The sequence below is a fragment of the Nymphalis io genome, chromosome 2, assembly GCF_905147045.1.
Source record: "Nymphalis io chromosome 2, ilAglIoxx1.1, whole genome shotgun sequence".
Classification (NCBI taxonomy): Eukaryota; Metazoa; Arthropoda; class Insecta; order Lepidoptera; family Nymphalidae; genus Nymphalis; species Nymphalis io.
Window position 1 is genome coordinate 11,147,665 of NC_065889.1, and position 72,089 is coordinate 11,219,753.

Below are 72,089 nucleotides of genomic sequence, written 5' to 3' on the forward strand. Positions count from 1 at the left end.
GACCGCGAATCGGCAAGCGCAGCGTAGGGCGCCCTCCAGCCAGGTGGACCGACGACCTTAAGAAGGTGGCGGGCACCAACTGGATGCGGAAGGCGGAGGACAGGGAGCTTTGGCGCACCTTGGGAGAGGCCTATGTTCAGCAGTGGACAACGACTGGCTGATGATTGATTGATTTGATAGGCAAGACAAATGAGGCTTCATATAAAAATAAAAATATTTGTATTATGTTTATTATGATTAACCGTCAAGAATAACGAAATTACTTATTCATTATTTTTTTATACGCGTCTCACTTATTTTGATTTATATTTTTAAGAATTATAAATTTTACTATGTTTGTGCAGTTCATCTAACTTTAAAAGTATTTACATTGTATCAGTAAGACCTTTAACAAAGCGACACATTCGAATAACGTTGGCTTTATTCCAGATAAGTGTAAATATTACAATGGAGACAACAGCAACAAACAAACGCTTGCACGTTTTTCTCCGGCATCCAATGCAACTCTGTCGTAGCGCCGGCCTTTTTCCTGTAGAGGGCTTAGATAAAGAATGCATTACTAAGCTAAGGTACATAATATAAATGCATACGAGCTAAGCTAGTGATCTCGAAATCATATACCATTGAATATGGAAATGGATCGTCTACAGATCCAAGGCTTATGGTTATGATATTATTATCAAGGCTTAACCAGAATTTAACAGATATTTTACTGGATCTTGGATTAATCAGATATATTATATTATGATGCCAAAATAAATAGTTTGTTAATTAATAATAATAACAATGTACTTCAGACCGATTTTGGCCACGGTGGCCAATCTCAAGAGAGATTAGCCAACTACGCAGAAGATATTATAGTGCACAAGTGTGTGCGCAAACACAGGTGCACTCTCTATTCCCTAACTCTCATAATCCGATGGGACGGCAATCAGAAACGACCACGGGACCACGGGAATGTACAAACTTCCAACGTCCCGACTCCGGGCTTCTAAATTTTCTGACAAAAAACCAAATAAATTTTTATTGGCCCATCCTGGGAATTGAACCCAGGACCTCCGGGTCTGTGGCCTTACATCAAGCTACTAGCCAAACGAGGCAGTCGAGTTTGATAATTAGAATCCATTCAATTAGAAAACATATGTGATTCCATTGTTGATCATTGGTTATTAAACGACAGCGGTTGTGTCAACCTACAAACCGGCAACCCAAAGAAATGCTTATATAAGACTGTTTTATTATGTTTAAACTTTCTTCGTCAATATCCTGTACTTATAAGATAATTGAATTTTGTTACCAACGCTGAACTTTCTCATTAAAAGAAAGATTATGTATCAAACAGCTCGCAACGTGCAAGTCTTGCTTGCTAGTACTAAAAGATCGTTTGGATGTACTTTGATAATCAATCAGTTTGTTTACATGGACTAGATTTTTTTGCTATCTGTGTCTTGTAGATTAATGTTTCTTCTCTGCTTGTCTTATTTTACTATATTTAATTAATTAACGTTTAAACATATCATTATGTATTTACTTACTTCAGTTTTATTTTATTTTTAATATGATTGTTTAATATTATTATTATTTGTATTTGACCTTAAATATTATATTGGTTATTTATTTATTAATTATAAAAGTTTGCTATTACAAAGGCTGTATGTGTAACTTCACTAGATAAATAAATTGAAGAAGGATAAAGCAAGCCTTTACTTAATTAAATAACATTATTGTTATTAATTGCAGATTCAACATAAGATCACTGTATGCTTTTTATCATGTAGTGACGCTGCTGTCTCAGATGGTATTAGCATCTTTAAGCATCTCCTATTTCTTCAAGAATGATCTTAAGCTTGATAATTTAAGTAAGTTGACGGTTTTCATATTTATAATTGTTTGACGAGCCGGTTGGCGTGGTTGGTAGATACTTGCCTTTTCATGCCGAAGTTTGTGGGTTCGATTCCCACCCAGGACAGACATTTGTGTGCATGAACATGTCTGTTTGTCCTGTGTCTGGGTGTAGTTTTCTATTTAATTATGTATTTACAAAATAAAGGTAGTATATGTAGTATATCAGTTGTCTGGTTCCCATAACACAAGCTTTGTACAAGCTTAATTTGGGATCAGATGGCCGTGTGTGAAAAATGTCCCAGGATATTATGTAAACCTACTTCAGACTTCTTATGTGGCTTCTACATAATTTATTTCCCAAACAGTCAGTCGGTCCACTATGCTATCAAAATGCATCTCTTCGTAATATATATATCATCAAATATCATATTTTTTCCAATTTTTTTTTTCAATTGTCACTTGATCACTTTACTGGTTTCAGCATTCTATTTGATTCATATCAAATAACATGCTACAAATATCCCACTGGGCTTAAGCCTTCTCTCATTTTTGAGGAAAAAGTTAAGATCTTTTTCCACTATGCTTTTATAAGGTGGGTGATACACATGTGACTGTATTTTATCCACCACATGCAAGTTTCCTCATGATCTTTTCTTTCACCATCGAACAAGAAATATTGAAACATAAATTAAGCACATGAAAACTGAGTTATGCTTATCTGGATCGGTTCAGCAATATTCGGTTATGATTCAGGTTTCCTAACAGATCTATTTCACCTTTCAAATTTTCTGTCACAAATCTTTATTTTTTTTTAGTAAGTATTCTATTTTACTTAACTGGTTTGATATCGGCATTACTTTTATTGAAACTGGCGAAAAATTGGCCACAACTCATAAGGCGAGCCAGTCACATTGAGGATCTTGTTGCTGATATACGAGACAACACAAGCAAGGCCTGGAGACAGGATAGAATTGCTTATGGCGTGATGCTCTTGGCATTGCGTAAGTTACAATAAATTAGTAATTCTCAAGCAAAAATAATAAAATTTTAAGAACAATTTAAAGAAAAAACGTAATTTAAATTACATATATTTATTTATATTTCTTTATAAAACAAAATTTGCTGCACTACTTTTTGTCTGGGTGGTATTTTTTTAATTGTCTATTTTTCAGTCTCAAGACAGATATTAATATAATAATAATTATTATAATATCAATCAATTATTACTATAAGTTTTGTACATATTTACATACAATACTTAAGAAAGATATAATGTTTGAAGGAGTACAACTTTATAAAAAAATACTACATACTATAAAAAATGTAAACTCAATTAACGAGTTCAAGTATCGGCTCTCACGCTACATATTGGAAAATTAAAACTGATGACATAAGAAACTTACTTTATATCTCGTTAGCTGAGTACCTACCTATATGGCGACCATTATTATATTAGGTTCTTACATATGAAATTAGCGTTTTTCGTACTGATTACAATTTGATCTGAAATATCTCCTCTTTGGTTAAGAATTCCAAATTAAAATTTATAAATTCATTCAGCTGGTACATTTGAGTTTTGAAAATAGTCATACATTTGTTTTTTCCTCATATTTTTTTTCTTTCGCGTCACTTTTTACCGCACAATAGAAAACATGAAATATCGGTATATTTACGAGTACGAGTTTTACCGTGGCACCTGTGCTGCAGAAACAGCTCGAAGGATTAATGATGTGTGCGGCGCAGCGTTTTTGGTTGGTTTCAAAGTTTTCGTTCTGGAAATTTCGACCTTCAGAACCAACCCCGTAGACCAAACGGCCGGAGACCAAAGTGGAAAATGAAGAATTAAAGGCTATTGTGGAAGCGGATTCATCACAAAGCACTTCAGAGAAGCAGGCTTCGGGGTAAGTGAAAAAACTGTATTAATCCATTTGAAGCAAATCGGGAAAGTAAAAAAAACTTGAACGTTGCGTACCTCATGAATTGAGTGAATCGAACTTGCAAACACGCGTCGACTGTTTTGTTACTTTGCTCAACCGACACAATAATGAAGGGATTTTAAATCGAATCATTACTTGTGATGAAAAGTGGATACTGTACTATGTGAAAGAGGATAATCGGAAGCGCTCGACGTAATGGCTGAACCCTAGAGACCCAGCCAAATCCTACCCTAAACGAAAATTGACTCCGAAAAAGTTACTTGTGAGTGTTTGGTGGACTAGCGCCAGTGTCGTTCACTACAGCTTTCTAAAATTTTCTGGCCAAGCGATTACGGCAGATATCTATTATCAGCAACTGCAAGCCATGAAGGAAGAACAAGCTGCTAAACATCCGAGATTGGTCAATGGCTCTAGGCCACTGCTGCTTCACGACAACGCAAGACCACACACTGCACAAGAAACAACCACTAAGTTAGATGAGCTACAATTGGAATGTCTGCGACATCCACTGTACTCCCCGGAACTTGCTCCAACAGATTACCATTTTTTCTGGAATTTGGACAACTTCTTACAAGGAAAAAAATTCAAATCCGATGTGGCAGTCCAAACCGCCTTCAAAGAGTTTATTGATTCTCGCCCCATGGTTTTTTTAGTAAAGGCATCAATGAACTACTTATGAGATGGCAAAAGTGCATGGATAGCAACGGTACATACTTTGACTAATTAAATATATTTTACAAAAAAAATGACTTTATAATCCTCCCGTACAAAACGCCAATTTCATATGTAAGGATCTAATATTTAACTTTATGTCATGTTGTTCTCATGTAAGTGACGTTCGTCTTTTTTGAAAATAAAGATTCTTTGAACTTAAGTTCTGATTTTGTCGTATAAATAAAATATAGACAAAATCTTCGAGTACAAAATATTAAATTTATAACTGATTATAATAAGCATCTTACACGATAAAATAATTTCAATTTATTACTTTTCAGTGGAACATATTTTATCAATCACATTTCAAATGAAACTTGTTATGAATTGCGATCAAAATTTTAATATTGATCTTGATTTAATAAAGAAATATTTTATAAGAACGACGCCTTTTGTTTTTGACTTTACAAAATATACAGAATGGAAAGCAGTTTTATATGAGGTAATAATGCGATGTTCCAAATTTATTTTATACTCAACCCGCCTCGCCTTCATTTTTACAATGGTCCTTAGTAATCACTTCAGCTCGAAGATCAACTATTTTCTTCAACTACTTCAACTACTTTCTCGATAAAACAAAATAAAAATGTTTCAATTTTATATTTTCCGTGCAATAAATAGCTTAAATATTTGAAAATATACTATATTATATTTTTCTCATCATTTAATAATATTTCTCCTTCTCTCATGCTTGGTATTTTTAATGGGAAATATAACTCCGTAAGCCAATGTGACCTAGGGATATTTTGATAATAATCGATCAAATTTCCCGTTTATAGTAATAATATTTGTTGTTTTAATAGATAGCGAATTTACAAGCTACGTTCCTTTGGAGTATAACCGACGCCGTCACAATGTGTACTAGCCTGTACCTCGCTTCATATTTTCAAGACTTAAACAAACTCATCGAACGTCAAGAAAAGCAGGTATTGCTTATTTATATAACCCAATAAATTACACATGGTGACTTTATATAAAATATAATCACTGTATATAAATAAATTTAAAATACTTCAATGTATCTTACACTAATTATTTATAACAATTTACCGCAAATATCAAGATATACAAAGTGCACAATAATTATAAAACCAATTAATTTGTGTGTAACGATTCGATTTGTGTCAATCCAAATTGCTGCAATCTGCATATTTTTCGATTTTAGAGCTATTCTACGGTTTTACAGCATTTGTCGCGTATTACGCAAAATTTAAAAAATAAAAACTTGAAAAGCCGTTTTATTTTTCAGAAGCTTGTCAACTGGAAAGAGATAAGGGTGTTTTATTCGTATTTGGTTGAACTTGTGAACGCTGTGGATGAAAACATGTGCTACCTTATACTGATGTCATTCTTCACTAATCTTTGTTTTATTTGCATCCAATTGTATTATTTGACGAAGTATGCATTGTTTTTGTATTTAAAAGCTTATCACGCAAAAAACATGCAAATTTTTATAAAATTGATCTAAAAGCACAAAAATATTAAAATCTCTTAGAAAATGATCATCACATATTTCGGTCCATCACATCATAGTTCGGTTTTGTTAATATGGAAACTTGTGAGAAATTCCTTATATAATAAGAAAATTGAACTAAACATTTCCGAAACTTGAGAATTTCTAAATAAAAAAATTTCAAAAACATATTACTTCAAATAAATTAACTTTCAGATATAAAGTGTACGAAAAGTAATTTTGTAATTTTTCTTTCTACCTTCTGGTCTAGTCTTAGCCTATTTAATCGTATGATCTCTATAATCCTTCGTTGACAAAAGCACATTAGATTAATCTCTCCACTTAAAGTTAACGATAATTATAACAATATATTTCTTATAACGTGATTGACATTTGCTAAGTTACTCAGTAAGAAACAAATTTTACGATCGTGAAATGATCAAAACTGACATACTGTGATTGGCCGTTTTGATACTTGCATATATATCAGTGTTTATTTTATTAATATACATTCTGGTACGACCGAATTGTGAGTTTGTTTTTACAGAACGAATCCAAAGAGCCTTGTCATTACAAGGTTAGGTGTCCAATGCTTTATATATCCCAATTGGTAACTGAATTTATGATCACCACTGATGAAATAAATACGCAGTGTGCTTATTAAATAACAAAAGATTTTTTTTTCAATTATTCTTTATTAAGTAAAAAATTTAAGTTAATCAATTTTTCTTCTTTATTCATAGTCAATATTTTTCGTAGCTATGATGATTCTCTTTTTACGGCCTGTGATTGTCTTGATCTCGATCGGGTCAAATTGTAAGTGTTTTTATTACATATATTATTATTTTAAAACTTTTAGATTATTATCAATATAAATAAATACCGTAACCGTAAAACCGTAACAGCCTGTGAATGACCCACTGCTGGGCTAAAGGCCTCCTCTCCTCTTTTTGAGGAGAAGGTTTGGAGCTTATTCCACCACGCATAAATAAATATTAAAGTTTTTTTTTAAAGAATGGCAAATGGTTTTGCATCGTAGCGTTTATACTATACGTATCACACTCAGAGACATTCGGCCTCTCTTATAAACGTTGCTTAGTCGGTGATTACTTAAACGATGCTGTGTCTTCTTCTTACGACTGTCAAATTAGTAATAACAGAAAGAGAGAAATCAGTGTTTAACCAAACACTCGCTAAGCTAAGTTTATAAGTAAGGCACTAATTGTTACTGTTACAGTAATGGGCACTATTTATTTTTAATGCACGTTACATATAGACATATAAAAATGCTCACACACGATTTGATATTATCTGTCAAAACACTCAATTAATGAACGTAGTAAATAATAGCCTCGTATGCATTCGCTTCAATAATAACAGCTACCAATAATTGCTAGATTATTAATGATCTGTATATATTTAATGGAGTCATTTGTCTTTTATTTAAATATAGTTTTATTATCTATAGGAAAATTAAATGTAAAAAAGTGAACGTCACGGGACGCCTGATAGATGTGAAACGTCGAAATTGTTGATGATCGAAAAACCTCCATTAAAATCGAATTAAAGAAAACTTATTGAATAAATATGGTATAAAATATTAAAAGCGTAGCTTCAATTATGAAATATATGTTTTTTATTATTACAATATAATAATAAAATGCATACGGGTGTACAGAGCGGCATCGGAGGGGGGCGTGACGTCATAAGATTATGCTGTCGTTAAATCAGATAGTTTTACCCCCAACACTCGCCAATTGGTTTATGTTATAGGGAGACGGGCAAATGGGCCATCTAATCTTAAATTGTCACCACCGCCCATAGACATTGCCGATGTAAGAAGTATTTACCATTCCATACATTGCCAATGCGACACCAACCTTGGTAACAAAGATGTTGTGTTCCCTGTGCTTTTAGTTATATTGGCTCACTCATCCTTTGAACCGGAACGCAACAATACTAAGTATTACTGTTTGCCGGTAGAATATCATCATCATCATCATCATCATATCAGCCCACTGCTGGACAAAGGCCTCCCCCAAGGATTTCCACGTTGGCCGATTTTGCGCTGCCCGCATCCAACGGCTTCCCGCGACTCGTTCTAAGTCGTCGGTCCACTTTGTAGGGGGCCTGCCCACGCTGCGTCCACTGCCACTTCAATTTAGCAATTCTTCGGGCTATGTCGGTTACTTTGGTTCGCCTGCGGATTTCATCATTTCTGATTCGATCTCGCAGAGAAACTCCGAGCATAGCCCTCTCCATTGCCCTTTGAGTGACCTTGAGCCTTCTTATGAGGCCCATTTTGAGCGACCACGTCTCTGATCCATAAGTCATCACTGGCAACACACACTGGTCGAAGACTTTCAACTTGAGACACTGCGGTATTTGGGATGAGAAGATATCGTGTAGCTTCCCGAACGCTGCCCAGCCGAGTTGAGTTCGACGATTAACCTCTTTCTCGAAGTTGGACCTACCTAGTTGGATGGTCTGACCTAGGTAGACATAGTTGTCTACAACTTCGAGTGCAGAATTTCCAACCTTGACTTGAGTGGGTGCAACATGGATGTTCGACATGATTTTTATTTTGTCCATGTTCATTTTTAGACCCACTTGTTGGGAAACCCTGCTGAGGTCATCGAGCATAGTGCCGAGGTCTTCCAAGGTCTCAGCCATAATTACAATATCATAGGCAAATCGAAGATGAGTGATGTACTCGCCGTTGATATTGATGCCAAGTCCGTTCCAGTCCAGAAGCTTGAAAACATCTTCCAATGCAGCGGTAAACAGTTTCGGAGATATCACGTCTCCCTGTCTTACACCTCTCTGCAGTTGGATAGGTTTTGAGTTCTGATCCTGGAGTCGGATCGACATGGTGGCGTTCTCGTACAAGCACTTTAACACCCTGATATACCGATAATCAATTTGGCACCTTTGAAGAGAATACAGCACGGCCCAGGTTTCGATCGAATCAAAGACTTTCTCATAGTCCACAAACGCTAAGCAAAGTGGCTGGTTATACTCCTCAGTCTTCTGTATAACTTGCCGCAGCGTATGTATGTGATCTATGGTGCTAAAGCCTTTCCGGAATCCGGCTTGTTCGGGTGGCTGGAAGTCGTCAAGCCTTTGCCCGAGACAATTCGTAATGACTCTCGAAAACAACTTGTAAACATGGCTCAGCAGTGAGATGGGCTTGTAATTCTTCAGAATGGTTTTATCACCCTTCTTAAAGAAAAGTACCACCACACTTCTGTGCTATGCCTTTGGCGTTTGACCTTTGGCTATGACGAAGTTAAAAAGCCTCTGAAGAGCCCTGAGGATCGGTGTACCACCCGCCTTCAGAAGCTCGACTGTAATACCTTCATCACCAGGTGCCTTGTTGTTTTTGAGTTGTCCGAGAGCCATTCTAATCTCGAAAAGACTGACGTCCTGAAAATCTTCAGTGTAGTGTCGGGTTAGTCTTGCTTTGGGATCTACAGCATGACTACTGACAGGTGATTGAGCTGTCGTGTACAGCTGACCGTAGAACTTCTCAATCTCTTCCAACAGCTCAGATCTTGACGTGACTATTCTGCCATCCTCAGTTTTCAGTCTTGTCAGTTGACTCTGACCAACAGACAGATCTCTGGCGAACACTTTAGAGCCTTTGTTCCGCTCGATGGCCTCTTTAATGCGCATTGTATTAAATTGGCGAGTGTCGCGAGTTAGATACTTTGAAATCTGTCTGTTGATCAGCCGATAGCTGGCAGCATCAGCTGGGGACGTCAGAATAATTTTCCGTCTTTCCTCCATAAGCCGTAGGGTAGAGGCAGAGATGTTTATGGTTCCTTTTGTACGGCTGGTCTTGAAGGTCTTAGACCCAGCCGTACGGACAGTTTCCACAAGCCTGTCGTTGTATGTGTCCACTTCCTCGCAGTCTGCTAGGCAATCGAATCGGTTTTGGAGTTCGAGCTGAAAGGCTTCGGGATTTCGGATTTGAAGAGGTAATGGTCGGAGCGTAGACTTCATCAGTCGGGACCTCTGGAGTTTAACATTGATATTTAATGAGCCTCTTACGAGTCTGTGATCGCTTCCAGTTTTGACTGCATTGATCACGGAGACGTCATTAAATATTTGTCTTCTTGAAGAAGGACCTGGCTTCTTGAAAAAGGAGTTCATCATAAAGAGTCCCTCCTTCTCCATAAAGTCGGCCAACATCTGGCCCCGAGGGTTGCGGTCTCCAATTCCATGTGGTCCCACCTTTAACTCTGAAAATCGTTGTTAACGAGGGACTTGTGGACTATGAACCACACCACCTTGAGACAGTTGATCGCCCTCTCGGAAATAGAGAAGGTTACCGGATTTCAGGATCATCGTATCCTCCCCCTGGCTTCGGACTTCGGATAATCCGACGATATCCCAGTGTAACCTGCTCAGTTCTTCCTCCAGTTCGATGATCTTCTCGTCGGTCCGCAGTGTACGCGTGTTATATGTTGAGGTCAGTCAGAGGTCGTCGGTGTTGGTAACACGAAATCTGCCGGGGATTCTTAGCACCCCCTGCCCCGCCGTTACCACAGCTGTTACCAAGGCTAGGAATAGCAGGGCTGCCGGGGACTAGGAGCCGTGGTTTCGTTGCGCGAATCATGAGGGGATATGCCATAATCGCCACGCTTGGCAGACGGGTTGGCGATCGCAGTAAGTTAGTCATAGTACTCAGAGAGACGCTGCTGCCCGTTCTCTGGTGTATATTCCCTCGGGTCGACTTCTACGCCCCCCACGGGATGAGATGGGGTGGTGATATTCGTCGCCCTCACCACACGGCATGAATATCTACTATAAATATTTTATATTGCCACTAATAATCACTCCCGGCTGGGAAAATACCTTTTTAAATATAGTTGTAAGTTTATAGCGGAATGTAGTAGACGTACGACAGACACAGGTTTCCGCATTATTTTGTTTACAGATCACGTAAGTAATTATAAATACAAACATAGCACAGTTAACTTTGTAGTTCTCCATTTGCACTGATCTTCAGCTAAGAAACCACGTCGTGGTTTGCTAGTTAAGGAGTATTATTAGATTGTTCGGATAATATAAGTTTCTCAGTGTGTTTGGCGGTGCGTGTTGCACGAATGTCGTTTATTTTTAGATGTTCACGCATTTGTTGATGTGATGAAGGGTGAAGTCTTATATATAACTCGTACAAATGACATTCTCTTCAGAAGCTTATGCATTAGACCTTATAAGTTATATACATGAGAACAATATGCTCTAATGTATATAAGGCAGATAATGAAGTTTTCTATTAGTGCTATTCTGTAAGAATTTACTTCATATTTCAACAGTAAAATGCTGGAAACCAACCAAAGTTTTTTATTTATTTTGATGCATACATCCAATAACACACTACAAATTGGAGTCAATGACACTTTTCACTTTTCGTCATTCAGAAATAAAAAAACTAACCCATGCTAAAAAATTACATAACATATACGGATTAAGGAATGGTGATGAGGGGTACCTCTTGAGCATTATTTCTTTTAGAATCGGATGTAAATGACATTAAAAAACCATAACCACTAATAAAATAAAATTTCTACCCCGTTCATCTAGTAGAATCTACACTGCGAATTAAATATAATTGGAAATCAAAATTTGAATAAACTACACATAACATTAACACTTTTGTATTTATGTCTTGCCTTATTTACTTTTCATTTTGTCCTTTTAATCTCATCAAACTTGTCCGTTCCTTTGGTTTATTTTTATATAATTCCATCGAGTTTGGTAGTACGATGTGCTTGTGTGATTTTAGGATTACAATTCTTAGTTTTTTTTTTCATTCATGTTTTTTCACTTATATAAATGATATTAATGATATTATGATTATTAAGCTGGTCTATTTTTGGACTTGTCTTTCCATGATGTGACTATCACTATTATGAGTTCAGAATCTCCTTGACGGTTGCGACTTGCAAGTGACTTATTCATCTCGAATTTTTCAGAGTATTCGACAGCTGGGAACATACAGTGTACTACGCATATTCCTTCCTTTTTTTATTTATAAGAGCAAGTGTGACATCTTTGTTGGCTGCGAATATTAATACTCTATCCCAACGGCCTATGATGGTGTTGCAAAACGTTTCGCCATTGGAATATACTGTGGACGTAAGTTAAACATACTCGACTCTTCGTTAAAAATAAATTAAATATAGCTGTTGTCTCTGAAATATTATAAGTATGGAAAATTGTTTATTGTTTTGTTTTTATTTTATGTAGTCATGGAGCAAAGTTTTCATGTATTTAATTTGCTTTTATAATTCATCTCGTGTTCAACAAAAACATCATGAGGTAATTTGAGTGTGTCAGATAAAAGTCTGCAACATGCAGTAGAGCCTCCTCCTGCAAAGGAGAGTAGTAGGATATTTATTTTATATACTGGCTTAAGAATTGAAGAGTAACACAGGCTATATAAAGAAGTTGTTAAAAACGAATAAAGATAAAAACTAAGTATTCTACTTAAATTTTAGGATAGACTATGTAAATATATCTTTTAAAACTGAAAAAAATCAATAAAAAATGATTAATTCACATACAAAATATTTAAAATGCAAATTAAGGCATGAACAATTCACTACAATGCAAAGAAGTAAAAACTTTTTCGTCGAAATTCATTTTACTCTAAAGTTCATATTTTAATCAAAAACGTTGGTCACAAATTTGACCTTCAAACTTTATCTTTAACGCAACCAAACAATTTAAATTTCATGATTAGGTAAACTTAAAAAGCAAAACCTTATTTTAATACAAAATTTTAGCCAAATCTTTACAGCCGCTTCTAAACACATGTATTTACAAGAATCGCTCATTTAATATTCTAATACATAATAATAATAAATATTTATTTACAGATAATAAATCAATAGTGTTATTTACAAAGTTTAAAAACTATATTAGTAGGTATATTAACTATTATTGTCTTTGTTTAGCATAAATAAGACCCCTTATTTATGAGACAACCCCTTATTTATAAGACAAAGAGTACATGGATGGGTACGAATGGGTTATCCATTTAAAACATCAATGTATTCAGGATACTGTTAGAACTTAAAAACAGCATCTTATTAATTATAGACGCTGCTCTCTTACGAATAATGACATAGAAGTCATCCACACGGTCTTCAGCGAGTATTAATGATGCACTATAGAAGCGCGGTAATCCCAACAATATGCTGAATGCATCGTTGCAATAATACATGATGAAAGAAACTGCGTTGCGATTGGCTGTCGCACGACAACACTTGTTATATTTTTTCTTTTAATTATTTTCAATGTACATTTAATAGGTACAGAGATTCATCCGTCAGATTCGTTACACAACGACGGCATTAAGTGGATTATACTTTTATATAACCAGGGGAATGATTATTACGGTATGTATTTATTTATATATCAGTTCATAATAGATATACAAAAAAAAAGTCACGTGGTAAGTGTTCGCTGTCATCACCGTTCATAAATATTGGCGATATAAGAAATATTAGCCACTCATTACATCGCCAATGCGCCATCAACCTTGGGAAAGAAGATGTTATGTCCCTTGTGCCTGTAGTTACACTGGCTCATTCATTCTTTAAGCCGGAACTTAGCATTGCTTTGTAGCGATAGAATATCTGATGATTGGGTGGGTGGTACCTACCCAGGCTTGCACAGCGCCCTACCACCTAGAGCTGGTACGAATACGAATGATGGTAAGAATTACGAATAAAATATTCACATTTAGGACATTTCAAACAAATATGCTATTAATATTATTTTGAAACAATTATAATAATGGAATCAGTGAAAAGATCACTCCGAGTTTCTTAATTTAACCTCCTAAAGTCTGAAGTATTTATTTTCGAGCTGGTCGATTTTTGACAATCAATTAGCAAGAGTAACGCTTCTAAATTCAATTCTTGGGTTAATGGTTTTTAATCGTGTCAACAAATTATGTAAGGCAATATTGAATTAAGATTTTGACTTTGACATTGACATTGATTTGACATTGAGACGTACGTTAAATATATTTTGACAAGAGTTGCCTTTTATAACCATTCATCTAATCAAGAATCAAAGTTCGAAAATTAACTGTCAAAATGCTTAATGACGTACATTCAATCTCAGAATAAATAATAGAATATTCTAATAAGTTAAAGACCATTCTTAGTGGTAGGGCTTTGTGCACCCGTCTGGATACCACGCTCATCAGATATTTTACAGCCAAACATCAATAATTAGTATTGTTGCATTCCGGTTTGAAGCGTGAGTTAGTAACTGTTACAAGGGACGTGATTAGTTCCTAAAATTGGTGTCACACAGGCGATGTAAATAATGGTTAATATATCTATAGGTGTTGGCGACCACTTACCATCAGAGCAGCAAATGGACCACCATTTGCCCGTTCGCTTACCTATTTTATAAAAAGAGCGTATCACCTTATGTCATTTTTGTACATTTTACGAGTGAGATACAAAGTGAGTTTTTAATCGTCAATACAGGTCACAGGCTTATGCTATATATTTTTTTGTTTTGTCTGTGTTTGCGCGAACTTTTGCACAATAAATGTTCCGCGCAATTGGCTACTCTCGCATGAGAATGGCAGCTGTGGCCAAAATCGGTTAGGGAAGATCAGCATCATCATTATAGCTAAGGCCCTCTGGCCTCTAATGAATTTAAAAGGATGTATTCGAAATAAAAAAAAAATTATGTATTTTTTTATTTCCAGGTTATTGGCACCGTGATCAAATATGAACTTGTGATGTTTCAATTCTCCTTAAATAAAGTTTGACTCATTACTTAAATTAAAAAAATAAAAATGTTTTTTCTATATTTGTTACGTTTTACATTATATCGATAAAAAAACGTAAGCTCTTAAAAGCACATTTGAATTTCAATTTAACAAGTCAGTTAAATGTTAAAAGCTACAATAGATTCGGAATTCAGTTATTCATCCACGATATAAGGTTAATTTTCACATCAATCCACCTATGGTTCACATTTTTTTTTATACTTTATATTATATAAAGTTCAAAGAAATATTTAAATACAATTTATTTTGTTTTTAAAAAGCGTCTAGCCAATCTAAAGATACAATCACGGGATTTCTCTATTACTCTAAAAATTATAGCTGCTGATAACTACTTGATACAAGTTTGAGGATATCAGCGACTTATAAGACACGAATGTGTCTGGAGATGTAATCAAACATATTCGTTGTTATTACCTTTTCACTTTTGAAACGTACTTTTAAGTTTAAAGAAACGATTGATCAATATATTGTAGATTGTGCGATGTACTCGTAAGCTATGTATAATTCTATACTAATATTAATTAATAATTAAATTATTTACAATTTAAAACCGTCCAAGCGAATATCGCACTCGCTCTTAACAGACAGCGTAGGCGTAGTTATTACAAGCCCTATTGGACTTCACTTGGGTACCAAAAAAAGAGCTTTCTTTATTTAAATTGAGCATTAAAATAAAAATAACGTAATCATTTTTTTTTTACTTTGAGCATGAGTGATGACAGTGACGATAATACTGAAACTCGGGAAACGTCCTGAGGGAACATCTCAACTCAGCGCTGGATAAAGAAAATTGATCGAACCCAGTCACATTCAATTCATTTATTCAGACTACTCTCTTGGAGTGTTAATGTATATGCGGTGTTATATGTAAAACTTAAAGCGAATATATCTTCAACTCAAATAAATTTTATATACGGAAGTAAAAGCTTGTAGCTGCTGAGATAAACCTATCTTTATTTTTTGGATTCCAAAGTTGACTTTTGTAGTGTATGACAGAATTAATAAACTACCTTACAAGTACACTAGTTTGTGTTCGTTACCATGGCAACGATAGTATATCAATACTAACCAGAGAAGTTAGTCGTTGTTGAAGCGTAGATGGAAGCATACATACATACATACAACTATTAGCACTACATATATACAATTTATTTAATTAACATTAATTCACTATTATTGTACAAATCAAGAGAGTAAACAAAGAGGAATGTCATAGTAATTGAGAAGATATAAAATTATAAAAAATACAAGCTCAAGAAATAATTTAATACAATAAAATTACTAATGACGTAATCTAGATTATGTGACACCATTACTCGTAGAATGTTCGAATTCGTCATGACTTGTAAAATTCCTAATTTTAAAAAGTAATAATTTTTATATATTAACGAAATATTCACCAAGTAGGTAAAGTATACATCAGTCAGTATCAGTAAATAAGTGTGAATGTTCCACAGCTTTGCCAAGGCCTCCTATTCCTTTTTGAGAAGAAGGTTTAGCGCTTATTTCACCACGCTGCTCCATTGCGGGTTGGTTGAAAACACACATGTGGCGGAATTTCAGTGAAATTAGACACATGCAGGTTTCCTCACGATGTTTTCCTTCATCGTCAAGCACGAGATGAATCACAAATTAAGCACATGAAAATTTGCCCAGATTTGAACCCACGATCATCGATTAAGATTCACGCGTTCTTACCACTGGGCCATCTCATAATGCCGAGAAAGTATACATTATTATAATTTTTTTATTATTTCTAGAAGAAGCCATAGCGTTTACGGTATGTCGCTGACTTTCTACTCAAATACTTAGATCTTTATTCCAGCTTAAAGTACCTTACAAGTAAATTAAATTTATCAAGCTCCATTGCACCTTATAATAATCTTGAACGCAAGCCTCTTATAAAGAGATAATCATGGTAGGATACCATAATCCCCAGGACTTAAGTGTTTTGCTATATATTGGTTGAAACATTAAATAACTTTATTTGGATAGGGCAACAAAACATCTTTACTACTAAATATACTTTCACGTCTTAACTATTCAACTGATTATTATGAAGTTTTGCTGACGCGTTTTTAGGGGAAAAAAACATATGGCCCTCTTATAATAAGGTAAAGTAAAGCTTAATTTATTTGAACAAGCAGCAGCGAACAAAAACATTCAGTTCGAAACACTTTTAAAGGCAAATACAGCGTTCTTATATTATTAATCTTCTATTCTCACGCTTATTTAGCCCAAAGGCTGAGTCTAGCGGTGCAGAGGCAATAGTGCCAGGCGTCTTGGGTGCAAAGCCACAGGACAATCTTTTAGACGGCGTGTTTTTTCTATAAATTTGTAATACGTATTTTATTTTATTTTTTTAATTTTAATATATATTTTTTTTTTATATATAGAATAGGAAGGTGGACGAGCATATGGGCCACCTGATGGTAAGTGGTCACCAAACCCCTTTAGACATTGTCATTGTAAGAAATGTCAACCATCGCTTATAGCCAATGCGCCACCAACCTTGGGAACTAAGATTTTATGTCCCTCGTGCCTGTAATTACACTGGCTCACTCACCCTTCAAACCGGAACACAACAATATCAAGTATTGCTGTTTTGCGGTAGAATATCTGATGAGTGGGTGGTACCCATCCAGACGAGCTTGCACAAAGCCCTACCACCAGTAGTATTAATTATATCAATGATATTATATCAATATATTAATTATATCAATGAAGATTACGACCCAAAAAAAACAATAGGTACAACTAATTGAATTTAGTTAACATCACTAACTTTAATAAAATAAGATTACATAATATATAATAAAATGGACAATAAGATTGTCCATTTTATTATATAAATGATTATTATATTGATAGTCCCAACATTATCCTCAAGATTATTGCGAATGATGTGAACGGTTATATGATGAGGTGGATGATCCAGAAGTCTGTGTAATACTCTGGTTTTCGTGCCTCATACGTGATCAATTTTATTTTACTTCATCATATATTTGTATTATTTTCTTTTTTATGTCATTAATTAGTTAACTATTAATTCTTATGTATTTTAATTATTATTTTTGTGATTGTGATTCTAATTCTAATTATTAATGTATGTTATGTTATATTTTGTGTAATAATCATGTACCAGTATGGAGCCTTGATGCCAGAAAAATAAATATGTTATTATTATTTTTATAATTATTATTGGGAATAGATTATTTTAGTTTTTCTAATATAAATAGAGATATACCATACATCTATATAAACATGAATAATATATTATGATTTGTTATTTTATATATAATATACGAAAAAACTTCGAAAGTGCATGTTATATTATAAAACTAGGAAGAAATCTTACTTCATAAAGTAAAAAGATAAAGATTGGAGCATATTTAATCTCTTATATCGTAGTGAAAGCCTGGGAAGATGCTGTAGGATTGCGGCTTTAAAGCTTCATAGAGATTGAAACTTATCATATAGAAAAGTATAAAAATGTATGTAATAAGTTTAAAAAATATATATTAGCTATATTTATTTGAACATTTATAGATTCTTTTTCTGAAATGGAACTATTTTTATGTATAATATGAATGAGTCGCCAAGATACAAAAGGCGGTCGCATTGCTTGAAGAGCAATCTCTCTTAGACTAATTTCGGATATTGGCCATCGGACATTTTTTTTATTTAGCGACGAAGAGATGTTCTGATTTCAAACAGTAAAAAAAATATTTTGTTGGTGTTGGTAAAAAGGCTAATTATAAATATAAATAATTTAATAGTCTAAATTAGTGTCAAAAAGTTTCATTAATTCCCTATATTTAAATATAGTCATATATAATTAGGCTTTTGTCCTCTGCTAGTTTCAAGTTTCATATAATTTAGTGTAAATATTAGATAAAAATTAATAAAAATCATGTACCTTCTGGTTCTACATTTGAGGTGTTTTTTTTGTTAACTATCCTTGAAACTGTTCAATTGTTGTAAGTATGAAATTCATTTATTTATAAGTTCCATAGTAATATGATTTTTTATTTTAGAATTTTCAAATAAACGTATATTTCCTAAATATTATTAAAATGTATGTATAATACAATAAAAATGTGAATTATATTTAAATGTGAAAATAAACATTATAAATATTTAACAGTTTTATTTGACTTAGTATGAGGTGTGGAAAAAATATCACGATAGCCTAGTGCATAACCGTGCTTATCTATATTGTATTTGTGTCCAGGCAAAATTTTCTATTATATTACTGTTAAAGAAAATTTTGCCTGGACTATCTCCGAACTATTCTTAAAAATATCCTTATGCACAGTATATTTATAAATGGAACAGTATTGTTTAAGTACATTAAAACATTTTTGAGAATTATACAAATAGAAGAATAAAATAGAATATTTGGTGGTTAGGCTTTGTGCAAGCCCGTCTGGGTAGGTATTACCCACTAATGATATCATGGGATAATAATAATATCCTGGGATATTATTCACACACGGGCCTCTGATCTAGAGGTAGAGCTTGTACTATGGAAACCAGACAATTGATTTACTACATATACTAATTTTCTTTTGTAAATACATACTTACATAGATAATTACACCTAGAATATGCACATAAATGTATGTCCTGGGTGGGAATCGAACCCACAACCTTCGGCGTGAAAGGCAAGTATTTACCAACCACGCCAACCGGCCCGTCAAGCCACTCATCGGATATTCTATCTCCAAACAGCAATGTTCAGTATTGTTGTGCTCTGGTTTGAAGATTGAGTTAGCCAGTATAACTACAAGGGACACAACGTCTTGAATGGTTGTTGGGTGTTTTTTTTTAAACTACTATTCTTATTAAGTTCACCCTACAAAAGCGGAAACTTTGCTTTGATTGTGTAAAACATATTTTGTTATCGAATGTTTATGTATTATATTAAGCTGTATTTTACCTAATGAATATAAATATACAAAAAATAAATAAATACAAACAAATATTTCTTACTTCGCCAATGTCTATGGGCAATGGTGACCACTTACCATCAGGTGATCCACTGGCCAGATCGCCTACATATTACATTTAAAAAAATCTGAACGAACGTATAAAGTTATAACCGTCATATTAAAATCTGAAAATGAATTAAAAACCAAATATATTCTGATTAAAACATAAAACTTACACAATTTTTTTGATATTTTGTTCAAAATTAAAATTTGGCGTTATAAAAGCAAATAAACCATCAAGGGGTAAAAGTGATTCTGAAAACATATCTTATCTCACGAAGTCGCTTGCGATAACTTCGTTTTATATAAAATACTCGAATTTACTTGAAGACTTGTAAATACTTAAAACAAATAGCTCTCAGTTCGAACGTCTACTTGGATCTAACTGGTTTGGAATTGAAGGTTTTTATTTCCAGCTTACTTTGAAACAGACAGTCAGCAGTTTCGTGTTAAAATGTTTTAACTCACGGAATTCGTATTTGACTTTATGTTTCCTTAACCTTTACTCATCCATTTTGATAAAAATATTTTTCTAAATTTATAATTATTATTATTATTATTTAATTTATTTATTTGGGAAACATACAGCATAATATAACACATAAACATTTGATACCAAAATAAGTCTCACATAAGCCAACAAAGTTTCCACTTTAACATTGAAACATGGAGTGAACCTAACCAGAACAAGTTATTTAGCAAGTATTAAAGTATATAAAATAAAGTATTAACTGCTAATTTAAAAAGCAGAACAACAAAAAAATACGATAATATATAATTAATATATAATATAATATTAATGACAATTTAAATCATCTGTCAAAGATGCAGAGGCCTATATATATTAATGACAATATAATACAGTTGTTTAAGGCTTCTAAGAACTTAAATAAATTTACGTTAAAGATATCTATATTAGTGTAATGTTTATTATAATTGTCAGTTGCTCTTACCAGATAACGATTTTTAGCATAGTTCGTTCTACACATAGGAACATTTTACACAAATGGCAATGGATTGTGGACACTTGATATTAATAATGTTAACTAAGTACATTGAATCGACAAAATTATTTACAATTTTGTAAAGAAAAACCTGATCTTTGCATTCCCTACGTTTCTCAAGCGACCATATATTAAGCTTATTAACAGAATTAGACCCAAACTTATGTGTTAATCTTCTAATAAATTTATTCTGTACGTTTTCGATAGCCACAATATACTTTGAGTGTTGTGGATTCCAAGCCGTTGAAGCGAATTCCAAATTAGATCTTACATACGAGTTATATAGGAAATTATATGTATTGATATTTTTAGTATCTTTCCTGGCGAAATATGAAACCCAACATACTGTAAGCTTTTGCAATAATTTTATTCACATGCCTGTCAAATATTAAATTAGAATCTAGGAGCACTCCTAGGTCCCTAGCCTCGGTTACCCTCTTAATTAAATGATTGGAAATTGTGTAATCAAATAAAATTGGAATTTTTTTTTCTAGAAAATGTTCTAATATAGCACTTATCAAAATTAAGATGTAGCCCGTTAGATGAACAATGTTCCACTAAAATATCTAAATCATTTTGCAAATTTGAGCAGTCATCACTTTTTTTATGATTTTAAATAGTTTAGTATCATCAGCATATAGAAGTATGTAAGGATTTTGAAAATTTCATTCATCATTAATGAAAATATTAAACAATAGGGGACCGAGGTGAGAGCCCTGAGGAACTTCAGATGTTATGGGGACAAAACTAGAGATGTGTCCTTTAACAGCAACTGCTTGAGTTCTGTCACGGAGATATGATGTTATCCATCTAAGCAAATCGCCGTGTATACCAATATATTCGAGTTTTTTTAAATAATAACGAGTTTGGAATTTTATCAAATGCTTTTGAGTAATCAGTATACACAGCATCAACCTGATGTCCTCTCTCCATAGCTAAAAGAACAACATCGAGAGACTCAACTGATCTTTTATTCACAAATCCATGTTGTTGGGTAATGAGCAGAGGTTATATTAAAGGAAACAGAGTATCGTAAATAATCTTCTCAAATAATTTAGGTATGATTGATAATATTGAGATTCCTCGATAATTTTTGACATTATGCTTATTTCCATTTTTAAAAATTGGAACATTAAGGGATTTTTTCCAAACAGGTGGTAATGTGCCTAAATATATGGATTTGTTAAAAAGTAAATGTAACGGAATTGATAAAGGCTTACTGCATCGTTTTAAAAATGTAAGATGCAATCCATCTGGGCCACTGCCTATAGATGAATCGAGTTTTGAGAGATATCTTTCAACGGTACGGTATGATATATAAATCGTATTAATTAAGAACTGACTACCAAGCTTGTTTAAAGTATCAACATCGGATGATTCATGACATCTACAGCAAAAATTTACTGGTAGTAGAGCTTTGTGCAAGCTCGTCTGGGTAGGTACCACCCACTCATCAGATATTCTACCGCAAAACAGCAGTACTTGTTTTTGTTGTGTTTCGGTTTGAAGGATGAGTGAGCCAGTGTAATTACAGGAACAAGGGACATAAAATCTTAGTTCCCAAGGTTGGTGGCGCATTGGCTATGTAAGCGATGGTTGACATTTCTTACAATGCCAATGTCTAAGGGCGTTTGGTGACCACTTACCATCAGGTGGCCCATATGCTCGTCCGCCTTCCTATTCTATAAAAAAAACAGATTTAAAGAAGCGACCAAATAGATTAGAGATGGAAGGGCCGTCGGAGGCAACAGTATTATCATAAAACATAATGTCAGGTATGTTATTGCTCTCTTTCTTTGATTTTATATATGACCAAAAATTCCAGGAACTGTGTTGAATAATATTATCTTCAGCCCTAGCAATAAAGACATAATAAGACTAATCTTCCATCCATTTAGTTCTGTGTCGAAGGTCAGTAAATTTGTCATAGTCACTGCTACGCCCATAAATTTGCCATGGTTTATGTATTTGTAATTTCTTTTTAATCAATTTAATTAAACCGTTATTAAACCATACAGGATATTTATTGATATCGTATACTGTTTTAGCTGGTACAAAGCGATCCACAACATAATTAACTATTAAAAAAAACTTATCTACTGCGATAATTATATCACATGTTCCGAATTGTTTCACCCAATCAATATTATTTAACTCATTGTTAATTGTGTGGTAGTCAGCAACATGAAAGCGACAAACAATTCGAGGTGCATAACATAAATTAGACTCATTCAATATAATAATATAAACACAGAAAAAGTTGGATGATGAGCGTCTTCAGGCAAAGATAATGGTGTAGCTCTTACGACCGAACCACTACAGTTAGACAGAACGAGATCCAAAAGTCTATTATTACCATTATAAATCCCATTATACTGACCCCAGCCAGAGAAGCACATAAAAGCAAATAGTTGCATAATTAAATCATTTTCGGATGGGTTTTGGATAGCTAGTGTATTTTTTTTGAGGGAAATAATAACAGAAAAGCCGTAGTTTATGTTTACTTGAACCATGTCCGACTACTATGTCAACAAAAGTTATATCAACACCTTGAAGATACAATGGTGTCTTCGAGCATTGCATGTCGACACAGATACCACGACGTACCTCTATAAGTGTTCCACCACCCTTACTTACCCCTAGAAGTGCATAGTCACGGTCATTCCGGTACACGTTATAGCGTGAATCGAAGAGTTCTTCATCAAATATATTAGGAATTAACCAGGTCTCACTTAGACAAATTATGTCATAATTGGAATTTAACAAATTAGAATAGAACTGTAAAGTTTTAGTGCGCAATCCTCTAACATTTTGATAATAAATATTTAAGTACATGTATATTTTAGATTATAATTATTGTGATTAATAATGTTAAACAGACCTAACTTTTCAATGCACTTAGATGCTAGATAAGAATTAAAACATACCTTTAAGTCCTTAAAACCATATCAGCCTAACTTTCTTAAAAACTATAATCAAAATATTAACGAGAACAAGTAAAAATATGAAACTACATAAAAACTTCTTAAAAAACTCAACAAAGTAACATACTTTAATATAATAAACCAACAAATTAATAACGCTTACAAAATTTTGTTTTAACACTCCTTGGAAGTAATGTAAATAACTGGTGAGTTGTTGGTCATACGAACCATAACAGTGCAATATCGAACCCAGCAGAATAAGTAACCTTTCTCTTTGCATTTATGTCGTGCTTCATTCAAAAGAGCCTTGTTGTAAGTGGACAGGTGGTCATTTATGTAAACAGGATTATTCTTGCCAGAAAAACCAATGTCACATGCCTTCAGATTCTTTAACTTCCTTAACGATGAAAGAAAATCATCCTTTTTGTAACGTGCTTGCATTTTTAAAATAATAGGACGCGATTTATTATCAGACGAATCATTCCTTACCCTATTACGCTACCCTTGTTACAAAATCAACATCGGTATTAAAATTTATGGGGTAACCACTTTTTTCAGCAAGGGTCTTGATAATGTGGACTAAGTTTTCACCTTTCTTTTGTGGAGTTCCATTAATTTGAATGTTAGAGTGACACACCCACTGTTCATTTCTGTTATTGTTTTCCGTTATTTCTTTAAACTTAAGTTTCAACTCTACGAGTTCTGTTGCTAAATTGTCTATTTTAGTAACTTCTATATATAGATCATTCATTCGGTCTACAACAGAATTAATGGAACACTCGATCGTATTAATTTTTGTAAACCAAAAAGTAAAAGATTCTGAGAGCTTTTTAAATTCGTCAGTAATGAAAGATTTGAATGACTCCATTGTGGAATGCAAACTATTGAAGCGGTCATCAAAATGTGCAATTAACGATTTTACATCTATGATTTGGGCTTGATTAGTGTTTATTTTATCAGAGATTGTATTTAATTTTGGGCTTATATTGTTGGTAAGTTTCTCAGATATTTTACAAACTGGACACTTCTATTTAGCTTTATTCATAGGCAGAATCTTTTTAAAATCGCTTTCGTCGCTTTGCCGTACATTTAATAATTTCTTTTGTTCTTACGATCTCCGAACAGTGTTTACAATCCATTTTGCTTATACATATTATGCATTGTATATTATTATCACAAAAAATGTAGTTAGAAAAAGCTAAGAGTAACTTTGCTTAACAGTCCGATATATATATTGCCTTTTGTTTTGAAGTTATGAAGAAGAATCTTCGCCATCTAGTACTCCAAGGTGGAATTACGATGTACTCATAAAGTACTTATACACTTATAGTATTATGAAGTGTGACTTATTTAAAAACAAAATTTGTGTATAGAGAAATAAGGTGCTAAGAAATATTTTTTTAGAGCTTGGAGGCTGAGGATTGATCATTATAGCCACAAATGTATATATACTATATCATAAAGTAATAAGGGTATATATGTATGTAAGGTCTTAGACAGCTAAACTTCAAGGCTTTGTTGGCAATTATCATTTTATCGCAACCTACTATTGTGGACATCATAATAAAGCGATCGTTAAACATAGAGGATTCACACAATATCTAATATATTTAGTATATCTTGATATATTTTGCATAGAATATAAAACTTATAATAACACAATATTATTATTAAAATGGCCTTGGCCCGGTGTTTCATAATTAATAAAATATTATATGTTTTATATAATATTTAAATATAAATTATTCTAAAAAATAAACATTTATTTTTAATTTCGATCAAACCAGTGTTCATCATTGAACGATCATTATCTTTTCATCAAATGAGGCTTCCAAGGTAACTTATAAGATCTTTCGTTAGCTGTTTCCATTTCTCTAGCAAGGCATCTTCGAGACGAGAATCTGAAATCTTAGCAATGTGTGTTTGCTATACAAATAATGATACTGATCTAATTTATAACATAATAAGCGAATAGAAAAAGTAACAGCTACTTTTGTTCTCATCAAATAATATTAAGCAACTTTTCTTAAAAGTATGTTACCTTTAGAAGCAGTTAAATATAATAAAAAAAGATATCGAAAGTTTTACCAGTGGATATAAAAGGTGTTGGAGGGTAAGGGTGGTGATTTGGAAATCGCTTTAGGCATTCAAAATGATATGAATTTTTTTTTTACTTAACTATATCCAAAAATTAAATTGTCATATAATTGATAATAGAAACAAAAATAACAGAAAGTATCAAACTCAAAATACTGCAAACCAAGAAATAATTTCATTTATTAAAAAATTTAAACGCGATACTCAAACGGCACCGCACAAGAATAGAAGAGTTCGCTTTAAATGTAGGTAAGAAATATCCAATTTTACAATTCACACAAACAAACGCACTTATATATTATGATGTATGACGACCAATATAAAATTACAAAGAAAAATACAAACTTCATAATCATAGTTGTAAGCTTCACTTCGTATTCTTTTTTTTATTTGTATATTATAATCCATTTGAAAAGTGTTCTCTTTGTTTATTTCATATAAAGGTATAATTTGTCTTCATTTCAAGCTATCAATAATAGAACCATAATACTCATATCCCTTATTGAGACCGATGAAAATATGAATAACGTATAAGACATATGTTTTATCGATAGTGGAAATAGCATTTCTAGCGATATTTAAAATTGAAATTTTATATTCTATTAAACTTTTACACCTTTAGCGATTTCTCGTATATACAACACAAGATAAAAATGGTTGCAGAAATCTTAAATTCAATTTAATATTAAAACTCATAAATTTTATATGTTAAATGTTGAAAATTTAACTAGTTCTATTTATGCCGTTGTTTTTAAAGTTCATTCATGTTATTTATATTAACAATTAATAAAAACAATAATAAAAGATTAAGCAATTTTGAATGTCTTAAGGCTGAATATTTTAATGATTTGAAATTGAATAGCTTATGTTAACTTATAAGGTCGTATTTCCTACGGGAAATACGACCTATAAGTAAGTATACGGGATATAATTAGCTAATGAAGTAGGAGTCTTATATCGAGTCCTAAAACTTTTCAATAACTGTGTACCGTCAAACCGAACGTCTCGTTGACACGGACAAAATTGTAAGTCTGCGGCGGGAAACGATACGACGCAAAGCATTTAACGCGAATATATTCTCTTTCTATCAAATACTCGTACCAGACTTTCACTAAACCGAAATTACTTTAATTTATCGTTCATCTTGACAACTGCAAATGACATTTGAAAAAATTCAAACATGATATTAGTTACATACAAAAAAATATATAACGAGTTTTGTCGTTAGAGAAATAAACATTTAAATTAAGTGTAATGTGTTAATAGCTAGTATAATAGCTTTGATAATTTAAAAGCGTAGGATGTTTACTAATAGTCAAAGTTAAATAAAATAGAAAAATAATAAAAATACATATAAAATAATCTATTGAAACATTACACACATCAAATAAAGATATCGTATGTATTTTGATGTCGTGTGTCTGTTTAGTCGATAATGAAGTCGGTTCATATGTTTAAAAAACAGTTCACTCTTTTTATCTAAGGCGTAGCTGCAAAAGATCGACAGAGATAAATGCTTAAGAACAAAGTACCACATGTCGTTTGTGTAATGGATCATTGACTCAATGTTGAGAACTAAACTAATTGACGATAAGAGTGATGGTTAAGTTACCGCATTGGGATTCATTATTTTCGGACTTATTCGAGCATTTTACTCCTTGGTCTTGACCGACATATCTCATAGATTTGTATGCATCACTTCACGTAGTTGGGAGGGGCTTACGACAGGAAAATGTCTCTCAGAATTCGAGTGAAGTCTACAACGCGGATAATACAAACTGTTTTATGAAACAAGGTTAACGTACAAATGAAAATGTACAGTGATTAATTACTACAGTAATATTACATAAACTTACGCAAAAGTGCTCACGAGAGTCCACTTGAATTAAGGATATTTATTATTTTGGTTACGTTTTTTTTTTTTTGATGAAATAAATATCCGAGTTAGCTTGGACGAAATAAGAATATAAACCTTAACCAAACTGTTTTGGGTTCAAATTCGAACACACACCAATTACTTTTATTACTGTTTATTATATGAGTCCTTTGTCTGACCTATGTCTGACCTTGAATAAAGTAAACTTGATGCTTATTTGATTATATTAAAATAAATAATCACTCCTAGTATATGTGTTCAATCAACTTGTATGTTTTTAAAAAAAATATTGTATTGTCGGTGGTTGATATTTATCAAGTCATTTGTGGTAAATTATTGACAATCACGCAAAGTTCACTTTTTCCGTATTCTGAATAGCGATTAAACGAATACCCCATAACATAGAACATAAGTTTAATGGAAGACATTCGTGTCTTATATGTATTTTTTTAATACTAGATATAAAAGTTAAATTATCATTCCAACCTTCCGTCTTAATAATGTTAATAGGACGTTTTGAGGACTAGGTTTGTGCATTTAATAAAATTCCGCAGTCTATACTACTATACTTCTATATTTGAGATGACGTAAAGGTTTGTACTCGATGTTACCCTGAAGAAGATTTACTATTTATTATATATGAATAGTAGATATAGTATGAAACATAGAAGTAAATTTAGTTTAGAAGTTAAGTCAAAACTATGGTACAATAACGCATAATTCTTAAGATATCGTTCATAACAATTTGTCTCTTCCAAAGCATTTTTATTTCTTAAAACAGGGCGATACATTGTCATCGTCAATGTTAACGTATAACAAAAACACATGTTCAGTGAGACTAATTTATGATTCTACGAATAATATATACATTGTTGATCCAACAGTTGATAATGATCATGTATGGAAGGCTGCCCACGCAGTTTAAATTGAAAAAATATTTATTTAAAAAGATAATAGTTACAAGCTCATCTATAAACCCCAAGTTAACTTCAAAACACCTTAATAGAATTATAATGAATAGAAAAAAACCGATTAAGGTCTCTTAAAATTATTGGTGGCTTTCCATTAAGATCAATTAGGATAAGGAGATAGTATCACCAATACATTTAAAGCACATCTTGTGGTCATTATATTGGGCAATTCGATTGCATTTTTGGATCACTGGTGCAGTTATTTGGCAGTAGTCTAAATGGTAAGTAGAATGTTTTTACCCATATCAGCAAAATTCAGTAAGTATTTGTCTTGCTATTGAAATTTAAAAAAATGTTGTTAAATTGCAATAGTTATCTATTTTATGTATTACAAGTGAACAAATATGATAGTGAATGGTGATAAATACATTTATCTCCTTCTATCACCAGCAATTTGACATGAAAATGAAAAATATAAAATATTGTGTAACCGTACAACCGCTAAATGACGGAAATTACTAAGCGGGATAGAAAGAATTATTACCTTCCATGCGGAAGCTACTATGATGGGTCGAATCTTAATAAGACCAAATTCTTAAGGCCTCTTCATTCCGCACGCATGCCGGGAATCAGTTGTGAAACATGAATATAGAATTCCATATTATTCGCGGCTCCGCGTGGCAATCGCACCTCGATTTTTGTCGGGATTTTGTTTCGCGACAAAGCCTCCTTGGAGCGAGAACTTGGCGTGAACACGACCTTTGTAAAAGTGAAACAGTGAACAGTTCTTGCGGCTATCCGCATTGTGAGGCCTTTAGAAACTTCCTGGTTTTGAGATCTCCTAAGATTAGAGTATAATTATTACATTTTCATTCAATTTGATTTAACAGTTAAATAAAATAAATAAATAAAAATATGTAAAGTAAAACAAAAAAATTGTAAACTTTTTTGTTTTATAAAATATATAAAATATGTTTATCTATATAAACATATTTTATTTACCGTTTCATTGTTATCATTAACCAAAATAATCATATATTCATATTTATATAATTGCACAGTTGAAACAATATGTAATTATTATTATCTTAATACTTGATACGTTTGCTGTTTCATGCAGAGGTGAATTTCATCCAACGATGCTTAAGCTAAGGAAGTTTGATTGAAGTCGCAGCCGTGAATTTGTTCAGCTAATCGTACACAGCGGCATCTTTGGTGCTTATTACAGCATATTATTATATAACAACATAATTGCTTACAGTTTAAAAATATTTGCATAGAAATATTTTTATAAAACATATTATTTACTATTTTTAACTGCCTCGTTGCGCTAGTCCTAGTGTACATAAGGCCGCAGATCACAAGATCCCGAGATTCAAATGTTCAAAAACCAGTATTCCAGTCGAAAATTCTGCCGATATGCGTTTGTACATCGAATCAAGAGAGTAAGAAGAGTGCACCTGTATTTACGTACACACTTTTGTGCTATAATAGGCCTAGCGCAGTTGGCTAATCTCCCTTGAGATTGGTCGCATTGGTCGAAATCTGTCAGGAGGATATCGTCATCATTTTTTATTCCTAATGCTTCTAGAAGCATCCATGACGGTGGCGAAGGAAACCATCAATGTCACTGTTATCCAAATCGATCCGAAACAAATAATGAAACCAAGGAATTACAAACGAAATATACCTTTCGTGATACCTGACAAAAGTAAGATTTTTTTTTTATATTTTTAGGCTTAATGGTTAATTAGATAGAAAATGTGAAATTCGGTTTGTGACGAAAATCCTTAAAAATCTGCCATTTTAACGTACATAATGTCTATTCGAATTATACATATAAAATATTTAAATTATAATATTATGTAGCAGCGGTTAAATGTTTGTTTTGGTTTTGATGACTCTCCAATAGTCATATTAAATTAAAAAGAGTCAATTTGAAATCACAGACACTTGAATTTTATTTATTCGTATAGTTTCACGTAAACACTAATCCCGATTGTCTTGGTTTAAATATAAGCTATATAGTATATAAGATATGTTGTTTAATTTTTTAAGTCGGCAAAAATGCTTAGTCTGGACAAGTTCAAAGCGAATGATGCCATAACTACATCACATATAATTTTTTTTTAAAATACCCACAAAAAGTCTAAGATAGCGCAACGTCGTATAACGCAACATTCTAAGATAGTCTTACTGGTGATAGGGCTTTGTGCAAGCTCGTCTGGGTAGGTACCACCCACTCATCAGATATTCTACCACAAATCAGCAGCACTTGGTATTGTTGTGTTCCAGTTTGAAGGGTGAGTGAGCCAGTATAGGCACAAAGGACATAACATCTAAGTTCCCAAGGCTGGTGGCGCATTGGCGATGTAAGCCATGGTTAACATTTCCTACAATGCTAATGTCTATGGGTGTCGGTGACCACTAATCATCAGGTAGCCCATATGCTCGTCCCATGCAATAAAAATTTTATACATACGCTACAGGAACCATTTCAACCAGAAACTACCGTTAATATTTTAATCGTAAACACATATTTTTTTAGACAACAAAGTTGGTGTATCAGAATTAAAACAAAATAAAACTCCTGCGACGTTCCAGAGGTCATTACGAGTCACATTGATAATCGGGCAAATCTTTTCGCTACTACCTGTAGAAGGAGTGTACAGCACATCGCCAATAAATGTAAGGTATGTGTTCCTCTAATAATCGTTTCGTGTTTTTATTGTAATAGTCACAACCTGAGATAGTAGCATGAAATAAATTCGCAGCAAAGAATAGCTGTCCCTGAACGATCCGTTTTTTCCTGATTGTATTATTAGAGCTCCAGTCTTAGTACTTTGTACCTTTATTTTAAAAGGTACACCTACGCTAGCTAGTACATATATTAAAGTAATGTAACAGCCTGTAAATATTCCACTGCTGGGCTAAGATGCGCTCTTTTTTGAGCAAAAGGTTTGGAGTTTATTTCACAACGCCTGCTCCAATGCCTGTTGACGTACACATGTGGCAGAATTACAGTAAAATTTGAAACTGGCGGGTAACCTCACGATGTTCCTCAACCGCCGAGCACGAGATTAATTATAAACACAAATTAAGCAAATGAAAATTTTATTATGTGTTAATTTTAATATCATTAATATAATATTAATAATAACTTATGATATATTTTAAATTTAATTATAACAAAATATCATATATTGTTAATTCAATGACAATCGTTCAGTTCTTCGTTTTTTATATCTGCGCGTATATAAAAAATATGTAATATGTAATGTAGATAAGTATTTCTAACATTCGGCCATTCTGACTATTAAGTTTGTCCTCAAACTTGCTCCTCCTCCATTATTGATAACTTGGCACCTCACCCCTCATCACATATTGTGACCGTATGAGAATTCCCAACCACGACATATTAGTCGTAAGGTTAGCACCTCACCCCTCATCACATATTGTCACCATGTGAGACTTCCCAACAAAACTCAGTTCTTATTTATCTTGTTGGCATTTCACCCCTCATCACCAGTGTGACCGTGTGAAACTTCGCAACAACAAATAATTCATCTTTACATCAATCATCTTACTTTTTTTTAATATTCATATTTTCTATATTCCTCTTTCTAACTAATTTAATTTTCTAAATTTCAAAAATATAATTTTAACATTTCAAATCCAATTATGTAATTTACAATCATTGTTATAATGCATATTTTCTCAAAGATGTTAAAATATAAATTAATATTTAAGAGTTAAATATTTTGTAACAAAGCAAACTCTTCAGTTATATAAAAACTGTTACAATTTGTTTACAATGTACACCATTTACAATTTATATCATTTCATATTTACTAGAATATATTTATGTTCCTTACAAACGTCTTTAAGAAATTTCAACAGGTCTTCAGGCTCTGCAAAACGCGCGACCGACGCACCAGCACTTATTGTACGATCATCTGTACCGTGTATAATGCAATCTACCGCCTTCTTACCAAAAATAGTACATGATTTTAATAAATTGTTTTTATCATAGAAATATTCATCTAAACAATCTCCTACCCTCATCCGTTTATTGAGCATTTCTGTTAAAATGACACCGAAATTTGTTTAGGATGAAAAAGCTTTAAGAAGTAGTGTTTACCACTCTGTACCAGCTGTATAAAATAGTTTTTTGACCATTTTTTATCATTACCCGACAATTTAGGTAAAGCTAAATGTACAATATGAGATTCACTCCACCCATATATTTTTGCACACTCATTTACTTTCGTTAGCCATAAATCGATACTTGATGATTCTTTCAGACGGGTCAAATTCCGGTAACAAATTGGTATTATGCGGTAAACTAGGCCTTATTAACGTTTGAATTGGGCTAAATCACTAAAGTTTACTATTGCACTTGAGGAATTAATATTATTTGACTCACCTAATGTGTTAAATGACATACGCTTTGTCACGGCCAATGACCCCAGAGAAAGATATGTATCAGGCACGTTGTTCATTGATTGTCCCAGAACTGGGCCAACCTCCAGTCTGGAACTCACCTTCCTTTGAACCCTTATCGTTATCTCGTCCGGTCGCAGAATAAACTCTTAAAACTGCAATATCTCGTTCGGTCGCAGTATGTAGCCTCGGAGTGACAAGATCTCGTCCGGTCGCAGAATAGTTCGCTCCCCTTTCAACGCCATCTTGTCTGATTGCAGCACTGTTTTCAGTCAAATTGATACAACCACGTCCGGTCGCTGAATCTTTTGTTCTTTCTTCGTTGCTATCACTTCTCTGTACTGGGCTTAGTGTAAAAGTTCTATTTCTTTCACAATGGGTAGACGAATATCGTGTTGAATGGTTTCTATTCTTTGATTTACTTTTCTTTTTTCTTGAGTGTCTTCTATTGTTATGAGTACTATTAATGTCTTCGTCAAATTGTCTTCTTCTTTTCTCAGAATGACTGCGTGATCGTGAGCATTATCGTTTAGAACGATGCATTGTGTAAAAGAAAATTATCCCACTTCTGATAATAAATACACCAGTAGAAATAATAAATTTTATTATGTGTTAATTTTAATATCTACAATATAATAACTTATGATATATTTAAATTTAATTAAAACAAAATATCATATATTGTTAATTCGATGACAATCGTTCAGTTCTTCGTTTTTTTATATCTGCGCGGGAAAAACTATTTTTTTTTAACTTTTTTTTTACCAATACCAATGACGTTCTGAAACCGATTATATTTTTATTAAATCAAATACAATATAGAAATATGTAATTATTAAATATATTGAATGAAGTACGTTAATAAGTATTTCTAACATATATATATTTATATATTCAGTAAACACCAACAATACAATTTTTTTTTGTCTAGATTTGTCCGATGGTCATGGAAGTGCACTTATTTTGTCTTGTCGCTGATTGGACAATTTTTTATTACATTTATGTGCTTGTACAAGGTACTCCATACTACCGCTTCCCTAAATGGTACAAGTAAGTATGGATGAACAATACATACAAAACTTTATTTGTTATACTTCTTTTACGGAATGGTTAATATTTCTAACATCGCCAATGTCTATCTGCGATAATGTACACTTACCGTAGGCGATCCGTTTGCCAGCCCTCCTACCAATTACATTAAACAAAATTGGCCATAGTTTTATTCTTGTATTTTATTATTGATTCAATAATTCAAATAATTGTTTTTAAATTCTTCAATCTGTTTATTTATAAGCTATAACGCAAGATTCTATTGTGACGAAGTTTTAGTCCCCTGAGCTTCGAGTTGTCTTATCTCGTTAATTAAATAGTTCTCAGCATTATGCAACTTCGATTCAGAAACAAGATTCAAACTTGGAATTTAATTAATCTATTAAGTGATTTGAATATATATAAAGTTTACACTTTGTTTATCTCTTTTTTTATAGAATAGGAAGGCGGACGAGCATATGGGCCACCTGATGGTAAGTGGTGACCAAACGCCCCTAGACATTGTCATTGTAAGAAATGTTAACCATCGCTTACATCACCAATGCGCCACCAACCTTGGGAACTAAGATGTTATGTCCCTTGTGCCTGTAATTACACCGGCTTACTCACCCTTCAAACCGGAACACAACAATACCAAGTACTGCTGTTTTGCGGTATAATATCTGATGAGTGGGTGGTACCTACCCAGACGAGCTTGCACAAAGCTCTACCACCAGTAGATATCTCTTTGCTTGCTAGAATAATTTTAATTCTAGTGCTAGCTTATCGTAGTGTTTAAGATTATATTACATTTTTTTTTACTTTAATTTGTTATTAATTTTTAATAGAAAGTTACTGTTATGAAAATTACTAATTCTTATAATTTGAGTGAGTAGGTATAGATAAATTATTTATACTCCTTGTGGAATCTTAACTTGGTTGTTGGGCTTTGTGCGAGATCGTGTGTATGTCCCACCTACTCATATATTCTACCGACAACTACTATTTGATATTGTCGCGTTTTGGTTTAAAAGGTCAGTGAGCAAGCGTAAATAAAAGCACAAGGGACTTGATATTTTATTTCCCAAGGTTGGTGGTATACTTACTACCTATTGTACGTAAGATAGGTATGCCTTTTTGGTAGCCTCGTTAGTTTAGTGGCTAGATATAAGACTGTAAATCCCGAGTTCTTGAGTTTAAATGCTATTTCGGGCCAATAAAAAATTATTGGGTTTTTCTGTTGAAAAATTCTCTATAGCAGCCCGGAGTCTCGAAATCGGAAGTGTGTACTCTCTCGTGCCCTGGAATACAGTCGGATTTGCCATCGGATAATGAGAGTGAGCTCTTATGCGCTATAATATGTCTTGCGCAGTTGACGCGTCTTCTTTGAGATTGGCCACCGTGACGTATCATCACGTATGCCTGAAAATATCACGTAGGTGCTAACAACAATTGCACAAAGTTTTAACTCGATCGGATGAACGCTATAGGAGCACAATATTATATGGAAAAAGTCATTGTTCTTATAACTCGATCAATAGGAACTAAGAAAGATTTTTTTAACAATATCCTAAGAGTCCCGCTTTGTTGTTGAAACAAGAGTTTGATATTGAGTACAGTGTTGCTAAAGAGGAAAGGTAAGGAAGTTCCTAACGCTATAGCCTCAACTTCCGGTGGCGTGTGCTATACTTTGTGCAAGATATTATAATTGTGATTTTTTTTTGTCAGTGGTGACGTTAAATAATAAATATCTATTCTGAGATTGATTTGTTCCATATGAAAATGTTGTGTGTCTGTTTTATTTTATTTTTAAGCCGTTTGAGTTATTGCCCTCATATGAAAATATATTTAAAAAAATAACTGCTCAATAGTTATTATTAAGCTTCGTGAATTCTAAAAATCGTTGTTATATAATATAAGTAGTGAAATTATTTATTTTAATAAATAAAGAAAGAATTATGATGACACTTGTGACGTATTATAATTGTCTTGATAACATAATTTTCTAAATATTTTTGGTTTAAAATAATTCATTTTAGTTTCCAAAAGATAAGATATTACGAACTAAAGCGAATAAGTTTTGTAAAATCAATGAAAGTTTTGATATGCGGGCAGGTAAAAGTTTAACGAAAAGACGACCACACAAATTGAATATTTTTACTCAAAAAAAACTCCTCTAAAAACTGATTTTAGAAATTCAAGACTTAAATTAACTTAACGATTTAAAATCAAATTCGCGTGAATCAAATAATATTACACACACAAGTAAAGAATCGATTTATACTTAATTATGTCAATATGATATAAAGAACATAGTTTAAAAAAAACGGTGAAAATACTTTCAAATAAAAACAGCCAAATATTAAAGCTGATAAACAAATAAATATAATTTATTGCAGTAGTCTCGATAAATTCAGAACGCATAATTTTTTAATCAAAATTTAATTCAAATTTCTAGTTGCTTTATAATATTTGATTTTGGAACGTTAAATTCTATTCATAAGTCAACAAAACACTACAAGTATCCACTGGGTTTTGGCAGTACATAATTATATCTATGAATAATTAAATTAATATATTCAGCATGTAAGCCGATGTATATTAATTTCACGCATTTATAATTTTGTACAGGTAATAAGGTTTTTTTTTTAATTCATGCTTGTTTATGTAAAAGTATATAAGCTTATTTTTGTTAATAATTGATTTACAATATACTTTTTTAAAAAGTGGACCTAACAAATGATTTTGATCAGATTCAAATGCGAACTGGGAGACGCACTTTGAAATTAATATTTTTGGTTACTGTTATTTTAGTTTTAAATTTTTATTATTATTTATTAACTGCATACATATACAAATTCCAGTTTTTGCTTTATATTGCTAAATTTATATTCATAGGTGCCTTCGCAGTCTCAAATGTCTCTCGACTTACACTATATTTGTTCTTCGTTTTTCGTATAAAGTCCTCCAGACCGATTTCGGCTACGGCGGCCAATCCCAAGAGAGATTAGCCAAATGCGCAAGACATATTATAGTGCACAAGTGTGTGTGCATACATAGGTGCACTCTCTATTGCCTAGCTCTCATAATCCGGTGGGACGGCAATCCGACACGACTGGAAAAAATTCAGGCGCAGGACTAACGGCTTTACGTGCTTTCCGGGCCACGGGAGCATACACACTTCCAACTTCCAGACCCCGGGCTGATATTGAGAATTTTCTGACGGAAAAATTCAATAATTTTTTATTGACCCGACCTGGGAATTGAACCCAGGACCTCTGACTAAGAGGCCTTATATCTAGCCACTAGACCAACGATGCCGAATTCCGTATATCTATGTAGGATACATAAGATCTTTTCTTTTAACAACCTTTCGCCCTCAAACTAAAATTAATTAATTTGAGGGCGAAACAGAGGTTAACTTGGTTATTGGGCGTTTTGCAAAATCTTCTGGATGGATAGTACCTATTCGTCACATATTTTACAGCCAAATGGCAATATTTAGTAATGTTATCTTCCAGTTTGAAGGGTGAGTGAACCATGATAACTGCAAGTACAAGGGACATAACGTAGTTCCCAAGATTGGAGATACATTGGCGATGTAAGAAATTGTTTATATTTTTATCGCGTAATGTCTATTACGGTGGTAATTTCCTACATCTACATTATATCCATCTATCTACATTATAAAAAAAGTTACCTTACTAAAAACTAATCATAAGTGTTTAATTATAATAATATATAATATATTGATAATGTGATAATAGAAATGAAATATGTTTTATTTTACAAATTCCAGCACCACTTATATTCTACGGAACAACTGGTTTAACATTGATAATATTTCTTCGTGTCGCCATGTGTTGGCCGGACCTGATTCGTCATATAGCCCACGTGGAAGACCTGGATCCATATTACGACAGAAATCTTACTTATAAATGTAACGCGACTTGTGGTTTTGTCTTGTTCTTAGCTTTAGGTAAGTCTTCATTAATGATCTACCTAAGTTGACTTTGCAATACACTTATTAATGGATTATATGTTTTTTTTTGTCATTTTAAATATTTTGAAACCAATCAAAATCCTACTACAACACCATCCGGTTTTGATAAATAGTAGTACAAAATCATTCGATTTTTAAAAAAATATTTTCAGGCAGAATCGAAACCGATTAATTAAATAAATAAAAACATTGTCTGAATTGCAAAAGCCATTAATGAGGCTGATGAGGATCAAGGGATAGCAAATAATCACTCGGAAAATGTACAAGACCTATTATGTCATAATTAATAAAAAAATAATATTCCTTTCAGTGGAACATGTCTTATCATTGTTATCAGCTTACACAGGAGCAATGGTATGTCAAAGCGAAGACATGACGCATGAAAGATTCGTGAAACATTTTTATCCGTGGGTCTTCAACTATTTACCTTACTCTTTTGGCTTGGGAATCTTGACACAGGTATTATAATTTTATTGATATTTTGTTGGCCTTGCAACTTCGTCTGGGCTTTTCTTATATCGAATATACGTCAAACGTTAGTGTGTTAATCGACTTTTTATTACAATATGGCAATTTGGTATTTTAAATTTCATGGTTAGAGAAATAATAAAAAAGTGCCCCATTTGCTCGAATTATTTAATAAATAGCGACTTGTTCTTGTATGTATTGAATTACATTATTTGTAGACATTAATATTTTTATTAATATAGTTAATATTATTGCCTTGCTTGAATCATTATCAAATGTTGTAAATATGATCTTTATTTGTATATTAATTCTATTCAATATATCATAACCCAGAGAGATGTTGATTTTCTTTAATAGCATCTGGCTACTTTTACTTTTATTATAATATTGGGTTTCGTATAAACCCATCCCAACCCATCTTTTGGAATGGTATTTTAGAACTGATTTCGTATCTCACTCTAGAAATATTGATCCAACTTACGATACTATTTTGATGTGTGTGTATCATATAATGTCATTACGATTAAGACATTTAACGATTGTGTTCTATAGTATTTCAAGTTTATTCTTAGCTCTACCTTTTGTGTATTATGACCTCACTAGAAACATAGATGATAGTAATTTTTTTTTTTTTTTTATATGCCCCGGTATGGCAAATGACTCTACTCCACCTGATGGTAAGTGGTAGTAGAGTCCAAACGCGACGACGGCCAGTACAGTCGGGAAGAATGTTCTGTACTAGCCGTCCCCGCCTTGCCGGCCCGCAAGATGCCTCTTCACGCCTCGTTTGAAGGAACCCGGGTTGTAAGAGGAGGGGACACGTGAGCTGGTAAGGAATTCCATTCTTTGGTAGTGCGACAAAGAAAGGAGTTGCCAAATTTCTTTGTGCGCGATGGAATTGATGTCACAGTTAGGCGGTGACATCGAGAACCAGCTCGCGTGGACTTAAGAAGGAAGGGGGAAGCAGGAATTAGAGAGAATAATTCCTCAGAGCACTCGCCGTGATACAGACGATAGAAAGCGCTCAGTGCTGCTATCTCGCGACGCAATTGTAAAGGTTCAAGGGTGTTTGTGACCTTTACGTCGCCAATAATGCGTACTGCACGTCGCTGCAACCGGTCCAAGGCCTCCATTAGGTACTTAGCGGAGCCATCCCGATGGTGCGAGCAATATTCAACGCAAGACCGTACCTGTGTTTTGTATAACAGGCACAGTTGTTGTGGCGTGAAAAAACGCCGCACCTTGTTCAGAACTCCGAGTTTTCGTGAAGCTGTTTTTATAATAGCCTCGATGTAATCCCTTGGACTAAGGTCGCAGCGAACGTCCATCCCCAGCATGGCGATTTTGCTTTGTATCTTCAGCGGTGTGCCACAGAGGGAGGGATGAGGGTAAAATGGTGACTTTTTCGCTGTGAGAGCGCACACCTTTGTTTTCTTGGCATTAAACTCAACAAGATTATCAGAGCCCCATTTGGCGATGAGCTCTAACGTCCTATCGAGTTCAATGACAAGATTCTTCCGCCTCTCCTCAATTTCCGCTCGCCCAGCCACTGCGCGTCCGTGGTATCCACCATGCACTGTACTATCATCTGCATAGCAATGTATGTTCCCAAGAGAGAGCATATCATTGATATGCAAAAGAAAGAGTGTGGGAGATAGCACAGATCCCTGGGGGACGCCAGCATTCACTACATAGAATTGTGAAGCGCAACCATCTACTAGAACACGAAGGCTACGCTTGTGTAGGAAGCTGGCAATCCAGGTGCATAGCTGAGCAGGCAGACCATATGCCGGTAGCTTGGAGAGAAGACTTCTGTGCCAGACCCTGTCGAAAGCCTTGGAGATATCGAGGCTGACAGCCAACGATTCTCCATGCTTGTCGATAGCTTCACCCCAGAGGTGCGTTACGTACGCTAGAAGATCACCTGTGGACCGTTTTGGTCGAAACCCGTACTGACGATCATTAATTAGACAGTGATCTTCTAGGTAATGGATCAGTTGGTTGTTTAAAATCCGTTCCATCACCTTACAAAGTACTGAGGTGATAGCTATTGGCCGATAATTTGCCGGGTCAGACCGATCCCCTTTTTTTTGGGAACCGCTTGCACATTAGCTCTTCTCCAAGCCTCCGGCACACATCCCGAAGAGAGAGAAAGTTGGAACAGGCGCGTTAACACAGGAGACAGCTCCGCCGTGCACTTCTTCAGCACAATGGCTGGTATTCCATCGGGACCGCTAGCTTTCCGTATATCGAGTGATTGCAGCTCCGCACGCACATCACGTTGCCTGATTTTGATGTCAGGCATCGTGTGGCCACATGAAGGTATTGTTGGTGGCTGCGCACTACAATCATCGATCACAGAGTTGTTATTAGTTATTAGTTAGAGTTGTTATTAATCTTACAAAGAACTCATATTTTACTCTGATGTAATTTTTATATTTTTTTCCATTTTGTTACAGTTTCTACATTTCCAATCAACGTTTATTTGGAACTTTTCTGATTTATTCGTGATATGTATTAGTTATTATTTAACATCAAGGCTTAACTATGTTAATAAACAGTTACTCAACGCTCAAGGCAAGGTATATCTATCATAATACTATTAATATTAAAACCGGATTAGTTCTCTTTGTACTTAAATAAAGAGAAAGTTAGTAAATAAAAAAAAACAATATTGACAACAATGTTAGATGTTTTTAAAAATACTTTTCAAACACTATTTTAATATGTCTTATTTATGGATCTCTACACGTGTTACTCACGTGATGTCGGCTACAATTTTTGCGATGAAATAGCTCTAACACATTCCAGTACTGAAAAGTGCCAGTAGACTTTTATCTACCGCCAATAATATATGGTGAAGTGTGATCCTGTTGTGAGAGGGGACGAGAGTGAGTGTAATCACATATTATATTTAAGTAAAAGTAAATAATGTAGCTCTTGTAATGTACAACAAATATAAATATTATGTTTAAAATGATCTATCATATATTAAGATAATAAAGAAGTTTTAAAATATAATATAAACAAATGTTTCAGTATCTACCCGAGTTATTCTGGCGGACAGTTCGCGAAGAGTATTGTCGTGCAGCTCAACTCATAAGAAGAGTGGACGATGTCATCAATGGAGTCATTTTCATTTCATTTGCAAATAATCTCTTCTTTATCTGTCTCCAACTTTTTAACTCTTTAGAGTAAGTTTCTCATCATCAGCTATATTATTTATTTCGAAACCAGCTAATGTTTATGCTAACTTAGTTTTACTTATTTTGTGTTGTGGATGTTGTATCTATGAGAGTAGAGCTTTGTTCGAGCCCATCTGAGTACGTTAGGTTAACATCAACTCCTCAGATATTCTACCGCCAAACAGCAATACTGAGTATTGTTGTATTCTGGTTTAAGAGTGAGTGAGCCAGTGTCACTACAGGTACAAGGGAAATAACAAAAATAACATCTTCGTTCCCAAGGTTGGCGGTGCTTTGAAGATATAACGAATGGTTAATATTTCTTAAGGCGCCAATACCTATGAATGCTAATTTCACACTCACCATCAGGTTTCTAATTCGCCCGTCCACCTATTCATATAACATCAAAAAGAAAAATTGTTCGCCTGCCTCTCACTTATTAATAAAAAATAATTAATCAAGCTAAGGAATAAGTAAATTTGTTTTTTTTTTTTTGGTGAAATTTAGAAAAGTATCGCTCTGAAATATCAAATATTCTTAATATTTTCTTTACAATCAAAATATTTTAATTTGTTTATTTTCTTATAGAGATGGTATCAAGGGAAATGGAGAATGCAGCAGTCGCGGTAAAGGGTAAGTGTTAAAAGAACAGGCAGCATAACTTGAAACAGTAATATTTATTTATTTAATTTTTACATCTATTGGCACTCTAAGTTATATTTCTATTCTTTTTTATTATATAGCTTTTCACATTAGTATCAAAAAGAAGCCTATGTCCTTCCTTGGGACTCAAACTTCATACAAAATTTCATCAAATTCGATTTAGTGATTTAGACGTGAAAGCGTGAAAACAGACTTTCGCATATTAGTGTAGATAACTCCGGTCACGAACTTGCCAATTGGTAATGTGATTGACGCGACTACTCAATGATTGCTAATTTTCCCTAAAACTTCTTTGTGCGATATTCGCTAAATAATCCCTAAATAAGTTTAAGAACGATCTTCGCTAAATAAGTTCATGTAAGTAAAACTTAAATATGTAATTCATATGAACACTTACGCGTTTGTTTCATTTAGTAAATACCTCGTTAGTCTAGTCACTGACTTAACTGGTGGTAGAACTTTGTACTAGTGGTAGGGCTTTGTGCAAGCTCGTCTTGGTATTCTATCGCAAACAGCAGTACTTGGTATTGTTGTGTTCCGGTTCGAAGGGTGAGTGAGCCAATGTTATTACAGGCACAATGCACATAACATCTTAGTTCCAAAGTTTGCTGGCGCATTCACGATGTAAGTGATGGTTAACATTTCTAACCTAACGTTCTAACTTCTTGCCTATGTCTATAGGCGTTGGTGACCATTTACCATCAGGTGGCCCATATGCTCGTTTGCCTACCTATATTATAAAAATAAAAAATAAAAATATAAGGCTGTACATTTTGATAACCTGAAACTTGAATCCATGATGGATTCAAGTTTCAGGTTACGTATACTGTTGGAACTAGTTGTGCATGATTTTTTTTTCATTCGGACTGGATTTTCCATCCCATCGAATTATATATATAATATCTCGTTATGCTCAACGGCGGTGAAGCTGTAACGCTTAACTTGGTTATTATAATATTCTGTTTATTCTAGGAAAACCAGCACCATCCTCGGAGGCTACGAAGCAGCTTCATATTTCTTCTTCTCCCTCGTCTATCTCATAGCTCGGTCTGTCACAGTGTGCCTTATCGCATCTCAAGTTAATTCAGCTTCAAACGTGCCAGCATCTGTCTTGTATGAAGTGCCCTCACCAGTATATTGTGTGGAGGTGAACGCTTTTCTATAAATTTGTTCTAGAGCTTTTCCATATACACCGTAACAGCCTGTGAATGTCCCACTGCTGGGCTAAAGACCTCCTCTCCTCTTTTTGAGGAGAAGGTTTGGAGCTTATTCCACCACGCTGCTCCAATGCGGGTTGGTGGAATACACATGTGGCAGAATTTCAGTGAAATTAGACACATGCAGGTTTCCTCACGATGTTTTCCTTCACCGTAAAGCACGAGATGAATTATAATCACAAATTAAGCACATGAAAATTCAGTGGTGCTTGCCCGGGTTTGAACCCACGATCATCGGTTAAGATTCACGCGTTCTTACCACTGGGCCATCTCGGCTCAATGTATATAGAAAACATGTATATAGAAAATCATCTATATAAAATAAAACTTTTTGTCAAAAATAATGAAAGAAAATTTGAAAAAAGAACTAATAGAATAATAAAGACAAAAAATATTCAATGTATAAAACTTATTAATTGTTCATATCAGCATTTGCTTATTTTATTTTTTCTTGATTTCATCTTTTTAGACAAACTTGTTAGATTTGACTCAAGTTGTACATGAATTTTTATTTCGTTCGTCATTTTGAATCTTACAAGTATGTATGTAATGTTCTTGTATTGTTTCTATGTGACGTTTAGAAAAATATTTTTTTAGAAGGCAGTTTACAAGAACCATTGAAACCAACCAACCAACTAAACTATTGCGGCTGATTACTGATGACTTTCTCAATTTTATTTCAGGTTCAAAGGTTTTTGGATCAAGTTAACGGAGATAACATTGCTCTGAGCGGCTTACAATTCTTCAGCGTAACACGTGGCTTATTATTGACAGTAGGTTATTAATACTTTAAACTTAAAACATAATTATAAATAACTTTAACTAACATAAATATCTATAAATATTATTTTTAATTAAAGTTTATTGTGGATTAGATACAAAACACTAAAATTGGTAATTATTTCTGTTGAAATGATCGCTTTCGCATGCTACCGTGACTGACAGAAAACTTACCTGGCGAGATCACATAAAAGCCAAAAAGGAGCAAACAAAAAGTTCAAAAATATGTATTGGCTATTAGGTAGGAAATCAACACTGAGTCTCGAAAATATACTTATTATATACAAATGTATAATAAAACTGGCATAGAACTCTGGAGATCGGCAAATCACTCAAATATAGAAATCCTCCAGCGCTACCAGAAAGTGCTAAAGGTCTTAAGTAATGCACCATGGTTCATACAGAACAAGGAAGTACATAAGTATCTGAAAATAACGACAGTCAAAGAAGAAATAGAAAAGTCTTCTTTGGCCTATAAGCAAAGACTCGAAGGACACATCAATCAATTGGCTATGAACCTTTTAAAAACAAATGCATATTTTGATTAAAGAGAATGCGACTGGCCTTGATCTGATCACTCTTTGAAGTGAGAAGAGTAAGAAATGACACATCATTGGATGTAGTAGTAAGTAGTAATGTAGTAACAGCCTGTAAATGTCCCACTGCTGGGCTAAGGCCTCCTCTCCCTTTTGAGGAGAAGGTTTGGAGCTTATTCCACCACGCTGCTCCAATGCGGGTTGGTGGAATACACATGTGGCAGAATTTCGATGAAATTAGACACATGCAGGTTTCCTCACGATGTTTTCTTTCACCGAAAAGCACGAGATGAATTATAAACAGAAATTAAGCACATGAAAATTCAGTGGTGCTTGCCCGGGTTTGAACCCACGTTCATCGGTTAAGATTCACGCGTTCTTACCACTGGGCCATCTCGACTTTTACTGGATCATTGGATGTGCACTCTCAAAATTGAGAAAAGCTTAATCAACAAATCTGATTAAAACCTAAAGGGTTGATTGCAGATGATACAAGAAGAGTATATATATATATATAAAAAAGTTTGATTTTGAAAATAGAAGAAGGTTGCGTTTAATGCTTAAATAGAATATTGAAAGTTTGAGTAAAATTATGATGCAACTAAATTATATTTCACATTGAACTTCATATTAAAATTGTAAAAAAAAACGGTTTTTATAATAACAAATTAAAAAAAAACCTTTCCCAGTAATAAAAATAAATCTAAAATATACTACTACATATGATATAAATTGTTTTTACTATTTTAAATAATTATTCATAAATTTCGCTCGAAAAGAATGATTTGTCACGATTTTAATTAAAATAAATTTTCTATGTGATTAATTTGAGGCAAGTATTTCGATTGTTGTTCCATAATAATTTATTCATAGTGGATTGATTACTAACTCGGGCCTTATAGTAAATTTCTACAGAAATAGTTACCAATTTTAGTAATTTGTATACTTTTATCATGTAGTACATAAGATGTTTATGGATAATGAGAGAAACACGTCCATTTTCTAGCTAGTTTATTCAAGAGAAGACAGTTTTCCTTTAAAAATACATTTATAAATAGAAATTGAAGAACTATATTTGTAGTAGAAGATTTTTATTAATATTTATACTGTTTGTAGGTTGCTGGAACCATTGTGACGTATGAGCTAGTGATGTTCCAGTTCAATACGCAGCCTCAATCATCGAATACGTCTCCTACAAATCCAACACTATCGTTTTATAATAACACAATCATACCGTTATTTTAATATTTAAAAAAACAATAATTATTTGTATGTATATACAACAAATTATTATTATTATTATTAAATAACTTTATTGCACACTCACAACGAAAAAAGAAAAGACAAACACAATAAAAAAAAAGAAAAACAAAAGTTCAAGAGAAGCCATTCACAAATCTCGTATCTTAAAATGAAAATCAGCGTTACATTTTTTATTTAATTCCTTATGTAAGTAATTTAATGTTATTTCATACTCTTGTTTTGTTCTTCCACACATGGGCTTATAATAATATATTAAAAATTATAATCATAAAAACTGAGATGTGATCGTCAGCTTTGATACGAAATGTTTATTTGCTGATAAAATATTTAAATTATAGCAGTAGTAAGTAGTTAATAAGGAGGTAGCAGTGGTGTACTAAAAAATATACTGATTTATTTTTGGTAACACGAATGTGTTAGCTAGACACTTTTATTATTTAAACTTACTAACTTACAGCCTGTGAATGTCCCCCTGCTGGGCTAAGGCCTTCTTTCCCTTTTTGAGGAGAAGTGTGTGCGCGCAAACACTAATGCACTTTCTATTCCCTCACCCTCATAATAACAATAAATAAATATTCTTCTTTTCGATATCAAACTATTTAAAAGTTTACGTAGACTACTTATAAAAATAAGTACTTTAACAAGAGCATGAATTCATATGGGAATGTTCGGAAAAACCATTTCATCGAGTTATTCCCTAGACTGACTCAGGATTCGAGGAACAATTAAAGAGACGTGGACAATATATAAGAAAGCTTTTATATAAGAAAGCTTTTATTTTTATAAAACAATAATATTAAGACATATATTTAAATTTGATTGGTTAATTTGTTGTGCTTTAAAAATTTAAAAATAATATACAAATTAGTAAATACTTTTAATAACGCTAAATATATATTTAAAACGCATTCATTTAATAAAATATTTCTAAGAAAATGCTAGCTTAGTAGCAAATTTGACTTTCTAGGTATGAAAATTTACGATATAAAATACAATAGCCCTTTAGACACGATAACCTGTCCCTTATTTATTGGGAATATTGTAAAAATGTGTACCGATCTTGATAAAGTTAATACTATAATAAAGTTTATCCATCAGATAAATTGTTTGTCTTTTACGGCACTATCTATAAAAAGTTATAAATACTAATATGGTTTGTTTTACAAATATAAATATTATAAAGAAAATGGCTACTGCTGAAATGATAAACTACAAATTAACCCACATAAAATATATATAACATTCAAAGTAATGTATACCAATATTAAAGGAATTAAAGCTAAATCAGCTTGATGACGTTTTTACGATTGTAGTACTGCACCGTCAGCAGATAAATATATAAACAAATACTCATAAGTAAACGTCAATTTTAATTATGAATTTAATCAACGTCAGACATTTTTTGGTTTATCTTCATCCTTGCTTTCATCCGATAAATCATTTACCTTTATTATAATTCAATTCGATTTTATATCTAAAATCTCGCCCCTACCCTGAAACTTTTCTTTTTTAAAAGTATATCATTGACAATCATTTCTCTATTCCTCTACAGTTGTGCCTACTGTGTTAAGTAATTTTGTTCTCGCCAAACCTTACCGATTATATTATTCTTAGTTTTAGGAGAGTTAAAGACAAATTACCCTATATTTTATTTAATCTGGTGGTTGAGCTTTGTGCAGGCCCGTCTGGCTGGGTACCACCCACTGATCAGACATTCTGCACAGGCACAAGGGACATAAAATCTTAGTTCTCAAGGTCGGTGGTGCATTGGCGATGTCAGGAATGATTATTATTTCTAACATCGCCAATGTCTATGAACAGTGGTGGCCATTTACCACCAGGTGTCCCAGTTGCTCGTCCGCCTGACTATAACATAAAAAAAATCTATGAACGACCTAAGCATCAGCCAATCTATACATTACATATTGTATTAAATGTTTCGGCTAAATGTTATTTAGGTCACTAGTTGAACAACGCTTAATAAAACGACTAGGCTGTTAATTGAAAGGCTATTTAATCTAGCTGAATGCGACTCGTTATGTACTATGTATATAACTAAAGACCCATTTTAGGTATGACTCAAATCAATAAGATGATTTATCTGCTAGAGCGTTGCTCCTATTTCAACATAAATAAAATTTGATATTTTTTGATGGTACAACAGAAAACAATTGCAGTATTTTAATGTAATGTAATAAAATGAGAAATATTCTTTTATCATTGAAATTGAATATTTTAATCTCAGAACATTTTCAGGATATTTCAATAAATTAAAAATTACATCGACATCAGAGACTCACTATTTCTTGTTTAATATTTTTTATATATAAAACTTTGAAACACTGAAGACCATCGCAAATGATAACGTTGCTTTATGTTAAATTTCATTGAGTCAGTTCTAGCGTTTTAGTTTAATTTTTTTACGAATAAACTTATTCATACTTTTTAGGCTAATCTCCCAATAAAAGATCTTCTTTTTCATTGGAATATCACATTTTATCTAATGGCAGTAATCTAAATAATTTAATAAATTGTGCTGTATAGATAAGTTTTGACAAAAAATATATCCGATCGACAAATTGCTACAGATTAAAAAATATATTTTTAGCCATTCTTATTTCAACAACTATTTATTTTCTCTCCGAATGCTGCTATTGGGTTATATAATGAGTAGCGCCTATTATATTGACTATTTAATAATTAGATATTAAGAAAACTTCTGCTGTGTTTGATATGCCTGTTAAGTGGTGGTAGGGCTTTGTGCAAGCTCGTCTGGGTAGGTACCACCCACTCATCAGATATTCTACCGCAAAACAGTAATACTTGATATTGTTGTGTTCCGGTTTGAAGGGTGAGTGAGTCAGTGTAATTACAGGCACAAGGGACATAAAATCTTAGTTCCCAAGGTTGGTGGCGCATTGGCTATAAGCGATGGTTGACATTTCTTACAATGCCAATGTCTAAGGGCGTTTGGTGACCACTTACCATCAGGTGGCCCATATGCTCGTCCACCTTCCTATTCTATAAAAAAAAAAAAGCTTTTATGAATATTTTTCAATGTGGTATATTTCTTGACCTAGTGAAACACTATTTATTTATTTATTATGATATCAACACCAACGAGAGGTACACTAATAAACACAATTGACTCTTTAAACATAAGGTTATATAAATAAAGTGTCTCCTAAATTATAGGTGCTGCAAAATACATCAACATTTCAAGTTAACAAAAATAATAATTTAAAAAAATTAAAATATTTTTAACAAATAGAAAAAGATATTAAGAATTGAATTATCTATATTATAAAAACGTAGTTTCAACAAATAAATAAAGTCATTTCAACAACTAGACATTCTATCTTGCAGCTTTTATACATGTTATGCATAATGTATAGTTTTCTTAATTTAAACAGATATTTAAATTAAGAAAACTATGCATTACGTTAATTTATACGTAAATCTGAATTTATACGTTACGTTGCTTATAGATTCGTATTGCCTTTGATTCTTTATGATTAAACCTGCATTTGACACGGCATTTCATTCAAAAGCATTTTGTAAATGTAAATGTAAAAAAAAAATTAAGTCAATTTTATAATAAGTATTATGTTTCATTTTGTAGTGGTAGACTTTCACACATCACATACACACGCACACACACACACACACACATCTGCTTCGTTATGTACCATTAGATCAATGTAGTGGAATGAACTCTAAACCTTCTTCACAAGAGGAGACTAGACCTTTACCCAGCAGTGGGATATAAAAGCTGTACACATACTCATCACATACAAATCATTCTTCCGAAGTATGAAAATTAGCTAATCAGTCTTAATTATAATGTAAGATTACGATGTTATTAGAAACACATATTGAATTACTTCATTAATATACCTCACGGATATTAATTAACAATTTGGCAAATTGCTAGTACAGATATTGTTATCATGTATCGTGATTAAAGCTACGTATGGTAAGGCTTCTGTATAAATGTGAATTCGACACAAATTATAATTTGTGTTGAATTATTATAACCTCCTGAACTTCACACTTCAGTTGAATAATTTAATTTAATATCAATTTAAATCATAAATAATTTATTAGATATCTCCTATATTTTATCTGACTGTTCAACAATTGGGATTAAAGAGTATTTGAATATAGTGTTCTCGAATAAACACTTTAGTTTTTAATATTAATGAAATATTGTGGTTGATTTATATAGTAGCAATTTATAATTATTATTATCTATATAAGTATGTATTTACGAAAAAGTAGTATATGTAGTATATCAATTGTCTGGTTTCCGTAGCATAAGCTCGTCTTAATTTAAGATCAAATGGCCGTGTGTGAATAATGTCCCAGGATATTATTATTATTATTATGATCCATTACATAATATTCCCCCGCCTTATAGACATTCCCAGTAGACATACTGGTGATAGGAGGGTTGGTTCATTTTGGCCTAGAGAATCGGAATCACGATTCAAAGGGGAAATGCTGCTAGCTATCTGGCTACCATTTCAAGCGGTCACGATTTGTACAGTAACTATTTTTAATTTTTATTTATATATTTATTTATTTATTTAACACTTTTTGCACAACATATACATAAAATGAGAGAAGTAGGAAACAATCAAAGAAAAAGAAAATAAAAAATGGTGCGCAAAGGCGGTCTTATCGCTTATAGCGATCTCTAACAGACAACCTTTAGTGAAAGAATTTTGTAAGAGAACAGGTAAGTGCATTTACATATAAAAAGGAGATACTAAATATTTAATAGACTACACATATCTACATCCCACTAACCACATATACATACATACATACACACACATACACATATACATTCATACAAATATATATATATATATACATACACATATATAATTATTACTTAGCATATACATATTATATATAATTATAGAGTATAAAATTATATATAGATAAATTATAAACCACATACTATTTTATACATACATACCTTACTTGGAAATGGACAAATAATAGCTTTTCAAGCGGTATTTAAAAATACTCAATGAATTCGACTGCCGAATATCTGTAGGCAGTGCATTCCAAAGTTTGATGGTTTTTGCAGTAAAAGAGTTACTGTAAGTTTGTGTCCGGCTGCAGGGGGTAACTAGTTTATTATCATCCGAAGAACGCAGGTTGTGTGCGCTGTCGCAACCAAGAAATTTAAAGCGTTCTTTAAGGTAAGATGGTGTGTGATCGATATAAATAATAGAGTAGAGAAGAGATAAGGCGTGTAGATTTCTTCGTAGTCTGATTGGCAGCCACTTTAACTGAGACCGATACTCAGAGACATGATCAAACTTTCGCAGGCCAAAAATAAATCTTATGGCTATATTTTGCAGCCGTTCTAATTTATTTAGGAGGTCTTCAGTTAAATCCATGTAGCAGACATCAGCATAGTCCAGTATTGGTAACAGGAACGTATTAGCTAAACTGATCTTTGCCTTGATAGGCAATAGGTTTTTCCATCGCCTTAAGAAACCAATGATAGCGAAAATCTTACGACTCATTTCAGTGATTTGAGGTACCCAGGAAAAGGAAGCATCAAGAAGTAGTCCAAGATTTCTAACAGTCTCTTGCATGTGTAATATTTGGCCCTCAAATAAGATTGGAGGTAGATGTTTAACTTGGACCCTCGTCAGAAGCTTATGACTGCCAAATATAGCAACTTGCGACTTGCTCGGGTTCACTTTGAGACCGTAAGATTTACACCATTCGGATATATTTGCCAAATCATGATTCAAGGTTGCAGCTGCCTCATCGATACTGTCTAAAGGAGCGGTAACGTAAATTTGTAGATCATCAGCATATAGATGATAAGAGGAGGAAATAAGTGAAGAGAGAGTATTAATGAATATAGAAAAGAGAAGAGGAGAGAGCACACCACCTTGCGGGACACCGGAAGGAATATCTAGATAGGATGAATATTTATTATTAGCCATTATGCATTGCTGTCGGTTAAACAGATAAGAGTGGAACCATTCAATGACAGTAGAATCTATGCTTAGCGATCTTAGGATTGCCAAGCATATGTCATAGTCGATGTTATTAAAGGCATTTGAAAAGTCAAGGAGAGCTAGTACAGTCACGGATTTGTTATCAATACCCTGGCGAATGTCATCACATACCTTAACAAGAGCTGTAACTGTACTATGGCCTAATCTAAACCCAGATTGAAAAGGGCACAGGATTTTATTAATAGTGATAGATATATATATATAGATATATAATAGATATATATATTTAATGTATGGGTTTAATGTAAATAATTATGTAATTACTTTAACAATTGTCAAATGTATATAATTCTGTATATCTATTTAATCTTAATATGTATCAAATAGTAGAAATAGAGATAAGTTGAAAATGCAATGAAAGCATCACTAGAATGAGATTTCTACCAGCTAGCGAAAAAGCAAAAGAAATAAATAGGAAAATCCTATCGTCATAGTACGAATGTTTAAGTCAAATCGTACCTAACGAGCTTATATATAAAATAACGTTTATACGTTTCAACGGGTATTTAGTAAAACAGCATTTTTTATCTTTCTGTCGCAATTGATTTTTATTCGAAAGAACAAGACAGCGTTTTTTAAATGAACAATATTTTAAATAAATTAATCGTCAACTAACTTTAATGTGACAAAATTATTGATAGAATTAGTATAATATATTTTTTCAGTACCGTCACCATCGTGTATCATATAGAAAGATTTCTCCGGTGTCTTATTGGTGGTTGGGCTTTGTGCAAGCTCGTCAGGGTAGATACCACCCACTCATCAGGTATTCCGGTTAGAAGGGTGAGTGAGCCAGTGTAATTACAGGCACAAAGTAATCCAAGTAATAGAACCGGTTATGGGCAGCTTATAGCTGTCGGTTGCTGATTACATGTAATGTAGCAACGGAACCAAGGAAAAATCGTTTTACATCAATCTGGAATGTCGTGGTAATATTTTTTATCTTGTTTGTAACAAATAGCTTGACCTTTAAAATAGCGGGTAACGTAGAATGATCTAATAAACGTCTCTGCCGGAAATTATCCTTTGTGGTAAATGATGCGGTTGAAGCTATATTCGTTATTGTAAGCTTTAACATACGATTTCAAAGTTATATCATGCTTGCTAATATCCACGACTTCGTCTGCACTCAACGGCTGATTATTAAAGGAGAATGAGAAATGCTATTTTATTTAAACATAGCTCACCAGCTTTCAGATAGACTGACCAGAATTCAGACGGAAAGAAATTCAATAAGCATCTTACTGCTTACAATTAACATACAATTAAATTATTTATGATGTGAGCATAAGCATTGAGTTCATCAAACGTATTGCGTACATAATATCAGGATTATATTCATCAGTGCTGGTCCATTTATTCAGTAAAATGAATCATATAATTTCTATAGTTAAACAGCAATCTTATAAATCGCTATTTGAAATTTAATATATAATTAATTGCCAAACACTTTATGACTATAAATGTTCGCTACGTAAATTATTATAATATTAAGAACCAAAAATTAAATAAAACTTTAAACTTCTTAACTTCACAACACTATTAATTTCTCTCCACGTTTTATATTTCAATAAAAAATACTTTATTAAAAATATTATTCATGCCACCCGATCTTTGTTATAAAAGTAATAAAAAAAACAACGTGATGAGTAATTAAATCGCTTGCAAAGTGAACTACGAAGTAAAAGTCTTACTTACTTCGTTTAAATATTATTTAGTAAAAAAGGGTCTTCCTGAGAAGCTCAGTACGTGTGAAATATTGAAACTGATGGTAATTAAAATAATTTATTATTAAAGAAATTCAATAAAAAATTATGGAATATAAAAAAATACAACATTGAGTTTCGTTATAAAAAAAATGTGTATTTGTCAAGGTACTTACGAGAATTTATGTTTAAGCATGTGAGCTTAGTTAGGCCCTGCCATGCAACAAACTCAAGCACAGATTAACGCACTTACAACGATCTTACGCTGACGTCATCTGACTCTCGAAATATTACGCTTACTCGCCTGACGCCCAAAGTCTCAGTGGGGCTAGGCCGTGTACCGAACGCAAAGATGTTTATGTATCAATAAATATATCTTTTTTATTATTCTAATATACACCAAAGGTGTAGTATACGCGCCACGCCCTACAAAGGAATCAAAAATAGCAAGCGAGAGGGGTATGACGTTATGGGCGTTATGTCGTTTGCCGCCACGGCTTACGAGCCGGTTTTACACCCAAGGAATGCCAATAGATTTTTCCCGTCAAAAAGTATTTAAAACGTAAATAGCCAACTGCGAATGTAGTACGAGTATATATTGTGAAAATAAACAAAACCTCTCTAAGTATTGACTAAAATTAAACGCTTCAGCTTAATATAAGACCTTATTATATATCTCTTAATATAATATATATTTCTTAATATAAGATGTGCTTCGTTCCTGAAATAAAAATTGCTTAAGGCACAGTCCATACTTACAGCTTAGCCCAAATTACGGATTTTGGTGTTAAATATATATTTTTAGAGATTTTATTAGATATTTACAATCATAGAATGCTTCCAGTTAAAAAATAAATAATAATAATAATATTATCCTGGGACATTTTCACACACGGCCATCTGATCCCAAATTAAGCTTGTATAGAGCTTGTACTATGGAAACCAGACAACTCATATACTATTTTTCTTTTGTAAATACATACTTATATATGTAATTACACCCAGACTTAGGACAAACAGACATGCCCATGCATACAAATATCTGTCCTGGGTGGGAATCGAACCACAACCTTCAGTGTGAAAGGCAAGCATCCACCAACCACGCCAACCGGCTCGTCGAATAGCAGTTGGTTACTATAGCCAGCCTATTTTACCATAAAGATTAGCTTTGATGCAGTCTACGATCGATTATCTTATTTGCCTTGAAATACTAGAAATTTTGTTAGAAAATACAATTCTTTAAAAATATTTATTCAACTTATATTTAAAAAAAGTCATTTCGTCAATCTTTGAACATGAAAATAGAAATCACTTATATTAATTATTTTAATATTTCGATTCATAGGAGAAATGCTGCTAGAATTCTTGCCATCATTCCACGCGGTCACGATTGTAATTTTTATTTGTATATACGTAAATTATTATTGACAATTATTTAATATTATATATTTAAAAAGACAGACGAGTTAACGGGGAAGATAGAAATCAAATATGCAGAACCTCACACCACAGAAACTTTCGTACTTTTTCAACAGGAAAACCCAAAACCAAACTTCTATTTTATAAACTAGACACTAGACTATATTTATAGATATAAATTACTCATAATCCACAAATAAACGTTTCTATCTCTTTAGCTTGGCTTATTGCAATGGTGTGTTTGATCCTTAAGTCTGGTCCAATATCCTCAAGCTTAAACAGCAATTAGCCGTGACGTGACGTTTCGTTGATTACCCCTCGAGGGCTCACTCTATACGACAATTACTTTTACTGTATAAACTATATATAATGTGATTAAAAGCTATGGTGTTTATTATAGTAATGCTGCATTTTCAGCATTTTTTTTTTGCATCAATACTTAAGTTTTATTGTATTCCAGTTTGAAGAGTGAGTGAGGCTTTGTATCTACAGGTACAAGGGACATAACATCATATTTCCCAAGGTTGTTGAAGCATTGTCGATGTTTGCATCAAAGGATGTTTAATATTTATTACATCGCCACGTACCCGTTCGTTTACTTCTAACATAAAAAACCTTAGTAAATTTCAGTTAAAATATTTATTGGTCACTCAAAAGTTACCAAAAATAGACTTTGGCAATAAACGTGTTAGAAAACAGACTATTATTATTACCACGTTTAAACCAATAGCTACTATTTCAGCTAACTTATAGAAATTATTTATTTTATTAATTATTGTATGACGTATCCATTATTTTTGCCGCCATGTGTATCAATTATAATGATTAATCATAGCGTACGCATCGTCAGCGTTCGAATGTAAATGCTCATTAGACTTCTAACATATTTTAATGTGTCTTATTACAAAGGTCGCATTTGAATAAGTCAATGGCAAAGTTATATTGTTTGGCGGAATTAAATTGTAAACTTGTTCGAATATGTAAATACAATAGAACCCATTCATTTTCAGTTCATCGAGTTGGCTTGCTGGGAAATATTACTCCTGAAAAGCGAACACGTCATGAGTATCATGAAGATATTTGCCGAAATTTTTTTAGCTGAACAAAAGACGTACTCATTATAAACACAAAATATAACTTAAATAATAAGTGTATTTTATATGTGAGCTGTAGATAGATTTTATAACACACTTGCATGTGTCATGTTTAATTTTGGTTATCGGCCATACATTCCAGGGAGTTTGGAAAACCTAAGAATTGAATTGACCAACATTTTAAGTTTCGTTTAAATCTCCGTCTCATTTTACAATTTTATGAACTTATTATATTATGTGATATTTGATCTTTTTTTAAGCAAATAACGTCTATCAACTGCCTCATTGATCTAGTGGCTTGATGTTAGGCCGCAGAACCGGAGGTCCTTGGTTTAATTGCCAGCTTTGGCCAATAAGTAGTAGCAGCCCGGAGTCTGGAAGTTGGAAGTGTGTACACTCCTGTGCCTCGGAAAGCACGTAAAGCCGTTGGTCCTGCGCCTGAACTCTTTTCGGTCGTGTCGGACTGCCATCCCATCGGATTATGAGAGTTAGGGAATAGAGAGTGGTCTGGAGGACTTTTACTTTTAACGTCTATCATTCTGCGTTCTCTTTCTGAACTAGTTTTACTACATATATTTTAATAAATTTCTCTTTGTACTTGAATGAAAGGATGTCATGCCCATCTCCTACCTACCTTGCTGCACCCTTGGTCTAAGGAAACCTTGAAGTTAACTCATGATTTGGAAGTGATCTCTTTTCTTTATCGTCATTCTTATCTTTTACATGACCAGTTAAATTGCTATCCTATGCTCCGATATTGTTAAAACCTACTTATTCACAACATCCAGCTAGCAAAAATCGTTTTCAATAACGTAGTGTAATATAAATAACAGCCTGTTAATGTCCCACTGCTGGGCTAAGGCCTCCTCTCCCTTTTTGTGGAGAAGGTTTGGAGCTTATTCCACGACTCTGCTCCAATGCGGGTTGGTAGAATACACATGTGGCAGAATTTCAATGAAATTAGACACATGCAGGTTTCCTCACGATGTTTTTCTTCACCGTCAAGCATGAGATGAATTATAAGAACAAATTAAGCACATGAAAATTCAGTGGAGCTTGCCCAGGTTTGACCATCAGTTAAGATTCACGCGTTCTTACCACTAGGCCATCTTGGCTTTTTTTAATGGTGTAATATAATTATACCTATTTAATAACATGAACGGTTTTATATTCATATATAGCACCTTTTTCCATTATCACCTGGTAAATCACACTTCAGTTAGCACTACACGGTAATCCAATAATTCAATTGATCCAGTTAATTGCATGGTCGCGACATTCGAGTAACGATTGTCCTTATTACGCTTATTGGGAACTAGAAATTTCGAAATCGCTGATTTTGCTTTGAGTTTATCCGTCTTTGCTTTATTATTTAAAAGAGATTTTCAATCCAGTTATTATCGTTTCCATATTTAAATTTGTTATTCAAATGTTATGATGGAAATTTCGGACTAGAATTTTATGAACAGAAAGAATATTACATAACATTATAAGAGATTTTTACAGTTCAAAGAAACATTGAAATGTAGAAATAAATATTAATTTTTTATTAGATATAAAGTAAATGTACATATAAAAGATTTCATCTTATAAAGTAATATAGTGCATCAATATAATATTAATGGCTGTATTTAACATACACTTATGTCAAACTAGCTACCTAGTTAATATAATTAATAACTTTTTAAAAACTATTACTGAATATTATAAGAAAAGTATTTTAATAGAAAACTTGGTTCTTTTATATCATGTTAATATACAAGGTCTACTCCGATGTTTAGTTTACTCCGGCATTTAGTTTTACTATTTATTATATTTGAATAGGAGCAGTTGAGATGGACCATTAGATGTTTCTTCCCGGTTTTAACTTCAAATTGAATGAAATGTAGCAAATAGTTCATTCCTTAAACAATCTTGAGCGAGGTTCTACATTATTTGGAAAGAATTAAACCCTATTTGTACAAAAATGTTTGAAATCAGAAAAGATACTCAAATAATCAAAATACAAAAGATATTTCTCTATAAAGATCATTGTTCAATAAAATGATCCCTTTTCGGTAGTCGTTTGCATTGAGACCTGTATTCATAGATTGCTCAGGCCTCGATAGTCACATTTACTAAATTGCGTCGCTTTACGATAAACGTGCCCTATTCTTTACTAGACCGTTCGCTGAATATCGATTCGATTTTTATAAAGAAAATGTATTAAGTTCTTACTTATGAAATTGCCGATTTTTAATACTGGCTAGTATCACATAGTCAAGATATAATATAATAGTCAGGATCAAAATCTTTCATTTGCTTTTGTTTTTTTTTTTCAGCCTTTTGCCGTCCACTGCTGGACAAAAGCCTCCCCCATAGAACGCCAACCATCCCGATCTTGGGCAGTCCGCATCCATCCCGAACCTGCCACCTTTTTTTTTTTAAATCGTCGGTCCATCTTGTCACAGGGCGTCCTACACTACGTTTGTCTAAGAGTGGTCTACACTCCACGTGTCGGCTCCATCGACCATCAATGCGCCTGGAGACATGACCAGCCCATTTCCACTTCAGTACTTCTATTCATTTTGCTTAGAATTCCAAATTCAAATTATTTTATAATATAAATATGACTAAAGATTTCTATCAAACTTAATTAATATCGGGCATGAAAAGTTTTCGTAATATATTATCCTATACGATTTGCACTAATTGTAAAATATAATCTTTGTTCAAATGTACCTGTTACAATTAAAATGTGTTGCAACACAGTCTAGAAAATCGATACATATTATATATACCAACTTTTTTGGTAATCAATAACATTTTCAAGGTTTAGTTATTTCAAACAGATATAAGTACGTATATTATTTATCATATAGATTCATAAAATATTTTATGACCATTCAAATGATGTAATATTTACATAAAAATGTGAATAAAAAAAGCCATCGGTTATTGTCGTGCAAATTTTTATATTTTATTACTGTAATACAAAAACTTTACTTCATGAATATTTTATTTAAAAAATATTATTTGAATATAAAAAAAGTATGTGAGTAAAAAATAATAATAATCATAGTAGGTGAAGTTGAGTTGAATATTAGATTTGTTTTTTTTATAAGAAAATGTTTATTAATTGCCATTATTGTGACGTCATGTACCAAGGAATTGCATTTATTGCACTTATTTTTATTATTTGTAAGTTATTATATTTATTCTTTAAAATAATATGGTATATAAAAATTATTTGCAATTATATCGTAAGTATAACTAAATGGATATTAAAAGTAGCTACTGTGCAAATCATGACAGTGTGGAATGAAGGCAAGAATGGTAGCGCCATTACCACCTTGAATTGCAATTTCAATTCTCTGGGCGAAAAATGAACCAGCTACCATCACCATTACATAACCATCTATCACCATCTATCAGAAGTAGGACGGGTGTTAATTATATATCAGTAATAATATTATAAATGCGAAAAGTAACTCTGTCTATCTATTACGCTTTCACGACTACGCCACTGAACCGATTTTGATGAAATTCTTTGAAGCCGAACGCGGGCGGAACTGCGGGCAAGCACTAGGTTTTAATAAAGCTACAGATTTATAAAATCACTTGTCCTGACTGACGAACCGAAAAACGATATACGAGACAATTACGATAAGAAAGGGTTTTTGGATATTTCAACTGTAAGGGGGCATTAAGGGGGTAACTTTGTATAAAGTGTACCTGTACGAAGTCGGGATGGGAGTTTTTAGTATGTTTCTGCTTAGTCTTTATTTAATGTGCTTGATGCTACAATTGAAGGAGCACTTGAAGGAGTACTCGTAAGTGTATCCTTTGTCGTAGATCTTTAATTACATTCCTACATTAAAGTAGAATATTAAATACAATGTTTTCACTCTTATGTTAGCAATACAGACATCGCTAACTCGATCATCGTATGATTCCAACAATGATCCGTGTGATATAGTTTGCCAAGATCTTACCGAAAATGACAAGCACCCAGTGTGCATGATGTTTAGTAGATACAAAAGAGGGTATCAGTTCTTTGTTAATTTGTGTCACGCGAGACGTGTCATTTGCAGAGATAATTTAGGTAAGTTTAATATTGTATTGTTTTTTTAAGACATTACACGAACTAGATTTAGTATTGTTTTTTGAACCTTATTTATTAATAATTAATAATTTTAAACACACTTTCGTCTGTTCCTATGGAAGGCAAACTTCGTTTAAAATCTTCAATTAAATTTTAACAAATTATGGTCGATTTTCGACCAGTGGGCGATTACTTGTATACTTAAATACATAATACACCCACTCTCACCCTTAATTAAACCTGCAACTTCGGAGTGCCATTTTCTACAGCGCCAACGGGCCAGTTAATAGAAGTACTAAAGTTTTTTTATGTTACAATTTTATATAAAAATTCCTTAAAATAATTATTCTCTTATTAATCTATTTAGTAGCAGTAAATCTCCGTATGTGTTACGCTACTAAGCTACTTCTCTGTAATAATACCACCACTTAAGGGAGAATATTAGACAACTGCTTTTCCACATGATTCGTTTCCTTATCTCCCTTCGCCACTCAGCACGAGAAGAATTATAAAAACAAACGTATTTACATGAAAATGAGTAGTGTTTTTTCAATTATAAACGCGCATTTTTGGTTGAGATCGACGTGTCCTATTCGGTAATCTTGGCTCGTTCCATCTGAATTTTACTAAACAACTAGCGAGTTTTTTATTGTTATATCTGTCTAATCTTTTACATACATTTTGTAAATAAAGGCAATGTTTGTCAAATTTTAAATGTTTATATACAATTTAACGATAAACAATATAATATTATAACGATAAATAATAATTAACTAATGATTCTAATTACTTGTTTCAGTGTTACAAATGGTACATCCAATGAGATGCATAAAGAGCGGACAGTCTTTTATGTCGATTGATTAATTCGTAATATTATCTAAACTAATATTATAAATTCCAAAGTAACTCTGTATATCTGCTACGCTTTCACGGCTAAATCGCTGAGGTTTTTTTTTTTTAAATACATAAGCTATGGCTTGACCGTTATCACACCTGATGGAAAGTGAAGATACAGTCTAAGTTGGAGCGCGCTTGCCTAGAAGATGCCTATTTACTCTTAACTTGTAGGTACCAATATTGTAGGTGGTGGGTACCACGGAGGTCGGGAGGGTATTCCAGACCTTAGCGGTGCGTATCAGAAACGAGGAAGCAAATCGTTCCGTACGTGTCTTAGATACGTCAACTACATACGGGTGCAGATCTTTACGATGCCTCGCAGTTCTGTGGTAAAACGGTGGACCTGAATTTGATTAAATTTAGCACGAAGTACGCTTGAACCCTAAGGAAGGACATAGCCTTTTTTTAAACTTAGAACCTACCATCCTAAAAAAGCGAGTAAAACCGTGGGCAAAAACTACAATATAGTGTTTGAATAAATAAATGTTATACTTTATACTGTCATATCTTGTTACGCCAGCAAGATAATCTTTACAAATATTTATTGCATTTGTAAAGATTACCTTGCTTGCAATACTTAGGGAGTTGAACAAATATAATGAAAAATTCAGTTAGTATACGACTGGAACTTCAGTAAAGTTTTTGTGAGAAGAAATTTGAAACTTACCGCAGATCACGTTACATTACATTGTGAAATGTCAAAACGTGGTAATAATACGACCCAGACGGGCGTGCACAAGGCCCACCGAATGAAAGTGATTTAAGGAATGGGTAATATTTCATACAATGCCAATCCCAATGAGCTTACTACTAGGAGACTCATTTAATCAGTTTGTTTATTTATTTAATTAAGAAGAAAATATATTGTACACAATTTACTTCTACTTATTATAATATAGAATTATTTATTATGTGATCTGTAAAGTAACGAACGAATATTATATTGAAGAACGAATGTATGAAGGATAATCGTAATTGGTTGCGAATGAACTAAGCAAATAGCGTACAATAGAATGTCATTGGGTGATCATTGGTGTATTTTTATGTATATACATGACGCGCTTGTTACACGGTCCGGTAGAGGCTAACTGAGACTGTCAAGTACTCGTAATATTTCGAGCGTCAGATGACGTCTTCGTAAGATTTGTTATTTACACATCAATTATCGTGAGTACTCCACCACTTTTACGTTATTGAAGCGGTTTTTTCACGGTATATCGTAGCCTTAATTTTTTTTTTAATTAAGTTATAAAACTTTACTTTTTAATAAAACCTAAAAAAATCCTTATGAAATTAACTATGTTACTGAACTCAAAGTTAAACGGAAAACTTTATAATATATTCCCAAAGAATTTTAACTTTTCAATTTAAAATTGCTTTTAAAGTGCCATTTATAATTCAAATAATCATTCCTCTTTAATATTCAAACTTGATGCATTGAACTTTAGAATGTATATATATTTGGACATTTGTTATGCAATATTAGTAAGTATCTGAGTATAAATTAGTGAAAAGAAAAATCCTGTTGTGTAGAATAAATAGTTTAGAGCATCTACGCAATATCCGATCCGTGCCGACGACGGTCATCGTAGTGGTTTTAGTAGGTTAGAATCAAACAAAAGTGCAAGTTTCTCACGATATTTTTCATAGCACTACCCAGACTAGCTTGCAAATAGCCCTACCACCTTACCAGTTGTAAAACGTCATAGCGAACCCTTGAAAAGTTTAGAAATTGATTGATTATTTACCTGGAATGTTTAGTCTGGTCATTAGGCTACAAATTATCTATATCAGAGTTAGTAATATTCCAAATCTCCAACTGTTATTCTTGTTTTGTTTGTTGAAGACGATTAATGTCCGAAATTGCCACAACTATAGGGCAGCTTAGGACAAGCCTGAGGCAGTTCTGAATGGCTTGAAGTTATCATGAAACAAGATTTATTAATTATAATTAATATTGAATTAAAATCACATAAATATTAGACAAACTATTTGAAATGTATACACATTAATAAAAGCAATATCTAATAAAAATACACCTTTTTTTTACAATTAATAGGCCAGCGTTTGACCGTTGACTTGCCTGATGTTAAGCATCTACACGGTCTAAGATGTAGCACGCTTGCCTATAAGAAACCTGTTTATTCTGGATTTGAAGACACCAACATTGTACCTATCAGGAAACACGGACTCAGGCAAAGCATTCCATAGTTTCGCAGTGCGAATGATGAATGTAGACTCAAAGTGCTTCGTACGTAGGTGGGGAATTTTCACTGTGTTCCTATGGCGCTTTGGTCGCGTTTGCCTGGCCGTTCGATAGTAAAAACCTTTATATTTTATTTATACATTTGAATTAACCAATTATTCGATAAAACTTAGTGCAGTCGTAATCGCAAGGTATGGCGGCGCCAGAGTCTAATCGAATAATTGTTGGATAACAAAATGAAGAGACATTAAATGTTTCGGTAAAAATTTTCGAGTAAACCTTAATATTTTGTAGTTACTTAGATAATATTTTCTCTCGAATCTAAAGCTGCGGTTGCAAGACGTCCTTTTGCGAGTTTCGTGCAGAAAAATGTTGATATAAAGAATTATCTGCCGTTTCTACATTTCGCATTATAAAAAGAAAATACCGCTAATTTTAAAAATATTTAATTCTGACATTAAAAATGTATAACAGTCACCAGAGACATACTAATTGAGATCACATTCTTGAAAATATTAGTATCTGTAATTAGTAAGAAAATAATTTTATAACTTTTTAGAACTGTGATAATTATAACTTGTTATTTGCTTCATTTATCAACGAGAAAGGACGCAGAATTATCGATATCTGACTCCTAATATTAAGAGTCTGACCAAATAAATATACGAGACTTTTAAAAACAATGATGTCCGTAGAGAACTTTAAGCAAATGAAAAACATGATCACGATAGAGAAAAGAAATAAAATCATTTTAATATTATATTATATATATACATATAATATCAATATATATAATATCATTATAATAATGTATAGGAATTACGTATATACGTGCCACGCACACACAAGGGAGTAGAAGGCCGCGGCGGAGGGGTAGCATGACGACATGAGCAAATATTGTCACGGCCTATGAGTATGTCACTCCTAAAGCGTGATAATAGATATTTCAAATCAAAAATTAAAGTTATTTAGTCGAAGTTAGTAAATTACCTTAAAAAAAAACCAACAGTAACTTAATCACACTGTTAAAAATGGTGAAAAATCCACTTAAAATTGTTTGTTTATATTAAATTTTAGTTTGTTTATTTTACATTTTATTATAGAAAAGTAATATGAAATATCCCATGTATCATGGAAAAATAATACGAAATTCTTTACTAACTGTTAAATAAAGTGTATTTAATAGAACTGCTCACGTTCAGTAAATGGATATTCAACTACCGGCCATTTCGCTTCAACTAAAACACGGCTTTGATGTGTTCTATTTTTGTTATATTTTTACACAGTAACGATATGGTATGAGTAGGGATAATTATTACTGGATATATGCATTTACTTCTGATAAACAGTCATTGCCCCAATATTGATTTTTTTTCCAATACTTAGGCGATCTCTGACAGAGGTCAGAGTTTCTAATACTATCTAGATTTTAAATAAACGATTTATATTCTATACCTGAAAAGAATACATCCATTTGAACATTTATGAAATTCGTGTCTACTTCAAAGAATACTTTTTTTGAAATCAAGAAGACATTGGCATTTTTATGTATTGTGATTTAAAAGTAACTTTACTGTTTATTTATTCAGACGGAACTCCAACAGAAGTACACACAAAAAATATATACACAGAGAACACAACATGTATTGAATAAATTGATTTTTTTAGGCGGGCAGACGGTTCTGCTTATGGTAAGTAGTCACCACCGTCTATAGACACTGGCGAAGTAAGAAGTATTATATTATTCCTTACATCGTCAATGCGTCATCGACCATGGGAACTAAGATGCTATGTCTGTTTTGCCTCTACTTATACTTGCTTATTCACCCTTCAAACCAGTACGCAACATTACTAAGAATTACTGTGTAGGGGTTAAATATCTGATCTAGTCGCCACTACTACCTACCTACCATCTAGTAAACAATACAAATTAAATTGAAAGTAAATCTACCACCAGCTCGAAAAACTGAATCAAAGAGTATCAATCAGTTTCTTTTTAATCGGATCGACCATGTTCTTTAATTAGTTAACTAACTTATAACTTGCCTTTTTACATTTTTATTTAGTTTGACCGCCGTGTATATAGTTGTATATATATATATAGATTTATAAATCATTAAATGTAGTCAGAAAAATATTTTTTGTGTAATTCATATATTTTATTGTGCCAAAAATATTACACTAATAAATCTCACAATCAGAAAATGTTTGTGTTATAAAGCTTAAGTGATATTCATTGGATAGCAAATTGCCCCAGTAAAGATCGAAAGCTGTTAAATATCAAATCATTTATGAATTACTTGATATATCATCTTTTGTTTGTTTGTATGTAAAATTTCTAGGCTCTTTTAACGTTTACGTTACAATATGAAATGTTTCAAATTCCCTGAATGTGTTGCAATGAGCTGCATTCGTGTTATCGTTTATTTTTATCTTCGTTAGTTTTATTGATTAAGCTGCAGCAAGACAAGTTCGTAAGTTACAATGGTACCAATCGCCTGAAAATAAAAAGTATATTATTTAAAAATATATAATTCATATTATATCTAGACAGTTTTACACTCCAGGTCGCTCCTAAGTTTATCGTCCGAAAAATCTAATCACTTTTACATTGATCTGACCAGGTGCTTGAACGCAAGACCTCGGGATCGAAAGTCTTTTAAGCTAGCTAACGAAGTATTCAACCCACGCAGACTGCCTCTGATACAAATATTAAGTATAAAGTTACACTCACAGATAAAACCAACTCTTTAGTTACGTAGAAAAAGTTAAGTCCTGTCAATGCTACGGTGTCACCATGAATTTGCTCAAGAAATCTTTGAACCTGCAATATAAAACGTTATATTTTTCTTAAATTGATATGTCTAAAAATAAGTTATTTCATATATTTAAAACAAATTAACAAATGATTAAAATATTTTACTAATTTCGTAACTACAATTCCTACCAACTGTTGCATAATATATAATGACATAATAATATATGACTGTTAAAATATGAAGTACTACAGCTTCTCTTTTCTTTATGCACACATAAATGTGCGCAATTTGCCAGACATTTATCGGCATATATTAATAGACATAGAGGAAAATAAAACAAGATAATATAAATAAAATTACCTCGGTACCATATGAGGAAGATGGTACGTTGTAAAGCGATGGAGCCGCGACAAGAGACGCGGAATGCACCTGAGCAGCGATGAGCGAAACCGCCAAGGAACGCGTAAGAACGAAAGTTAAAGAAAATGTATAATATATAGCATGTTCATATCCGTTAAATAACCTAAAATAATATTCATACAATTAATTAACTCGTTCGTATACAGATTCTACTTTGTGGTAGGGTTTCGTGCAACATCTTTTGGGTAGTTATCACGCACTCATCAGATATTCTATGGATAAATAGCAATACTTAGTATTGTTGTGTACAGGCACAATGAATGTAATACCTTAGTCCCCAAAGTTGGACATAAATTTTCAACGAGGTTTCATCACGAGGTATCACTTCACTACCTTTTTATTACGATGTGAATTATTATAATTTCAATAATCATGTTGGATATAAGGTAACTATAACTCATATGAAAGTGCACAAGTGTTTGTAAATACAGGAATATCCCCTCATTCTAATCAAATGAGACGGCTTAGACTTCAGGCGTAAAGTCTGGTTCAGGAATAGCTGACAAACGTTCCACGCTGACTGTTTACTTGAGAAATGAAAAAGACATACTTTCATGCAACGAAACTATACCTAAGACAATAAGCCAATACAATTTAAGAGTAATTAAAAACTATTGTTATAATTATGTATGTTTACACACCCACTTGGATATTTTGGACACACATTCTGAGGGCCGTTATGTATAATTTGAATATACCGTCTGTAAAAAACAAATAATTATTAATTAAAATGTATAGATTTGGTTTGATCACGCTATCATTTGTACATTTGTCGAAAATAGAGACTATTCATCTATTGTTTGAGGAAGTAAGAAGGAGCATATTCCACCCCACTTCGTCGCTTTGGAATCTGTAAATAAAAGGTGAAGGTCAAGGACCTCTGCTCCTGTTCAATACTAGCGTATTCCACAGTACCGATATATGCTGGATTCGTTTATACAATACCTTGGTAATCGTAAAATCGTACCGAATAATTATTTTTTGCAGTCTCATAGAAAACGCTCCTATATAAATAGTATAAGAGCGATCGAATGAATAGATGACATGACCGAAATATAATTCTGTAAGTTTTGTGTTTGTTCATGTACATATTGGTTTTCTAAGTTATTATATTTCAGGTGATTTATTTTAGGTTCCACTAGAAGTTAAAAAAAATCTTTAAGCAAATTTTGACTAATTATAGTCTGAATGTTAAATTTGGTTGAAATTTAAATAGTGTGTATAATCATAATTTTTAAATTTTAACTTTAAATAACAGTTTTTTTTTTGTAAGTAATTGAATTTTATTGTATCGTTGTAATGCTCTAGATAAGTGATAACTAACAAAATATTGATCAATTATTTTGATTGCAATGCAATCAAATACTTACGCCAATACGTAGTAAAGTTGTAAACATATAAAGAAGAGATTGCTTGCAAATGAAGTAAAGACAATACTGTTAATAGCGTCATCAAAGGTACGAACCAATCCGGTCGCTTTATTGTAATCTTCACGCAACTTCCGCCAATAGGATGCAGGTAAATGCTACAACAAAATTAGATAAAGCCTGTGACAACCAGGTTTGTTCGATACATAGTATTGCTGTGGTAGTTTTTTGATAACGTAACCGCTGCGTCTATCGTGAATGTCCCGCTAGGGAGGGTACAATTTTGGGAGATGATTTTTTATTATTCTATATTTGTATAAACAAGGCAATGTTGTTTTGGTTTTAAAATTTAAATGTTACATTGACATACGACTACTTTAAAAATTATATCGAAGCTTACGTGATTTGCGCCATTTCCATCTAGACAACCAACCACTGGACATGACAGCCACCCGGATAAGACAATCTGACAAAACAGGAGCAGCGGACATGACAAACAGCCACGGGGCCAGTTTGACCCTGGCCCTTCGGGCCAAAATATATGACACGGCAGGATAACTTGCCGGGGAGAAACCAGCCCGGGTAAAGAGGGCAACCCCGAGGCCCGTACACAGACTGGCTATTTAGGCCAGTCAGGAGGAACACTCTCTCCCATCTAGACAATTCTTTCTAGAGGTTCTTAATATTCCCGCGGTATCGTAGATACAATCATTTGCAGAGAGAGGTCTCGTTCAATCTCTTAGAGTAAGACTTGTATCTTCACATTCCACTCAACATAGACTTCCAGACACATAATGGGCAATGTCATGATCCAAAACCTTAAATTAATTTATGGTAACTTCAATTATTATCATGTTATGTAAATTAAACTTACCTGACCTTCACGTGAGATAATCTTTTTATTTAATTGCTCCAGTATTGATGTTAAATACAAACTAGCACAAACAATAAATATATGCGAATAGCTCCATATTAGTGTAGCCGACGTGTTGAAAAACTGAAAATATTTATCATATTGAAAATCTGTAAGCTCAATGAAAGGAACTAGGTACAGGTAAGTGATCGTTGTTATTTTTTTATAAAATTATACATAATAATTACTAAAAATTGTAATCAGTGTCGATATATCTAATATTGTAATAAAAATAATATAATTTATCTATTTATTAAGTTAATATTATTTTTAATTGAATCTAATAATTTTATCACTTTAAAAAAAATATAATGCATTTGTTCCACACTTATGGAATCTTTGTATTAATTAAATTAATTTAAACGTTGAGGTACAGGTGAAAATCTCTCCATCTAATCGAAGAATAAATTTTAATATACCAATAAATATATTCCAACAGGCAGGGAATAAGTCACCCCGAGTTCAAATACCCAATCATATGAAGTGATAATGAATTGTTCGTATGTGATATTATCGTCTTTACCACAGTCTTGTACTTCAGCTAATTTAGCTATTCTTGAAAAAATGTACTCAACTGTAAAAAGGAAACATTATGTAATAGTACTTTATGATTGGTTACTACCAATCACGAAAGTACTGATAAAGGAATGTGAGATTAAATAAATTTACTCGTAAATGTTTGAGACGAACAAAATACCGGTTATTCAAGGTTATTCAAGATTTAACTACCATCATTTCTAATTTATCACTAGTATCAGACTTAAAGCACGTATTCACTTCAACTAAATATATTCTTATAAAAGAATAATATTTAAAACAAGAACAAACTCACCAATGGCAAAACTTAATATTATAATCGTTGCAAAATTTCCTTTAAGCCTGACGCTCAAGTCTAAGTATTCGTTGAGTTCTGATGCAACAACTTGTTTCATTAGATTATGCCATTTTCTTGCGAGTCGTAAGAAGAGAACGCATGTGAAACTATTGGACATGTAGAAAAGAAAAAATGCTGCAAACATCCAATTAAAAATTACATACTGACTACGAAACGCTTTTGAAAAATTATATTATTTTTACTTACAAGACCTTGGAATAGTAACAGTCGTAGCTAGTGCACAGAGGCTGAGAATCAGTGCCATCATATGCCCAGAATAAGTCATAAAGCATAGAAAATATCTCCATGAAAATAATTGATATCTAAAAACAGATAAACAATGATACTTCTAAATGTAGTTTGGGTGAATTTGTGTCACACTAACTTACACACACGTATACTTAATATGTGTGTGTCTATCATGAGATATTATTTGAAGAATTCTACAAAAATTTGAGTATTTACAAAGTTGACTGAAGTTATTCGAAATAATTATTTTCTTTGTGGTAAGTGTAAGATCGTCTGGGTTGGTATCACCCACTCATCCATTTCTACCACAAAACAGCAGTACTTGATATTGTCGTGTTCTGGTTTGAAGGGTGAGTGAGCCAGTGTAATTACAGGCACAAGGGACATCAAAATCTTAATTCCCAAGTTTGGTGGCGTATTGGCTATGTAAGCGATGGTTGACATTTCTTACAATGCCAATGTCTAAGGGCGTTTGGTGACCACATACCATCAGGTGGCCCATATGCTCGTCCGCCGTCCTATTCTATAAAAAAAGCGTAACTTAATACTTTTTAATTTCCAGTTTGAAAGGCGAAAGAATCAGTATAGTTATAGGCACAAGAGACTTAACTTGTAAGTTCCCTGTTACCATGCGGTGACCTATTAATCACATAAATATTATAAGTGTTTTATATATAAAGGAATGAATAGGTTACTTACCTATTTTCTTGTATGTTCATTTTTGTTATATTCGTGAAAGGGAAGAGACCCAACCATTGACCACTTATAATGCAATATTTCATTGTACTTTGGAACACTTCAAGTTGTGTTTCGAGATTTGATCCAGGTTTTATAAAAGCTAGTATAGCTCTTATAACTGAAATTTACAGTCAATCATTATTTATGGTTATAACAATGTCATTATCATATATTAGGTAAAAACTTCTCCAAACTCGGGCCATTTCTGGAAGTCTAAACCCTCCACACTATGCCTCGTAAAGCACGTAAAGCCGTTAGTCCTTTGCCGTTCTATGTATTTATGAGAGTTAGGTAATAGAGAATTGGCGCAAGCATTTGTGCACTATTTTACAGTGTCATTTATGGACGGTGGTGACCAGTTATGGTTATAGATTTGGACAATGTGGAGCCTTGTTGTGACAAAAATACATTGTAATCTCGTGCGAGTTTTAATTAATTATTTAGATAATAAATTATACCTACAACAATTTAATATTGTAAACAAAAAGACGTATAATATTTTTTGGTTACTTACAGTTTTTTACTTGTAATTTATTTGATCTATTTCTGTCAAAAGAAAAATAATGTGATTATCGATTTTTTTATCTCATAAGTTAATCAAATAAATAGTAACTTTTTTACCCGATATTATATTTTTGTTCTTTCACTTTTAAATAAGTATTGTGACTTATGAACGTTTTCTTGTAAATTTCCGCATTAAGATTATCTGTTGCAAAATATAAAATACTTAAATTAGAATAAAATAATAATATATTTTAGATCTTAATGAGAATTTGTCTGGTAATTTTGATGTTATATTATATTCGATATATACTATTACATTATTTAATACTGAACAAGTAGTAACACCCGGTAAATGTCCCACGGCTGGGCTACGTCTCGTCCCCTTTTGAGGAAAGGGTTAGGATTCAACCAATCTGCTCCAATTCAGTTTGGTACACATGTGGCTGATTTTTAGCTTACGCAAGTTTCCTCTAAGTGTTTTCCTTCAACGAGTTGAATTATATAACTAAAAAAATAAGCAGATGAAAATTCATACCAACGGATCATCTAGGTTTGGAGAACAACAAAATACAATATTTAAAGATGATTAATAACTATAAAATACTATTATTATAAAATTCAAAGTAACCCTGAC

The 72,089-nt window shown here is 32.9% G+C and overlaps 2 protein-coding genes and 1 long non-coding RNA gene across 3 annotated transcripts; all 3 read left to right on the plus strand.

Moving 5' to 3' along the window:
• Positions 1-447: 447 nt before the first annotated feature.
• LOC126775014 (gustatory receptor 5a for trehalose-like) lies at positions 448-14,758 on the plus strand. The gene is made up of 8 exons (XM_050496733.1): positions 448-569; positions 1,741-1,859; positions 2,661-2,827; positions 5,300-5,422; positions 5,746-5,894; positions 11,934-12,096; positions 13,275-13,361; positions 14,696-14,758. The coding sequence occupies exons 1-8, from the start codon at positions 448-450 to the stop codon at positions 14,756-14,758; spliced, it is 993 nt and encodes a 330-aa protein (XP_050352690.1).
• Positions 14,759-30,244: 15,486 nt separating this feature from the next.
• LOC126775023 (gustatory receptor for sugar taste 64f-like) lies at positions 30,245-46,523 on the plus strand. The gene is made up of 12 exons (XM_050496744.1): positions 30,245-30,296; positions 31,134-31,278; positions 33,960-34,078; positions 37,857-38,036; positions 38,371-38,519; positions 40,988-41,110; positions 41,568-41,722; positions 42,302-42,346; positions 43,349-43,523; positions 44,277-44,366; positions 46,026-46,144; positions 46,511-46,523. The coding sequence occupies exons 1-12, from the start codon at positions 30,245-30,247 to the stop codon at positions 46,521-46,523; spliced, it is 1,365 nt and encodes a 454-aa protein (XP_050352701.1).
• A 12,960-nt stretch (positions 46,524-59,483) lies between these two features.
• LOC126773619 (uncharacterized) lies at positions 59,484-62,170 on the plus strand. The gene is made up of 3 exons (XR_007669750.1): positions 59,484-59,624; positions 60,343-60,528; positions 61,328-62,170. It is a non-coding gene; the product is annotated as an uncharacterized LOC126773619 (long non-coding RNA).
• Positions 62,171-72,089: the final 9,919 nt, after the last annotated feature.

Excerpts from the sequence above, each read along its gene's own strand:
- LOC126775014 (XM_050496733.1), top strand. The coding sequence starts at position 448 with ATGGAGACAACAGCAACAAACAAACGCTTGCACGTTTTTCTCCGGCAT. Across the intron at positions 2,828-5,299 it reads AGGATAGAATTGCTTATGGC|ATAGCGAATTTACAAGCTAC; the intron begins GTGATGCTCTTG and ends TTGTTTTAATAG. Across the intron at positions 12,097-13,274 it reads CATTGGAATATACTGTGGAC|GTACAGAGATTCATCCGTCA; the intron begins GTAAGTTAAACA and ends TACATTTAATAG.
- LOC126775023 (XM_050496744.1), top strand. The coding sequence starts at position 30,245 with ATGAAACCAAGGAATTACAAACGAAATATACCTTTCGTGATACCTGAC. Across the intron at positions 38,520-40,987 it reads GCTTGGGAATCTTGACACAG|TTTCTACATTTCCAATCAAC; the intron begins GTATTATAATTT and ends ATTTTGTTACAG. Across the intron at positions 43,524-44,276 it reads CACCAGTATATTGTGTGGAG|GTTCAAAGGTTTTTGGATCA; the intron begins GTGAACGCTTTT and ends ATTTTATTTCAG.